Here is a 72,089-nt window from a genome sequence, read left to right on the forward strand (position 1 = left end):
CTAACTTAGATCTAATTTTGTCTGCTGTCATTCCCAGGTCTCTGGCATCACTGCTGTCTGGGTAGCCAGCTTGCACTGAATATCTGTATTTCCAGATTTTTTCCCCAGATGCATCAGAATCTCCTTTTTGTTGTTTTCCATCCATCTTCCCAACTTCTTTAGAACCCTTTATGTCTGTGTCTTCATCAGTGCTTGCATACCTTCCCAGTGCAATATCAGCTGTACATCTCACTTGGATGTTGTTCTTCCTTTTCTGTATCATTGATGAATGTTTAAATAACACAAGACCTAAGAGCAACCCACTAGTGGGCTCCCCGTTGTTTTCTGTATTCCCATTTATCATTACTAGTAGTTTGGGTTAAATCTGGCAATGTTTAGGAAATATCATGAGATGATGATGGCAAATTCAGTTGGCACAGGAGCTGTTCTGCACCCCAGATAATCTTTTATTTGTCCTTTTAAAAATATATCTCTAGAGAGAGGGGAGAGTGGTACTTTTGCTGTCAGAACAGTACAACATTAGTAGTTGCTGAAGCAGAGCTCTCCAGTATAAACCCCTGCTCACAGCAAATGTTGTGGGGAGGGAGAAATTAAAGCTCTCAGTGAGAATTCATTGGTCTGATCCTTTGTTAACCACAGTGTTGCTGCGGAGCTCCTGTTCTCTATTAGCCTCCCTGCAGTCTCGGGTTTAACTTGGCAGCAGTTGAAGTGCTCAGTGAAATTGGTTCAGCCCTTTAACCATCATGTCTACCAGCCCACATGCAAAATCCCCAAATATCAAAAGTCCCGGATACTTTAAAAAACACATGAAAACCCTCGACTCACATGTCAGCTGTGACAAAAACGCAGCCTTTATCATTGCCCTTTTGTTTGCTGGTCTTCAGCCAGTTTCCAGTCTGTGACAGTACTCGTACCCAAGTCAATTATAAAATAATGTGGTGCGAGAGGTTTTATAACACTGTATCAAATGCTTTACTAGACTTCAGATCCACTGTGTTCCCTTAATCCACTGCTTTCTTTAAATATGAAATAAAAAATTAGTCAAGTTTGTCTGGCAATACTTGGTCTTTATTTATTTATTTATTTATTTGTATGTAAAAATGGTCTCTGGGTCCATTCACAAGACTTAATAAAAATTACAGACTGCCAATAACTGTCAGCAAATCGAGACTCCCCTGATTAATTGCAGCTACCATACATTAAAGAAACTTGCAAATGCCATCTCCAATCTGGTAAAGGTCAGAGTGAACAGATGGGCCATGCTCTGCATCCTAAAGATCCTAAAACATGGGTTTAGGTGGGCTCACCTAGTGAGGAGTTTTCAGTCAAATACACCTCTACCCCGATATAACGTGACCCGATATAACACGAATTCGGATATAACGCGGTAAAGCAGTGCGGGCGGGCGGGGCTGTGCACTCTGGCGGATCAAAGCAAGTTCAATATAACGCGGTTTTACCTATAACGCAGTAAGATTTTTTGGCTTCTGAGGACAGCATTATCAAGGTAGAGGTGTACCCTCTACCACACATCCCTGAGTGTTCCAATCTCTGAAGTGTTAACCAAAGCACCTCAACTGAGTTCAACTACCAGCGTGTGAGTTGGTCTGATATAGGAGCAGGTCTTCACTACAGGGTGGGGTCGATTTAAGATACGCAAATTCAGCTACGCGAATAGCGTAGCTGAATTCGACGTATCGCAGCCGACTTACCCCGCTGTGAGGACGGCGGCAAAATCGACCTCCGTGGCTCCCCGTTGACGGCGCTTACTCCCACCTCCGCTGGTGGAGTAAGAACGTCGATTCGGGGATCGATTGTCGCGTCCCGACGAGACGTGATAATTCGATCCCCGAGAGATCGATTTCTACCCGCTGATTCAGGCAGGTAGTGTAGACCTAGCCTTTAATACATAGATAGGAATTGACCTATGGGGTTTTCATTTAAAGCTAATGTCTGCAGTTTCCCCCCAGAAGAAAGCAAGTAGCTAGTGCAGTGTATGGAGCACAAATGTACTGTTCTCAATATGGCTACCATCACCAAACAAACAAGCTGCTGCATTCTACACTTAATGAAACCCCAGAGTGGTCTCCAAAGATACCCCCAAGAATTAATTAGAATAGTGCAAGCTAGAAAAGGCAAAGGGGTGGACAACTCTAGTGAGGTCTATCTCCAAGACAAAAAGGCCACCATATTCATGCCAATAGCATATGGAAAAAATATTCCCAAGCACCACTTGAGAACTCAGGAGCAAGTGCGAGAATAAAAGAACCCCTTGCGGACTTCTTTACAAAGGATGGGCATGCTCTAGCTCAACAGAAGGTTAAGACACTGCTCCCACCAGTTCCTTTAGAGGCTATGAACTAGTGGTTAGAACACTAGACTGGAAATCTGGATTCTAATCCCAGCTCTGCCATTGACCTGCAGGATTATCTTGAGCAAGTCACTTCACCTCTGTGCCTCTGTTTCCCCAGCTGTAAAATGGGGATAACAATACTGACCTCATAGGTAAAGCACTTTGAGATCTACTGATCAAAATTGCTGTATAAGAACTAGATGATATTATAATTATTGTGTCCATCTTGTCCAGCACTCTTAGGCCATCAATAGGAAAGCACAGAGACAACACCAACCATACCTGATATACAAAAAAAAAAAAAAAAAAAAGAGAGAGAGAGAGAGAGATGTCATCAGCATACCAATGACATTGCAGTTCAGTATGTATTGCAAGCATCCCCAGCTGCCTCACATGTATATTGACCAAGATACATGATGAAATGGAACCCTGTGGAATCTCATATGGCAGGGTGAGCAATTGTTCAATATAATTCTCTCTGGAACCTCTTGGAGAGGGAAGAATGAGTCCACCTTGAGAGCAGTCTCATAATAATAATTAATAAATTAATTAATAATCCGCCTCTGCCAGGGTCCACAGGTGAGTCAACAACACCTCATGGATAGTGGCATAAAAGGCAAATGATGGATTTAAAAGTATCCATCTGGACAGTGACCGTTGTCCATGACGTGGAGTAGATTATTGATAAAGGAAAATAATGGAAATCTTGTATTATTCTTAAACTCTGACTGACTGGGTCGATTAAAATCAGAAGATTCTAGATTTCACAAAAGCTGTTTCACTTCAAGAGAAGATTTTGAAATCAGGTGATATTTAGCTAGAACCCATTTATTAAACTGAGGTTTTTTATTTCTCATGCTTCCGTTGTTTTCCTCCAAATGCTTAGACTGTTTTCTCTGAGTATTTGTACCATTGTTTTATTCAGGATTGAAGTTAGATTTACTGGGTGTGAATTGCTAGGATTGTGTTGCTTTTCTTGTTTTTTTATTTTTCTTTTCTTTCCTTCTTTTGGAAGATCATTCTAAATTTGCCTTTTTCCCAGTCATCTGGCACCATCCTAGCTATTTAAAAATATAATTGTTAATGATTCAGCCTGTTCATTAGCTAACTCACTTTACTCCCTTCTGATAGAACAGTTGGTCTATGTCTATGTTTTCCCCCCAAATCCCTATATTTGGTCTTTCAGTAGCTTGGTTTGCATTCTTATTAAAGAGAGATTTAAACTATATTAGTGATTTTTAGAATAATTAATTTCACCTTCTACCTGATTTATTACTTAGTCTCCTTAACTCCTTTGGCTGTAGAATCCACTCACTTCCTTTCCCCCCCCCCCCCGACCTTATTTTTTGTCTGCAGACAAAAGACTGACTATTCTGGTTTGCGTATGAAGTGGGGGAGGCATGCATACTTTTCCATTTCCAGTACAATGTATTTTACCATCGGGTCTTCGAGAAATCCCTCTTGAAGCCATATTGGCTGCTCTGTGTTCCTGCGTTCTTCTTTTTCAGAGGAATTGTAACCTGTTGGATCTTAATTATAGTGACTCCAAGATTCTCCAGCTGTCTTGGATTTTAATATTTCCTCTCCCTATATTTCTTCCACTACTCCACCTCTTCTTCCCTTCCAATCCTTCTGCTCTTCTTCTGATGGACTAAATTAAAACTTTCACTTGCAGAAATTATGGTGTGCAGCTGTGGACCATTTGCTGATTCCAGAGTCTTCCCCTCTGTATTTTCCACACAGATTGTTGCTGCCACTGGAAAAACAAATTAAATTAAACTGGCACTCGGCATACTGGTGAGACTTGCAGTAAACAAGCTGGGGAATGTTAGAGCTGCTTGATAGCAGAGAGAGAATGAAATGAAATAAAAAGTCCAGCTGCAATGAGCTGTTTAACACAAATGCCTAGAAAGTAACCTGAAGGTGAGACCTCCCACAGGGGGGTGGCTGTTCAGTGATTTTATTAAGCCTCATCAGCTTTGCCATCTTCCTTCAGGTTACAGAACTATCAGGTTATGGGATGACTGAGGCCCTGGGAAGGATAACTTGCTTTTTAGTAAAAAGTCAGGATTTCTGGTAAGGGAGTTGATCTCCTTGCTCCCTCCCCCCACCACGTAATTTTGGTTGGTTTTAGTTAATTAGTTTGGAGAATAAGGAGAGACGTTCCCTAGTCAGTTTAAGATGCATGTGTCGGTCTGCTGGGATATGGAAAATCTGCAGCCTAACTGGCAATAGATAAACAGCTTTCCAAAGTGTGGAGCCAGCTGCATGTGAATTTGCATCCCTGAAATGCTAGCAGTTGGCAACCCCCGAGATCTGCAAATATTAAAGTATTCATTCTTGGATCTACCTATATGTTTATAACTTACCTCCCTCAACTGTGCACCAGTGTCCAAAACCAAAGAATCCCTAAATATCCTTCCCTTCTCTCACTCCCCGCCCCCACATATATGTGTGTGCATGCACGCTTACCGGTATATATTATATAAAACCATACAAACATACAGAAAACAAGGGAGAAAGGAAAACTGCTCTTTAAGGAACCTTATTTGCAAGACATAGTGTTATAGCTTCATATTAATTTCATTTAATAGAAGATATTTGATTTTTGCTTTCTTTTATAAAATAGCCTGCAATGACTATGAAGTTAATGGAGATCTGTGTGAGGCAGATTGTGGGGAGGTCTGTGTATGTCAGACGATGGGGGAAAGTTTGCAGGGCCAAGTTGGGGGGCCTCCAAGGGGCAGAAAAGCTTTGTATAACTTCTTGGATTCTTATTCAAAATGAATCTCCAAACCACCTTCCCCCATGGGTCCAGCCAAGCGATTTCTTGCTGTGCAGACCCATGTCATAGAGGCAGCAGGCATTGCTGGAGAGAGAGACATGGAATTCAATAGCTGTTTTTTGGGAAAAGCAGAACATAGACCCCCCCCAACCATTCTAAGTTTGAAAGGTATGATGCTTCCTTAGCCACCCACCCCCATTAATACAGTGAATATGATTTTTAAACTGTGAAACTTTAAGGGTAGTAAGTCAACAGCACTGCGACCAATTTTTGATTAATCTTTGAGTAAAGAATTCCATTTGCTGTGTACAGCACTGGGGCATAAAAAACTCCCTGACAGCTAAGGCAGAGATGAAGCATGTGCAGCCTTCATTTGAGTTTAGCTTTCCCTCCCTGTGTTGTAAAAGGCAGTATTTTTAAAGCAAGATGATATTATATATGTAATGCATAATATAATTTTGTGGTGTGGTGTTTTTTTTTAATTTAAAAAAAAAAAGCTCTATTCAGTGTGAAATAGAATCAGACAGTTCTGAGCAGGCCAGGACACTTCACAGTTAGATTGAAGACTGTAAACACACAAGTATATACAGTAGATAAAAGTATGAGATTCTTTGGAGGGAAACCTGGTTGGGATTCAAGCTTTTGATGTGGACAGAGCTTCGTCCCAAGCCTTGGTTCTGCAGCCAGTTCTTTTAAATTCCAGTAAAGTCTGAATGGAGATGTAGTCTCTTCTCTCTGCCTTTTCCACGCCACCTCAAACGGGTGACTACTGCATAGGAGGTCTTGCTTTAATCTGACTCGTTCTCCTTTACTGTCACAGTGACCTCCAGTGGCTCACTTCAAGTCATACTCAGTCCTTTGAAAGAAATTGGGTTGTACTTTTTTAATAATCAAGAAACAAAAGTGGTTGAAGGGAAGAAATGAGAACATATTCAGGTTTTTTTTTCTTCTTCCCTGTGTGGGCACTGGACCTTTCCTAACTGAATGTGCAGAGAAGGCATGCATCTGTGAACTGGTGAAATAATTAACTGGTGAAATGGAACCATTATTTGTGACTCCGAAATGAATGAGTAAAACTGTTCTGAGATCTGCCAAAATATTCCTTAGAAAAATCAGTATACTCAAGGGAAGCAGGGTGAGACTCTTGGAAAAACTGATTTGCTGAAGTTTGGAGCAGGTCGGGGAGGGGTTGGGGAGGGAATAACTTCATCTCTGAGGTGGTCCCATTTTCAAGAAATTTGTGAGTTCTCTTTCTGGAAGGGGTTCTCTTTATACATTCATACCTGGCTGGCAGGGGTCTCCTGTTCTGCCTTCCACCATTTAAAGAAACAGCTGCATGTCAGTGTTTTTGTTGCAATTGCTTTGTACCCTGTGCCAGAATCTCTGAAGCTGTAAGGCTGCTCACCTTATGTATGTATACAGTATATAAATCTGTATTTCAAGGAAAGCTGAGGGGAAGAGACCTGGAGGAAGGCAACAAAGAGAAAGGGAACAAACAGATAAAACTGGGACCCTTTTATATTCTACAGAAAGATCACTGTAGGTGCAAGTGAAATTGCATTAGGAGTATAAGTCACAAACACTATGAAACTCTTAGGCTGCTATCGAGCACACCTTATTCAGACAAAGTTACCACTGAAGTCAATGGAATTTTGCCTGGTTAAGGAGGGCTAAATAGGGCTCTTAAAAGAAAACCAAAAGGCCTAAAACTGTTTGGAGAAAAGATTTACTACACCCAATACACTTTGCTGTGTATGTGCACCGAATCAGGATGGCTTTAATTTATCTCGTCCCTTAGTATGCTTATTTTTATTGAATCCTATAAAAATAAGCCTGATTTTTGAAGAAAATGATTGTGAAAGAATTTCCTAGCATGTCATCAAACAATGCATCAAGGATAACTTGTACACTTCTTATACTTCTTGAAAATACCAGCAGTCCTAATGAATGTATTATGTATCTAATTCATTCAGGAGTCTTGCTGAATGCTATTTTGGGGTAGAAAAGAGAACAGAATGGTGAAATGGAGAGAGAGACTCCATCATCTGCTCTGAGAATTAGCTAATGGATTATTTCCAGTTGAATTTAGAAACTAAAGGAGTATTCAATTTTCTGAGGCCAGTGTACTAGTATGTACAATAGGTGAGTGCTTTACACCAGTGGTTCTCAATCTTTTTTCATTTGCGAACTCCTAACAAAATTTGACTTGAGGTGCGGATCTCTTTGGAAATCTTAGACACAGACTGCAGACCCTCAGGGGTCCATGGGCCACAGGTTGAGAACTACTGCTTTACACTCATCCCAGTGTCTTCACCACAAGGTCTGGTGTGTATACATTGGTCTTGATGTTTGATGGTAATTGCTGTTAACATTAGTGAGGGTTCTGCTAATTATTTACAGTGCACCAAGAGAAGTGTTCCTTTTAGAATGACCTGAGCACTTCCCAACAGACCTAGTAAAGAGCACAAAACAAACTTCCAATGCTATCTTATATAGCATGCTGACAAACCCAACAACAGACCATTGGAGTGCTTATTTACAGCCTCGTGCAGCCCACCGACTATTTTTCAAGTAAAAGCACATAGGATGATTCACACATCTTCCTGAGGTATTGTTCAGAGAACACTCATTAGATCTTCCTAGAGCTGTTTCTCATTATGGGTGAATATGGACTTACAATAATAGTGCTTAAGTAATATGTGGACAATTCCTGGCTATCAGTATATGTTCCAAGGTCATTAGTGAATTTGGATTGCAAAATTGACTCCTGCATTGTCTGTCTGCCTGTCTCTGTGAGTTTCTCTCTTTTTCCGGCTGCTTATCCTTTTCAGAAGAAAATGTAGCTATTGAGGACTCCAACGAGTTGATCTTGTCTGCTAACTACATCTAATTAAGGGATTAAATATGAATGCACGTTCACCTACTATTAGGTGAATTAGATATTTCTTTATCTGTTGTCACCCTAGCACTGTTGGAATAGTCCAAATAAAACAGCAATGGTTCTACCATATTTATTTATTTATTTTTCATTTACTTTCTCAATCAAGTGCATATAGTGAGAGCCCTGAAACTGGGCAGGGCTGGGCTCTCAATCTGCTGAGGCCCAAATGTGGAACAGAAGTCCAAACTACGAGTAATCACAATGGAAGAGGTTTTAATCAATGAAGGTTACAGTCCATTAACACAAATAACCAGTTTTCTGATTCAGAGTTTGATGTAAATAATCTACAATCGGTGGTAGGGAGCTCCATCCAGCCATTGTGTACTAGTTGAGTTAATTGAGAATAGACTTTTTTTATAGGGCATTCTTGCTCCATCAGTCCAAACTTCGGACAAACTTACTATTCAGATTCTCGCATTGGTGCCCATCATCATAGTAAGTGACTGCTTGCCTGTGCTGCTTCTGAGTAGAGGCTCTGTCATCCAACTAGCAGTTAGTAGTGCTGCCTACTGTTTCCTCAACCCAGACCTGCTTGTAGACAGCCCTCAGGTTTGGCTGGCATTGACTCTGCACCTGTTACAAATGCTGTAGAAAACTGTTGTTGCACAGAACCCGCAGAATTCCATTGCCAAAGCATTAACTATCACATAAGGCCTGACTGACCTTACTCACGATAGTGAACACTTATTTACATGAGTAGTCCAACTGATGTCAAAGAGACTGACTGCAATCTTTGTTCACTGGCATTTTCATGAACAGTCTGGTCCTTATACCTGTGTCACTCACAGTGGTGGGTTAAAACTCAAAGTGGGTTTCTTTGCCCTAAAAGGAGCGTGCCTAACAAAAACACACTTGAGCTGCTATAGCTCTTCTCAGTGTACTCAGTCAAAGGGGGGCTGATTGTCCAAGCTCTTATATCAGGGGGTAGCCGTGTTAGTCTGTATCCACAAAAACAACGAGGAGTCTGGTGGCACCTTAAAGACTAACAGATTTATTTGGGCATAAGCTTTCATGGGTAAAAAACCCCACTTCTTCAGATGCATCTATAAGATGCAAGCTCTTATAGTTTGTTATGAGTGAATTGATCTTCATCACTTCTCAATGAGAAGACTCATCATTTTCTGTGAGACCATTCTAAGCCCCCCATTTTGTTTTTTGAAAAAATATATTCAGAAGGCTGTGTTCTTTACTGGACAGTCTTTTTTCAGTTACTATTGAAACTCTTTAATAAGTAGACAGGAAATGAAAGAAAGCTGGTACTTCAGGAGGCGAGAACAGTCCATTTATGCTCCAGGAACTCATTCACCTGTCAGTATGAATAGCTAAAGATCCCTTTATTTGACTAGTTCCTGGTCACCACTAAGTCTTCTTTGCTCCACTTCAGCATTGTCAAGCAGACTTATAGCTAACTTGATCAGCTGAGGAGTGGCCTAGTGCTTTAAGACTCTTCAAGTAGTGCAGAGCCATTGTGGATGACCCCACCCCCTATGGACTCAGCATAGAAAGTGTGTCACGTGTGAAGGGCCATTGAAGCTGGTCATAGGTAAAAGGAGCCCTGAGGTAGCTCTAATTTACACTGGAAGCTGACCTGGCCCATGCCTGGCCAGGATTGGGCAAGCACAGAGGTGATATGGAGCCATGTATGCTCCCACTCAGTTGGGTCTTCCACTGAGCAGTTTTTGGCCCATAGGGTTTAGTGTAAGTCCAGGCCCTCTCAGCTACAAGAGAAAGGGTGAGGAAGGAGTTAACCAGCAAGGACAGAAGAATGCCTGCCTGGGAGCACATGGCTATCAAAACTGGCAATGATGATACTGGCCTGGAATATATCAAAGTATTTCCTCTTCATTCTGGTGCAGTGACATAAAGGAGATTCTGATGAATTCTTGAAAACTCAGGTTATTGGGTTGTTTTCATCCTCATATATCTCTGTGTTCTTAGACTTTCTGAGGCACCTTTAATACTGGGGTCTGATCCTCTTGATACATTATAGCACCACAAGTATGCAGAAAACATACTGGGAGCTTACAGTTTAAATGATAGACTGAGGTCAGACTAGATCATCATAATGGTCCTTTCTGGCCTTAAAATCTATAAAACTTTTTCATTAAACTTTATTCTCTGTTTTAGATGTGGAATTTACAAAATGTCTGATTCTCAGTAGCTGCAATCCACATAAATCCATCCCTCCACCCTCTTGTACATGTTGTGGGTAAAATAGCCACTACAGCTTTATGTGGCTCACCAAGGATTTCCATTAATATGTACACCAGGCATATCCCGTATTCCTCACTGGGCAAAATTCCCTTTAATTTCTAAGGAGTTTTAAATCAGGCCCATCATCCACAATTAGGGCTTAAGCCTACGTTTCTCTGAAACACAAACATGTATCTTAGCAGAGCAGTTCATTTAATAAGATACATAGGGATGCTCACCTACCTGTCAGAGAACAAGATCAAGCCCTTGGAAACTGACAATCTATGGCACAAGTATTGGAAACCACTATAGTGGAGCACTAACTTTTCTTGGAAGGAGGAGCATGGAGAGGGTTAGCTCATAGATACTTCCCACAGTAAATTAGTTAACATTAACAGTAGGAAAAAATTAGTTTAGTTGTGAGAAGAGTCCAGGAAACTGATCAAAAGGAGGACTCTAGGGGGTGTATTTTCAAAGCATTGTGTGGGATGTTAACTGCATAACTTCCACTAAAGTCAGTGTTTAGAATGGTGTGGTGATGGTTTAGAGGGGAGTGGTGATGAGGTAGTCATTTTATCTCTGTCACCTTTGCCTGGATGGGTAGAAACCAAAAGCCATTATTATCTGATGGCTGTAGCTGTGGCCTAAGTGAAACAACTTGGATAATCCACAGGGCAAAAAAAAAAAAAAAGTTGTTATAATAATACTTTGCACTTACATAGCATTTTTTCCTTGGTACAGCTCAAAGCACTTTACACACATGGTGGATAAGTCATACTCCAGTTACAGATGTGGTATCTGTAGTGTAAACAAATTAGTAACCTGCCCAAAATATCACAGGGCATTGGTGTTAAAGTTGAGAGTTGAATAATGGTCCCTATCTAGAGCTGGTCAAGCAGTATACACTGGACAATTCTGATTTGCCAAAATGGACACATACCAGTTTTAACAAAACTTTTGGAGGAAAATGTTTTTCAGGTCGAGGATGTAATTTCTGATCAAAACCAGTAAGTGGGAGGAGGGGATGGGAGAGAGAGAGACTCACCCCAGAGCAACCAATAGTTAAAGTACTCACCTAGGATGTGGGAGATCTGGGTCTGAATCAGGTAGAGCAGGGACTCCAACCTGGGTCTCCTGCATCCTAGATAAGTGCCCTAAATACTGGTCTATGGGTTAATCTGGGGTGGTGTTACTCTCTATGGTTTTTTCATTGAAATGCTCTCAGTTTTGTCCCAGTGCGGAATGGGAAAAAATTGAAATCTGAAATTTTCATAAAACAGGGAAAACTATTTACTGACCATCTCAGCACCCAACCCCAGCCCCATGCCTGATTCACTAGGTGCTGAGTCCACTGACAATCTCAGCAAATAGGACAAGCATTGTATCTGTTATGGAGGATGAACTACTTGAATCGTAGAGCTCTGGTGGTCCCCAGTTTACCACTGAGGCACATTGGCATGGGACCGTAAGAGAAGTTTGCACTGTTTCTGCCTGTGTTGTATCTATCCTGTAGTTAAATAAAGACCTTCAGATTCCAGAGGTGCTATTCCAGCACCTTTCACCAGCACCAAATTATGTTTAAATAACAAAATGGTTTAAACATTCAAATACTGTAACTACATACAGTCAATATTCCCCTACTTATTGGATTACTGCAAGACAGCCAAATTCCCTGTGGTAGTTCTGGAGCATAAGGCCACTTACTTATAAATGAATGTTCAGGATTGCTACACTGTAGGTACATTGTGTCAGAGAGTAGCATTATCCACATTTTGGGATGTCAGATACTTAAAACTAAACTGAACAGGTCTGGCCCTTGAAATGCCAACAAGACTGATCTCTGAGCTGATAGGGTCCAGCTTCAATCATTATAAATTTTACTTGTAAACTATCCTGGGTTTGTATGTGATTTGGAGGAAAAAATAATTTCTTTATTTACAAAGAACCATTAAACAGAAACTCTGAAAGTGCAGTGTATAGTGCTAAGAGGTTGACAGAGTTGATTATAGAGGGTTTAACTGTTGATGGTATGAAGATTTTTCTCCATTTGATATTTCTCAGCAATTTAGTATGAAAAATCGCAGGGCCGCCCGGGGGGGGGGGGGGGGGGGGCAAGTGGGGCAATTTGCCCCAGGCCCTGGGCCCCGCAGGGGTCCCGAGAGTATAGTATTCTATAATATTGCAACTTTTTTTTATGGAAGGGGCCCCCAAAATTGCTTTGCCCCAGGCCCCCTGAATCCTCTAGGTGGACCTGAAAAATCGTTGTTTTGTGCTTAAAAAATTATATGGTCGATAATTAGGACAGTAGTGTTGCGGAATTTTTAGGCCTTTTATGTTCCCTTCCCTGTCTTGAAATGGACTTTAACAATGTATTAGATTATATAGATGGGGCTGGTACCTCTGCCTACTATTAAAGTTGTCCAACAGTGCCCATTATAAGACCTTGTTTTCAGTTGCTTATAATTTTGCCAAACTTTAACCATTTGGGCTGAAATTTTCGATGCCAGGTATGTATCTCAGGATGACTTTTTTCTTTCTTTTCTTTTTTTGGGGGAATGGGGGTACAAAGGGGGTAAAACTTCAGCCAAAACGATTGGTTGTTTCCAAGATCGGTGCTAGGGGGAAACACATTGTTTTGTCCATGTTAAAAATTTTAATGGCTTTAAAAGAAAAAGTTCTAGCATCCCCTTGCTCTGGCACGGAACTTGAACTATGGCAGGGGTGGTGGCCTTTGTATCAGGGATGTGCCTTTTGTCATCCCCATGAAAATCTGCTCAAATTTGTCAAGTTAAAAACCTTTGAAAAATCGTAGTGTGCACATGCTCAGTTGAGACTTCTTTGATTTTTAGCAGCTCTGGGTATGTCTACACAGCAAAACAGAGACCTGAGGCAGTGCGTCTCAGAGCCCAGGTCAACTGACTTGGGCCCTCAGGGCTTGCATCCTAGGGCTAAAAATAGTAATGTAGAAATTCAGGTTTTGACTGGAGCCTGGGCTCTGAAACACAGCAAGGAGGTAAGGGTCTCAGAGCCCAGGCACCAGCCCAAGCACAAATGTCTACACTACTATTTTTATCTCCATAAACCCAGGTCAGTTGACCCAGGCTCTGAGACTCACTGCTGCAGGGTTGGGTTTTGTTGTTGTTTTTGGATGATTTATTTGCTGCGTAGAGCGGAGGTACCCTGAGGCCTCTGAAGATTCCATTGTCTCTGAACATGCTGAAGTTTCTCACAGTTCCTAGTGCTGACCAGAGTGCATGCCATCCCCACAGAGTGACCGAGCATGCTCCCTCCAGCCCAGAGTTACAAGTGTGAAGCTGGACTTTCCCTGCAGTAGTTTCTGCTGGCTGTCGTGGGTCAGGGTGAGGCTGGACACTAGAGTTGAGAGCCGGGAGCGTGTCTCTCCTGTGCTCTCAGTGAGCCCCCCACTGGCACCCAGGCAGTGTAATAGAAGCTGTCTTATTCAAATGCAAAAGGGACAAAGGCTGGACCAGGTGGAAGGGAGAAGATTAGACTGGGACAAATTGCCTGATGAGGCTGGGAGGAGCCAGGGTGGGAGAGGGAGTCTGGGATTGGGATCCATTAGGGAGATGGAGACTGAGACTATAAACCAGTGGGAGTATGTCAGTGGGTGGGGGAGATACATATCTGACAAGGAGCTGGGGTGCAGGGGAGAGGACCGGCACTGGCTGGGCAAAGAGACTGGGACAAGGAGGGAAGTCTGAAGGCTTTTGCTGTGCATAGAAGTGTCCATGAAACAATTCACCTTATGCAAGTTGCCCCAGCAGCAGCTCTAGTAACTGTCAGTTCAGTCATGGTCAGGGAGAATATGTCATGATGTCACAAAGTGAGTGAGGCTTCATTAAGACTTTGCTTAAAACAGGAACATTTTAACAGATGTCCGGATGATGCATGGTGACTTGTATATTGTTTGTAACTTTATTCAACCAATGGGCATCCAGTTGTGAAGATCTGCCATTATTTTCTGTTATCTGTGCGTATGTGGAAAAATAATACAAGATTTTTTTTTCAGAATAGGAGAAATGTGAGGTGTCTTTTGAGGGGCTGGGTGGTTTCCTTGGTTTGCAGTTTCACAGAACTAGAAAAATAGTTTATTCTCTGTTCTATTCAGTATAATTTTTATACCGCACTCGTCACTATAGTACCTTCCAATAGAGCATCAAGCCATGTTGCATATCTGTCACATGTTATTTGTTCTCTCATCCTCCCCCCAGCTGGAGAAGCCTGTGCAGTGGAGTGTCCTGTTTTGGTAGGGTGTGTCTTTTTAAAAAATATATAAACATACCTGTTGCTGTGTGTGTGTTATGTTTATGCTCAAGCAGCCATTTTGGATGGAGATCAAACACAGAGACATTCAGCCCCCCAATTTTGAATGTTTTTGACACTTATGAGCAAGTGGACATGGTGGTTTGATTGGAATTGTTTGCCAACCTTGGCTATAGCAGTCACATAGGAGTTATAATACAGGAAAACAGCATTAAGCACCTGCAGCAGGTAGACCTCCACCCTCTCCTTAAGTAAACAATTTGAAGTAAAATTCTATTTGACCTTGTAAGTCCCATCCCTATTAGACTACTAACATTTCTTGGTCCTTTAGGTGGTTACTTTACCACGAATGGAAACACAGGCAGTATCCTAGAGGATGCAAATTCCTGTTTTTCACTTTGAAAAGCATTTTCTTTTTTCAGTTGTAGGGCATTCCAGATTTCACTGCAGAACATCTTGAGACTATCCCCAAAGAGCAATTATAGCAAAGTAACTGCTACACACTGTCAGGGAATGGCAAGCTCTCGGAGGTTAGTGAAACAACAATTTATAACTCTAATAATATTTAATCATGGATCTCATTTTTTCCTATACAAGGAGCAGCCCACTGTTCTAATTTATCCCTTCCCAGCCTCCCTGGTTCCACTCCACAGAGATCATCATGGTAGCTCAAAGACTATTGGGCTAACGAGTCTGACACAAACTAGTGCAAAGAACTTGCAATAATAGCCATGAGCTTGTTGTTGCTCTGACTCTTTGGTTCTTTATCCTTAATCCCCTCATCCACTACAGGAATCTCTCTCTTTGTATTGTAGATGGATCAGTCATTAGGCAACTAATCTGGATTGGCCCAACCCTACAAGGTTCTGGATATCTCCTGCTATATGCTGAGTAATCTGATCTGCTAGTAAAGTCAATGGGAGCTGAGGTTGGCGCGTCACTTCTTAAACGCCACTGGCTTTATTCTGTGCCCTCAGGTTGTTCAGCCACTTAGCTGATTTGAAACAGAGCACTGGAACAAAATATGTTCTAAGTGATTTTTAACTAAAAGCTAATGTGAAAATGTTGGAGCTTGAACCAATGTAAACATATTAAATGTAAGACCATTTTCAAATGTAGTAAAGAAAAAAATCACACAGTGTTCCATCTCCTGAAATTCCTAAAGGATACATTTCTCCTTCTGAGTCATGGTTTCATAAGATTATATTTTATTAAACATTCTTTACAAATTTTAAAATATTGCTATTTTACATGCACAGAGGAAAATCAGTTGAACAATTGTTCATAGGCATCCATTTAAAATCAACCACAAAAGAGGAACACTTTCTTATTATGTCAGTTATTAATGTACTTGATATGTATATCTAAAGTGCATTATGTTACAAAATATATATATGTATAGAAAAGTCAGCAGCACCAAGATACTTTAACAAAATAAATACACCATTCAACAAAATAAATTATGGTAAATGTGACAATAATAATTGACTTAGCCTTAGCCAAAAAAAAAAAAAAAAAAAATTCACAATAGCCAAATGTGCAGTTTCAGAGAGCAATGGGGGAGGCGGCTTTATTTCAATGCATTTACAATATTTACAGATAATAAATATTTCTAATACTTTCCATGTGTTCACTATTACAGAATACTGCAATATGTTTTCCAAAGATCTCAACTGAAAATTCAACGCCTCCTGCAAAGAAAGAGGGGGGAGGGGGGACACAAAGGGGGGAAAAAATTAAATTTCCCTGAAAATAAATGGACACAAGATTAATGGTAACAGTTCCACAAGTAATATAGGGTGTGCCTTGCTATTAAATAGCCCCTCTAGGAAAAGCTGATTAATAACATTGAGCTATTAGATTTCTTCTTTTAAGTGTCTACAGTTCTTTCAATGCAATTAAACTAGCGATGCAAGGAACTGCACACTGCTTTCACGCAGCTAAGTCTGTATCATCTGCAGCTGTCTACTCACAGAAGTAGGAAGAAGCTTCTGCTTCATTTAGGCCCTGATTCAGAAAGGTACTTAAGCACATGCATAAATACCACTCAAGTCAATCAGGCTACTTCGGAGCTGAAAGTTAGGCATAGTTTTAAGTAGTTTGCTGAACTGGGGCCATAAAGATCAGTTCAGATAACAGATTTTAAAAGCCCATATAAAACCAGCTGGAGGAATGAGAAAAATGGGCATTAAGGGCAAGGCTGAAAAGAAGCCCATCTTTAGCTAACATGCCCATTCTATTGCTTGAGCTTTGTTTCCTATGCTGCCTTTGTGATACCATGTTTACTATTGTCAGATACGTTCTACTGTTGTCATGTGGTCTGTCTTTACCACTGCTGGTGGACTATGAGCAACCATTGAACAAGGAATTATTTAATTGTGAGGTATGTATTTCTATGACATGAATTTTACTTTAGTACAATGTGTTCAGGACCTGATTCTGAAGAGACACTAGCTCCATTCACTGCACAAATCAATTGAATGGTTATTGAATTAAAGCTTTGGGAAAAATGAAGCTGCACCTTTGTGAGTCCAGGAGGAATCTAAAGGCCTGACCCTGAAAATGTTGAGCATTTTCTGTGAGGCTCTGAGCACCTTCAGCTTGTACCAAATTCAATGGGACTTGAAGGCATTCAGCACCTTGCAGGATCAAGCCTTAAGGTCAGGAATTGCTCTTCTGTACTTAATAGGTGCCACTGACAGACTGGTTTTTAATTCTATAATCCTCCCCCTTCACAGTGAATTCAAGAGGCTATAAGCAGTATCGCCTGCCACCCATTCTGTATCTTATTTATATTTTGTTTTGTTTTTTCCAATATTGATATTTTTCTAACAGTGGAAATGCTGCAGGGTTTTTCCTCTCTCACTGTGTGCAGTCCATTTCTGTAATTGTATGTTGGTTCCCTAGGAAACAACTATAGGATGGAATTTGATTGGCTGTGTTGACGGACTGATTGCCAAAGTTGTGGGTAGAGTTTCACATGGCAGACTTGTGTGGGTGTGAGACACAAAAAAAAGAGGAAATTCTTGACAATTTAAGGGGGTTTTATGTGCATAATGAAAGCAAGACTACATCTAATGTTAGGAGGTTAGACTTTTGAAAGGTTTCTTAGAAAATTAGGTACTAATAATTTAATTTAAGTGGAATGGGAATATAGTTGGGAGTGTTGTAAGAACAATTTTTTTTTTAAGTAACTGGAGTGGAAGTGTTAGCATGCATACATTTGTACTATATGTAAACTAATAATATTGATGTACATTGTATATTAATCACACAATTAATTGATTATATATGTGTGTCTTTACTATATATGTGTACTTTTAAAAATGGATTATGCTTTAGTTCTGGATTTAGCTTTTAGCCTTGAATTTAGAGTTCAAGTTGAACCACGAGTTAGGTATGGGTTTCATGGTACCAAAATCTTACAACTGCTCTCTGTGGTTTCTGACCTCAAATGTCAGAAATATTGCAAAATCAACTAATTTTGCAAGACTTTTCTCATATCGGGCTGCACTCCTACCAGAACTAGAAAGCAAGTCTCTTCCAGTTTTTGTTCTGATAGAACAAGGAGTAATGGTCTCAAGTTGCAGTGGGGGAGGTTTAGGTTGGATATTAGAAAAAACTTTTTCACTAGGAGGGTGATGAAGCACTGGAATGGGTTACCTAGGGAGGTGGTGGAATCTCCTTCCTTAGAGGTTTTTAAGGTCAGGGTTGACAAAGCCCTGGCTGGAATGATTTTAGTTGGGAATTGGTCCTGCTTTGAGCAGGGGGTTGGACTAGATAACCTCCTGAGGTCCCTTCCAACCCTGATATTCTATGATTCAGATCTGCGAGTTCAGCCAAACTGCAGTCATGCCTTCTTTCCCCACCAGCAGGGAGAGTTTGTGGCATATGAGCCCTCAGATCAGCTCTGTGCAACCGGAGGATTACCCTTATACAGAGGTGATTGTCCCTGAGCCAGCTAAACTGAGTTTACAGATGTGTTATGCCAATACTGCCACGCAAAGTGACTCTGGTGCCCTGGAGGCTTTGGCCCTCCTACCTAAAATGTGTAGGGAGAGGCAGGGGTTTGGATTTGAGATGCCAATTCAAACACAGGGCTTGCATATGTTTGTAAAGAATGACTTATGTTATTGAGTAAAAATGATGATGAATTATGTCATTTCCTGAATTAAAAATGATTAAACAAAAGGTTTCAGATTTCAAGTTGACAGCTGTTTTGATTTAAGGTGTAGAAATGATAACATCTGCCAGCTCACTTGGATAATTACAGATAAAGAGCATGTACTCGATTCTCAGAAACCAGAACTGCTGTGTGTTCTGTAAGGGAGGAATTGCAAACTGCTGTTTTATAACTTTCTTTTTATTTAATAAAATAAAATTAAAAAGCTAGCTTTTATAATTAAGTATTGCAAGTATACAATCCCTTCAAGACTCTATTCCTCTGCTAACATTGCAATAAGGGTAATCATGCCAAGAGACTAGGCCAAATCCACAATGTACTGTAAAGTTGAGCTTCCTTTAGGCATATAAGGACATTAGCAATTTAAAACTTAAACCAATAAAATCGATAGTGTAGTCTTTGTTGGATTTTATTTTAATACTACTCTTATCTCTGATGGGATCTGTAAATGAAATACAATCAAATGCTTTGGGAGTTTTAGCCCCATTACTTTAGTTTCTGTATAAGTGCGCATTTGAAGATAGGAGCTGTTTTTCAGCTATCCTAGCTCTGTAACATTTATTGCAACTTCTTAGATGTATCAAACATCTGATTGCATATGCCCTGGAACAGGCCTTTAAAGGGTATTTCTGAACTGCAGCGGGAAGGGGTGATTCCCCAGTATGGGTAGGCAGACTCAGGCTAGCTCAGCTTGAGCTAGTATGCTAAAAATAGTACTGTGGACATGGCAGCACTGGCAGAGACTCAGACTAGCTACCCAAGCTTGGACAGGGGATTGGGCAGGCTTGGACTCCAGCAGCTAGCCTTAGCCGCTGCTACTGTCGCTGCAGCCATGCTGCTATTTTTAGCAGGCCAGCTCAAACAGAGCTAGCGCAAGTCTGGCTGCCCTCACTGGGAATCACACCTCTTTGCTGCAGCGTAGCCATACTCTCAGTAACAATCAAAAGCAGCGCCAGTTACACCGCTTCTTCTTCGTAAAGTTCTGTTAACTACTGACTTGTCATTAAGTCTAAGGCCCAATCCCAAATTTCTTACTCTGGCCTAGATAAGGCCTGGTGCTGAATGCCAGGAACTCCCCTGACCTCAATTGGGAGTTGAGGACATGAGGCACCTAGCAGGACGGGTCCCAAAAAGATTAAATTAAGGTGCAGCTTTTTAATAAAACCCATGGTTAATGGCATCTCTCTTCAAATAATTTACTGTGAAGCAAATTGCTCTTTCGTGTCCATTGAGCCAAAAGTGAAGGGGAAGAGGTGAAGGGAGAAGAGTGTTATGTGTTTTCTTTTTAAATTCTTTTTGGAATTGAATGTTTCTGTTTGCCTTCTGTACACAAAGCTGTTCAAGCTCAAATCCAGACATGAGATGAGTGCAAGCGGGGCTGGCGGCTTAGGACACTTAGTAGAGAGACTCCAACTCACCATCGCCCTTAAAAACCTTCATTGTCATACATGGGGAAAACATGTCTCTCTCCAAGGGTAATGCTCAACATTTTTCAGCAGCAATGTAATTGTTTCTCAAGCTGGCAGAAAGATGGAGCTGAATTAAAAAGTCCTAATGGCAGGGAAAATTTTATGGCAAAAGGCTGGTCTGCACTGTTTGCAGATATTACTAAAAGAGAAACTTTCCGTGTTCTCCCCTAAGGTTAAACAGTAAAATGAAAAACTGTAAAGTAAGGGTAGGAAAGTTGCCAAGGAGCAAGGGGAAAAAAGCAAAGCTCTCCATTTTATGATGCAGAGCTTTAAGTAGAGCTCAAAGCTTTCAGTCTGCTGAGGCCTAAATATGAGACACAGATCTGAAACAGGGATACCAAAGTAAAAGCAGAGTAGGAAATTTTAATAGATGTGAGGTTCATTCCTTTGGCATAAATAACACTTTCTGTAACCTCAGTTTCACAAATCTCTGTGATAAGTAATTTACCATAATTACTACTGACAGAGTTGTCCAGAGTCTAGAGCAGGGTATTGGGAGTCATGAGACCTGAGTTCTAGTCTTTGCCCTGCTGGTGAATCACTGTGTGAGTCATGGGCAAGTTGCTTAACTTCTGTACCTCAGTTTCCCCCGCTGTAAAATGGGAATAACACTTACCTTTGTAAAGTGCTTTGTGGTTGCACAACATTTTGAAATGTCCTAAAAATTGTTATTAATTTATATATTATAAAATTCCAGATTTGTGTGAGGCAGAGGTAAAATGTAACAATTCCAATAAATAAACAAAATATATGGCGTGTCTCCCTGGTAAGGATAAAGCATGATTACCTTAAATTGTGATCATGTGTAGTACCAGAGATGTCCAAGAGGGGGACCCCTTCATTTCCATTACCAGACCCTCTAGAATTTGGCCATGCTGAGCGGGTTCGCCTCTTTTTCTTTTCTTGTTCCTTGCGTTTTCCAGGCTTTGGTTTCTTCTTCTTTCCCGATGTCTTCAGGGGCTGCTCTTTGTATGTCTGAGCTTTGTTTGTCTCCTGAGTTAGGTATTTACCCTCATCTTCACTGCCACATCGGACAGGGTAGTTCTTTGTGTTAGTCGGAGGCTTAGGGTTTGGAGAAACTTCTGAAGTAGCCCGGATCTCTGCTGTGTTAACACCTTCAATGAGATTTTGAAGGAAGATCCTCCTTCGTAGATCTTGGATAGACTTCCCTTTGTCATGCAGTAGCTGATGCTCTGATACAGCTCTTTTGCTAAAAGAAAAAGAGCAGGGAGAAAAAGATATTTTATAATTTCATTATCAGCCAAAACTTGGCAAAACTCATCTCTCCTCTGGCAGCTGTAGCCACAGTGAGCAGTGAACCAACTTTCCAGCTCTTAGTGTACCTTGCTAATTCAATGCTGGAGCAATTTCTTGTCAGAGTAGCTGTTCCCTGCAGAGAGGGAAAGGACCTAAGCCAGTAATAATTCTCTGTGGACCCATCACACACCACTGGACCTGTGGGTGGATTAGTCAATGCTCTGTTCTAGGAAAGCATTTCTTAATGGTACAAGGCATTCTATCTAGGCACTAAAACAAGGAAGGCAGTTGCCAAAGTTAGGAAAAGAAGGGAACCAGATAATGGAGCGCTGCAATCACATAAAAAAGGGAATAATAAACATCCGCAGTGAAACCTGAACCTCTTTTTATGCAGCATTGTTTTAATAACTTTCTTCTGCTCCATCATATACTTTAAAAAAATACACTTATTGAAACTTAAAAGTAAGGTGTGTAACTGCTGGTATTTTCTTTATGGCAAAATTTTCAAACTTGAGTGCCTAAAATTTAGGCAACCTATAACCATATTTAGACACCTAAACAAGTGGCTTGACGTTCAGAAATTGTGAGCACCTAGCAGCTCCCATTTACTTCAGCCAATACTAGATATGGATTTAAGTGGATTTAGGAAGCCAAGTTTGAAAATTTTGACCTGAATTTCTGGTGTTCTATATTTTCTCTTGTGCATTGTGCCAGTCCATTTCTGTGGTTCCCCTCACCCTTTTCTTTGCATGTCTGTTCCTTATGATTCTTCCCTGACATTCTTCTAAAGCTCCTATATTTGTCCCTTTTTATTGTTCATTGTGGCTGACATTTTGGTTCATTGGAACTCTTAACCTATATCTGTTTTTGAGGAGTTGGGAGATGATTTAACTGGAAGCCCTGCCAATGTTTCATACTTGGCTAACAAGGTATGGTCATCAGAAACCTTTGAGAATGGATGGTCCAAGAGCTGTCTAGCCAATGAATAACCATGAAAAAATACATATTTTTTCCTTAATGCAGGGTGGATGCCCCCCTGCACTGTGAACCACAAAAGCATATGAGGTGGGCTTATAGTTATGTTCCCATGACTGCTAAAACCCATAGTCCTTCCAGCTTGCTTTACCTCAGTGTGCTGAGACGGGCTATGCATCCTCTTTTATTGTATCAGGGTGCTACCTGTGATTGGACCCACTCTAACCAAAGAAAATGAATTAATTGCCTTGCCTTGCCTGTTGTACAGTAATTTCGTCTGTAGCTGATGCAGTTTCTGAATATGGATGAGCAGGGAGAAGACCGATAACTGTCTCAGAGAATATTCACCCCAACTATCCTACTATACTGTGGAGTTTCAAAATGTGGTGCGGTATAACTATACACCAAATGATTGAGCGAGGTCTGTAATTTGTTATCTTCAGTCCCTTGTGAGCTGGCTGTCATATGTTGTGGCCTTCCAATGTAGTCAATACTAGAGCTGTTTGGAAGTTAGCAGCTTCACGTAGTAGAAGTTTGAGAGCATCTCCTTTGCTTTTTATCCATGTAGATCATCACACCCTGAGTTTTGGGTTCAAATGATCCCAAATCTCAAAGTGAAATTCAGTTCAAAATGCCAACTTTTCCTGGCTCCACAATAACATTATGAATTGATCATTATTTTGCTGCAAAGCTATATATTGGGTATATTTGCTCAACACGGGTCCTAGATTTGCTCAAAAGAGTCAAGTAAGTCTTTTGTTAAACATTCTGAGTTTCAAGAAACCTGTAGCCAGGTGAGTTTCAGGGGACTTGTGATTTTTGTGCAAGTAGATCATACTTTTCCATTGAACACTTCTAAGCAAAAATAACATGGCCTGATACTGAGTTGGTGTAAAGGGACACCGCTTCATTCACTTCTGTGGAGCTGCAATCATTTACACTGGCTCAGGATCTGGCCTATCAGAAAAAATATGTAATCAGTAATCATCCATTCTGCAAAACTCTTCCTGTGATGCTACTCCAATCCTTCTAATGGCCTATATCAGGTACATACCCACAGTCACTCTGATGCTCTGTCTTGTACACCTTACTTCATAGCCATAACCAGCAAAGGTTGGCTACTAATTACCTCCTTGCTTAGATCAATCTGACTTGCAAATGTCAAATGTTAAAACCAGCATCGTGTGCTGATCTGACTGTGGCAAACTTCTGTCATGTTTCTCAATCTGTCCACTGTGACTCACATTACTTTACTTTACTAACTAAAGAACTGTATTTTCCCAGGATGCTTTCATGGGAAATGTAGTTATCATTCCACCCTCCTCATTTATAAAAAGCATACAAAATCTTAGTGCTTTACTGAGTTTAAAATAGTATGCCTCATATGAAAAGCTTTCCTACTGCCTCTTATAAAATACCAGGGATAATTGCTTTTATCACAGAACACAAAGCTGCCTTAATCCTCTACTGTATATTTAGTCAATTTACTTACTGTTACAAAATCTTGAATCTTAAAATCTTGTTATTAAGAACTCTTGATTGAAAAGTAATTCCATTTTACATAGATAATCTAAACCTAGAGTACACACAATACAACCAAGCATTACAAGACCCACTTCTTATTTGAGTATAGATTTCCATTATAATCCATGAATTGACATGCGGATGGATGCAGTGCCAGGAAGGGGTGGGTTTCAATTTAAATGTCTGTCTGATATTTAGCATGCAAATCTGGCCCCAAACAACATTCTGCTGTTCCACGCGACTGTATAATATTACTCAGAGTTATATTTCACATGACTTTTATTACCCAGCCAGACTTGAAGATTACATTTTGTCTCCCAGTTTCCTTTGGGAAATTTCTGTTTCACAATATACAAAGTGAAAAATATGTAGCAAATATAAATCTCCTCCCCCCCCCATTACCAACCCCAACCTACTGCTCAAGTAACTCCTTTGTTTGTAAACCCAAGGAAAACAACTTGCTGAAGAAGGTTCATGTACGAAAGTCCTTTAGAGAAGTGTCCCATAACACAGGTACAGGTATCAACAATGTGATGAAAAGTTCCCATCTTTCCCCTCCCCCCTCCTCATCATTCACAGTAAGGAAAGTGGTGGAGTCTTAAATGTGTGTATTCAGTTACTGGTATTAGTTGTATATGACAAATAACTTATTTACAAGAAAAAATTTGTAGTACTAGCAAGCAACACAGTTAGGAAATATTAGGATGTTAGGGATAGGATGACCCACTAGAGGTCCCTTCCATCCTTCTATGAAATATGCTTCTCACTGAAAGGAAAACAGTCTGACCCCAAACCAAATGCAGTAAATGTTAAGCTAACATGTGGGTAAGCACTTTTGAGAGAAAGATGTAGATCATGGTTTCTGTTTGCCCAAAGTGCCCAGACGAATTATTGTATACAAGAACGTTCTATATACCTATGTAGCTAACTAATCTTATGTCTCATTATGGAAAAAAGTACTTAGGCTTAAATACTACGAATCCAGGACTTGTGAACATTCTGATTTCCAAAATGTTACTTTTGGGTCACTATTCTCCCCCCCCCCCCATTCATTCTTCTTAGGAAGTTGTTTTTTTTTTTTTAATCTTGTGTTAGTAGCAAAGAGTCAACTTTCTGTCTCAAGTTTTTTAAATTAAATCATTCATTATTGAATCATTATCGTACTGCAATGTTCATTTGGGGCCTGATTCCAAGCTCATCTAAATCAGTGGAAAGATTTCAATTGGCTCTGGATCTAGCCCTTAAGGAGGTATCCTGCCACGGGCTGAGTGCCCTCAGCTCTCGTTGACTCCACTGGGAGTTGAGGTGCTCAGCCCATCTCAGAAGTGAGCGCACCGTTTATGCTAAGGGAAAAATATTTGAAACTAGGGTGACCAGATGTCCCGATTTTATAGGGACAATCCTGATATCTGGGGCTTTTTCTTATATAGGCTCCTATTACCCCTGCATGCCCTGGCCCGATTTTTCACACTTGCTGTCTGGTCACCCTATTTGAAACAGACTTGGAGATGTGGTGATGCAATGTCTAGGCATGCTGATAAAAATATCTAATTTCTCTTTGAGTCATTGCTTGTTTTCCAGAAACTTCTTTAACAGCTAAAACATTTGTATAACATTTAATGGGCCCTGCAATCTGTACTCAGGCAAACTTCCCATTGGTTTCAATGGGAGGTTTGCCTGCATAAGAACTGCAGAATGGGGCCTATGCTTTAGTTCTTTTTGGCTATAATAATGTGTCTAATTTCATCTACTACTGATTTAAGCCCTCACTGGAAACCTATGTCTATACTTGAAGCGAGTTATTAACCATTAGCTCTAGGAATGGTTTGTGGTGATATTAAAACAGGGTGTATGTTTGCATGTGGTGTTGGTGTTTGTGCTGTACCCACAAACAAAACTACATGAATGCCACTGACTGACAGCTAAATAGTTTCTTGAGTACGTTTTATGTGCTATACAAAAAGGGAATCAAGAAAAGCTTTTTGACAACTTAGCACCTATTTTTTCATCCCATGATTTGGAGGGTGGAGGAAAACAGGAAGGGATGTATTTAATCTTGGCATATATAAGTACTGTACTCAAAAAGATAACAGGTATTTCTTATCAAATCTTAATTTAAGCAAAAGTTGGCTCAGTTCCAATTCAAAGATTCTTAGCCAAGGGAATCGAGTATTTAACTGTGCTTTATTTTTTATTTACATGAATCCACACATGGATTCTCTGCACAGCTGATGAGAATAAAATGGTTTCAAAACAAAACACAAAATAGTTCAAGGGTAGTTTGCAGCAGTGCAAACTATACACTGTAGCTTTATCATCAGTACAATGAACACAATTTGCCCTAGGAGGTTTATAATAGACTTCCATTTGGTGCCAAAGTTCAGACATGTCTCAAGTCATTTCACTTAGGGGATTTATTTGATAATAGAGGAAATGATATACGGAACACTTGTCCTGAAATACATACATGAGCACTTATAAGGAAACCCTTTTGAAGTTGATTACATGTACAGTATGTGACATTTTCCTCTAAACATTCTTGACAGGGTTTTCTAATTCATTCTCTCTCTCCGGTCTGACTCTTGCTTCTGAACGGGATAGAAACGTCAAGTCTTGTCAGCTGCCTTTTAACCCTTTGACACCTCCCCCCCCCCCCCCACTGTACAGCTTGAAGTGTTCCTGCCATAAAATATCTGATACAGATCAGTTAACTAAATGTCTACAGAGAGTAAGTAACATAGCTACATGTGTAGGCTATTGATCTAGATCACTTTTGTGGTTTCTTTTCTAGACTTAGCATCGTTATATCTATGTTGATGATTACTGAAGGGATAAGGGGGTCATTTCCTGAGCAAAATATCTCCAATCAGATAGATGGCAATCTACAAAATGCTTCTGTCTCTAGGTCAGTTATTTGGCTCCAACTGATGAAATTATTACAAAGTGGCACAAGTCCAAAGAAAATATTTCTATATTTAATTTTTATTATATTCCCGTCTACCATATCTCTTTCTTGAGCTCTATCAATACCTGTACTGGATCTACACTAATACAGACATATTGACATTCCAGTATATAATCTACACTTGTTAGGTTAAAATAACCTCTCTCGTTTAAAAAAAACCTCTCTCATTTGTCTGTCGTGGTGTGAGTAGATCTACATCCAATCATCCGTATGTCTGGCTGTTTATATACACTTCGGCTCCTCAGGTTAAAGCACACTTTTTTCCTAAGTGTCTTATAAAGTCAGGGAGAATTGAAAAGTGCTGTAAATCCCTTGTAATTAATTAAAGTGGGTGAGCCTATAAACTGTTCTTTATCTATTGCTTAACCAAAACTGATTGTGAAATACCTGGTCCAGGTAATTCTGAAGCCACTCCGGTAAAGAACTCCAGCAGATAACAGAAAAATGCAATTGCTAGAGCGCTTGGAACATACAGGGAGCCCCGTTGCAAGCTGTAACATTACGATAGCTGTATACACAGACAGATTTCTCACCCCTCCCCCCCCCCCCTCCCCAGTAATCAGAGTCAGAAAGAAACTTACAGTCTGCGGCTGGTCCCCTCTAGTGATCTCCCATAACAGGGGACAGAATAACTCAGCAGGAAGACTGCGAAACTCCAATGCTGGAACAGTTTAGTGACCATTGTATCCTCTCGGTCTTGGAACCTGCAACGAAAGGAAAATGAGTCCAGTGATACATACTCCGGCTTCTTTCTAAAATAGCAGCTGCTGAGGACTACACCATCTCCTCCGAAGTCGCAAAAGAAAAACAAACTTTCTTGACTCTCGGCAGCTCTCACTTCTTAGAGATCAGCTGCTCCAAACTTTGTGAGCGCGCTCTCTCTCCCTCTCTCCAAAAATAATCAGAGGCAATTCCTCTCTTAAATACTAATAAAAATGAACTGGTTTGTATATGAATCGGGCTAAGGAGTGTGTTTACATGTCTCCCATAGCAATGTTTAATTAATCTGGCAAGCTGCTATCTCGGGGGTTTGTGTTACAGGGCAAACCCTCTTTTCAGAGAGGGGGGAAAATTCCTCAACTCATCTATTTTTTTTCCCAAACCAAGAGTATTTTCTTCTCTGTACAGATGGGGAGAGCGAGAGAGAGACCGACTTGTATATACATCCAGCTATTATACCTCTTCTAAAGCCAGGTTCAGGTCTTGCTGCTTCCGGAAAGTTTGGGTCCACACTGAGAAAAGGAACCTGAACTCAGGCAAAGTGTGTGTTGTCTATCTGGAAAGCCAGAGAGGTCTAATAGGAGCAGAAGCAGCAGGGAAGGCTTAGAGGCTGGAAAGCATGCTTGGCTGTGCAGGTTGGAGCAGAGCTGGAGCTGAGCTGGGCTTGGAATGTTCACACGCTCTGGAGGCAGCCGCTGGGAAACCTGCTGGAGGAGTCAGTGACTGCAAAGAGATGGCGCCCTAGGAACATGTGCAGAGGGCGCCCAGTACGGGATACTAACAGCCAAAAAAAAAAAAAGAGAGAGAGAGAGAGGGAGATTTCAACCCTCCCCGAGATCGGGATCAAGAGAAGAAAACACCAGACCACACAACGCACACGCCAACCCAGTCCACTCACATTCCCTGAAGCAGAGTTGGTTTCTCTCCCTTTTTCACCACTGGACCAGCAGCGTGTCTCCCCTACTGCAGCACGCTGCAAAGGAGGTGTCTCCCTCAGTGGGTCACTTCCAGATCAAAACCAGCCGCCTCGCTTGAGATTAACTGTGCCTTTCCTCTCACAACCTACCGTCGTTTACTGCCGTCCACCTATTCCCTGGAGGGCTGGTTCCTAACAACTGTAAGTGTAGGCTAGCAAAGGGGACACACACTCTCTCTCTCTCTCTCTCTGTGGCCGCGGAAGCTGCTGGCCAGGGGGGAAAAAAATCGTGGAGCGTTTCTCCTCTCCTTTCTCAGCGAATAGCCCCACTTGGGCGTTGAAGGGATCTGAGTCACTGTGCCTTGAAGTGAGAGGCTCAAAGCCCCGCGGTGCGACCTTCATTTGTGAGACACAGCTTTGGTTTGGAGCAGTAGTTGTGGCTCCTTTCCTTGCTCCTCAGCACAGCTGTGAACAGCTGGCGCCCGTCCAGAACCCCTCGTACATACTTTCTAACCCGTTGCCAGCTGACGGGTTTATACCCTTGGTGGCCTAGCTGCTCTTTCTTCCAGCCAGGGAGTTCCAAAAACTGGTTAGAAAAAAGTCACCTGGGAGAACTGTCTCACACGCTGTCACTTCAATCAGACATCACCCCAGCTGAGTGAACAACAGAATTTTCCATCACAAGGAAACACTTATGTAAAACCAAAGGTAACACAATCCATCCCTTTATACAGCCGAGTTGCGCAAGAAACTACCCCGGGCTATTCTAAAGTAATCGATACTACAGTGACTATATATAGAAAAATCTGTTTTTCTTAATGTTGTAAATAAAATAATTTGTATCTGACACAGTTATCTTCTGAGGAACTTTATAGCATGCCAGGATTATCTCTCGCTGTCTTACTCCGCCTTTTAACATAACGGGGGCGTTATGCTGGCGAAATAAACAGTTGGGGTATATGATCCGAATTTAAGTAGCACCCTGATAGCGTAATGTTCTCAGATCCCCAAACCACTGCAGCGTGCAACTTTGTATACAGCATCCAGCAAACCCCCCCGCCCCCGCATCTCTCTCTAGGATGGCTTCGAATTTTCATCACTTCTCAGGGTTTGTTTTTCAATGCTTCTTTAAACTTCTTCCTTGTTTAGTTTACCTTTTTCCTAAAGCCCTCGAGTTTGGAGTTTAAGGATTTCCACAAACGCATAGAACGGGCAAGTTAAACCTGCTTGCATGGTACAAGAGATACTACCGTCCCCACCACTAGGAGTCGATCCACAGAAGTGTCATTAGTTCAATTCACTGATTTATTATTATAAATTCTTTCCAAACTGCTTCACAAGCTTTAACGTAATATTAAGATATTTTTAAAATATAAAAATACCTTTTCTATAGCAAATTAAATTACAAATAGACCATTTTATACCTGCAGGTTGTTTTACATTTAAAACGATATTTGCTTCCATAATAAAACAGCTCAACTACTTAGCCAAGTTTCATACCACACGAGCAAATAAAACCGAAAATGAAAAGGGCTGAAATTGAAATCATGCTGGAAACATTAAATGGCTTATGCTGTAAATAAAGTCACTATACACTTGGTAGGCTATAAATTAAAATGTATAATTAATAGGCTACTTTGATTTACATTGCCCTTTCCACTAATTAAACAATAATTGTGACCCACCTCAAATCCCCACTCCCAAACACACATAAGTCTACTGCTGGTGTTAATGGCAAAACATCTATCAAATATTTTTAGAATTTCCTCTCCCCCACAAATTAAAAAAAAAAATCCTCGTACAGACTCAGGAAAAATAAATAGCCTTTATAAACTTGGAATACTGAAGTTTCCTCACAATTTATTACTTCACCTTTTCCTTGAGTTACAGTCTTCTGTGCCTTTCAGAGATCACCCTGGCCAAAAAGAGGTTGATCTTCTTAGCAATCGCTTCCACAACTAGTTTCTATCTTTTTTTTTTAAAGTGAAATAAATCAAAAATGCAACTGACTTAAAAAAAATCCCGCCCTAGGAGCTTTTATTCTGCACCTAACATACTAAAGTAAAACGAAGGATTTTAAAAGCAGGTGCTTCCTTCCCTTGTTGCTCTTGTTATTATCAAGGAACAGGAGCTTCTCCTCTTAATATATATAGAGAGAGACCCTTTTCCCGTACTGAAAAGAATAACTTGTGACATCATAGCCTACCTTCCCATTTACTGAGTAATCATCCCTGCTTCAATAGGGCTGGAAATACATGACTTAAATCCTAGGGCTCCTAAAGTTTTGTTAATGCTCAAAGAATGGAGAAGTGCCAAGAAGGCTTGGTCTTTAGCAAGGCATAGGCAGGCACGCACTCAGCACCTTTTAGCCCATAGCAGGACTGGGAGTCGATGACTCGATGGTATCTGTTCTACAGCACCTGGTATGGTACTGGCTGAGTTATGTGCCACCTACACGAATGCCTAGCCCGTGAGCAAATTCTAACCTCCCCCAGTATCGTCCCATCCCAAGTCTCAGCCCTGTCTTGCAACAACGCTGAGAGGAAATTTTGTGAGTGTATACGTCTGGCTTCTGCCTCCTTCCTCCCTTAAACTTATGCTGAGCGTCTGTTCCTGCCTTCTGTGAGAAGCCATCTATTAAAGTGTCTATGGTACTGAATGATTTTCGATCTCAGGAATGTTCTTTATCTCACTGGCATTTCGTGTTGAAATCCATCCCTTCCGAGAATGTGGCTTCGCAATATATAGTAGATGCACTTTTATGGCTTTCCTAGTTGCCTTAGGACAGCAGCGGACCCAGGTTTATTCAGAACAATAACCACCAAGATCTAATGATATAGCATAGACGTAGACAGGAATAAAAGAGGCTGTTATAAACACCCCACCAAAGACCCAGTGAAAATGACCAAAGGAGAACATCTGAGTAACCCTTGCCTGTGCTCCACGAGGAAATACCAGAGCACACGTTTACCTTTCATTTGTTTAACTCTTACTAGGGAAAAGGTGTGCTGCAGGGCTAAGCAGCAATCCGGTTTTTTCAGGCAACGAGGACAGATAAAACGATAATTTTAGGCAGAGCATTCAAGCCATCCTGAAAAAGTGTCTTTAGCTAACCAGCTAAAGCCCCGGAGACAGTTAAAGCCTTTTTTTGGTGCACAAATCTTATCACATTAAAAAAAATATTTCCCCTTCCCATGTCAAAGACAAACGTTTGGAAAGATGCTCTTGAATAATTCTGCTTGCCTATGTCCCGATTTTCCATACACATGGACATAAATCAACTTTCCCAAAAAGAAGTTGGCCTGTGAATATTGCTAAAAAAACTGGTATCCTGGAAGAAAATAACTGTTCCAGTTTAGTCACTTAATTACTGGTGTGAAAAAGGTCCATAGCCTGGAAAAGGGTGGGTGATGGAACCCACTTACTAGGGGACTGTCTCTGCTCTTCTTTTTCTTCTTTTTTTTTCCCAATGCATTGGGGGGAAGGGGAGGGATATAGAACCATCTCCGCAGCCTGAAGGAGGACAGTCGCTTCGAGTAAGTTTTTCCCCTAATATAGTTCAGGAATGAACTTCAATTAGACTCAAAGAACCTAAGAAAACAGGAGGGACAGGTTCAGTTAATATGATTTGCGTTATAATTATACCCTTGGAGAAAGAAAGGAAAGAAAAAGAGTTGATACTCGCCTTTAAAAGCATGGTAAATTAGGAGCATTACAAGCTTAACAGCCTTCACCTTTTGGGTTTGAAGTTCAGCACATATCCTCTCATTTTATTCGCAGCTCTGTCAATTTTCCGTGCCAGGACTCTATAACCTCAGTTGCACTCATACAGGGCTTCAGCTTGGATGAGGAGTTAAACCTTCCTATTCTTTCCCGGGTGGAAAAATTTATGAAGATCAGCAAAATCTATTCATGATGACAGTTTGACAGGCTTTTTTGGGCGGGGGGAATCGAGCGTTAGACCAAGGATTTGCTGGGTCCATTCCGCAAGAGAGAGAAATTCTCCAAGATTTACAAAAATATATATGTAATGTGCCGCAAAGTTTGTGGCTAAAGTTCTGTGGAATCAAAGTGTAAGGTCCTGGAGTGTTTTTAAAAATCGTGTTGTGACAGAATGGTATTTAGTGCAGCTCTGACACCCACCCGCTAGCATACACGATTGATTGTAGATTGTAAGTAGCATTTCTTTATACATACTCGTTTTTACATGGAATACATGTCTGTGTTGTTTACGAGGCAGAAAGTCTAGTACTGTGCTTAAAAAACCCTGGCAATTCCTCACAGGAATTGGCTCCTCCCACTCCCAATGCTAATAGGGTCTCAGATTAGAGACACACTTTAGCCAGTGTCTAATTTCATGTATTCCTCTAATGAGGTAAAGAGATCACTTGGGGGTGCGGGGAACAAAAAAACAAACCCCTCCTCCCTATCAGCAGGACTCGGACGTTTCCTTGCATACTATTTGTGCACAACAACCGTATTATTAAACAATGAACAAACAGGACTGCCTCTCTGACTTTAAAATGCCGTGGAAGCTCCCACAGTTTAGCTATTGAAATAATGCACGGTTTATTTAGACAATGTGTATTTCATTTAGTACATTCAAGCAAAAAAAAAAAAAGTTGTGTGGAAATGAATTATGCTTTGCCAAATCTGCTGTCTGGTTCTTAGAACGTAGCAGACACTGAAACGACTACTTTTTAAGTTTGAGGGCAAGGAGTCAGTTAGTATTAATTCATAAAGCCTGTTCTTACTATATATAGTTCCATGGTGAATGTAGTTGGCATTCTGTGTTGGTGTAGCCTGTGGAATATGGCAAAACTCCAGAGGATAAAAAGCAAATCAGATTGTGGCTCCGGTGAAGTTTGAGAATGCGTTGGATTGGCTGGTTAAAACCAGTGAGCTGTCCATGGTGGTTAAGGACTTCTTGATGTAAGTTTTCCTCTTGTCATAGCAAGTCACAGACCACCTCTCCAGAGGTGCCTTTTCTGCTAATATCATCATCATGGTGCCTCCCCACTAGTTTTGGATACAAAAGGCATTGAAAAGTGTACCCACAGGCCCTTTTAAAGGTATGTCCATATCCTGTATTAATAACTCTGTAATCCCATATTTTGTAGCGGTGTTGGACTCGGAGGTCTAATATGTCCTGTGCCCCTACTTTCTGGTTAATTGCCTACAATGTATGATGTAACAAAGAAATTCAGTTTAGGTCCCTGTTCTAATCTGATTTACAAACATATATACACACACACAATTGTCATGATAATTGAAGTGCTAGCAGCAGTTATATTTAGGTTATCTAAGCATTCCCTTAATGACACCCTGCTATCTCATATTAATAACTTTTCATACTTTTACCTTTAGCTGTAATTATTTAGGCCTAGTCATTACCTGACCTTTTAAATATTCTCTTAACATAGGCATTTATTGTTGTTTCTGGTTTTGTTTGGGTTTCAATTGAACATAATTTAGACCTGGGAAATGAATGTGGCTCTTCCATTTAACTTATACAAAACTGATAGTGAGCAGGGCTGGCTGGAAAACAAGAATTCTGTTTTTCAAAAATTTGTGAGGTTTCACTTTTTTTTCATTCCACTTTGGAAGCAAAACCAGCCTTTTTGACATTTTCGAGCAAGCAAGCATGACCTACCCATGAATAGTCCAGTGGTAGGGCAATCATCAGGCATGTGGGAGACCAAGGATCATGTCCTTGTTCTGCATGATTCAGAGTAGTGAGTTGATACTGAGTCCCCCTAGTCCCAGGAAACTGTAGTGGCTTCCAGGGTCAGTCTGAGAAACTTCCAGCAGAAATTTTTGTCAAAATGGGTACATTTCCAAACACAAAGAGGAAAAAAAAAAAGATAAATTTGTCAAAAAATTCCCAACCACTCCTAATACTGAGCAGCTTGACATTTTGGATACACATGTAGAAATCTACAGCTCTGGTGTGTGGTAATGGAGTGGAAGCCCAAAATGAGGAAAGAAAGCATTCTTGTTAGGGAAGAAGAAGAACCCAGTCTTAATAAAAACGTTTCACCACTGTAAAAATAAGAAATATTTCCAAAATGCTGAACCACAAATTTAAGTTGCCTATGAACAAGAATGCCCTGGCATTGCAACAAAGTGTTCAAAGCTGAAGAAGTCTCATGATGGGTCTTGAGCTCCTTGTGCTGTCATGGGTTTAATTACACTCGTGGTAGGTGTAGAATGGTGGTTGAATGTGCGTTGGGCAGATTGAAATCTTCCTGGTGCTGTTTACAGAACCATTTGGAGACCAGTGTCAGCAATGCTGTCCACATTACTGTGGCTTGCTGTGCTCTTCACAATCTTTGTGAATCCAAAGGTGAGCCATTTGCCCCGAGAGGACCTATGACAGCAATGGATTGCTGAATCGGCACACTGAGCCAGAAAGCGCACCTGTCATAGCTGGAGCAGGATGTACACAGGCACAAGAAATCAGGGCTGCTGTGTGCACCACATTATGGACTTGCATGGGCCAAGGAAAGCGGGAGAATAGTGTGTTTATGGATGTATTTGTATAGCACTTTTTACAGTAAATGAAGTACACTGTGAATGGGGGGGAGTGATTGTCATGAATTGTTAATTGTGGATGAGGTGACTGCTTACACATGGGGTGAGGAGGAGACAGTGGCTTGTGTGACACGAATTGTAGATTCCCATTATTGATCATTGATCTGAATCCTGTATTGAGAAACTATGTTTTGGAGACAATTTCCCAGTTGTGCCTTATGTCTTTTTCTTTATTCTTTGAGATACATATTATTGGATGTGATGTAGAGATGGTAATAAACTTTTAAAATAAAATACAAGCCTTTATTTGTAAACATGGCTGTATTATAACAAAAACAGTACTGAAGCACTGTCAGGCAGGCCAACTGCCATGGCAACACCAAAACACCAGTAATAAATCAACATCAAAACCAGTAATAAACTAAAGTTCATAACACAAACATTGAACAGTGCAAAACAATGAAACCAGTGCAAACAAATTCCCTACTTTTGCAGGTCCCTTGACCCCCATTCCCCTTTCCCTTTCTAGCACTCAACCGTCAAAACTGCAGGGACATGGAGGATTGCTTGTGGGCATGCTTGCCCTGTCCAACTAGCATTCAGTCCCAGTTGCATGTGCCACCCAACCATGGATTGTTGATTTCATTTCTGGTCTGCAGGACATGGTACTGCAGAGGGGACTCGAGACATGGTATGGGTGGAACAGGAGCCTGAAGTCTTGTGGCTATTAGTGCAAGCAGAGTCTCAAACAAGTCTTTCTGCTGTGCTCTATCTTCATCCCTCAAGTGACATTCCTGCTCCAGAAACCACTGCAAGTCTCGCCTTATGCACTGCAATTCTTTTCTCATTCCATGCTGCCTGTCTGTGCCTTTCCACTTGCCATGAATCCTTTCCCCTTTGGTATTGTACCTTGTAAAGGGTTCACTCACCACAGGAGCACTTCCTTGTGGCCAAGCATGGCATAGCAGAAGTCTCCACATATGGCAACCCCTGCCTACAGGCACTCCATTGTTGCTGTGGTCTCTCTTCCCACACCTTGGCCTTCTGGCCAGGTTACACATTAGTCCACCCCCTCTGGGGTAACAGAGAGTCCAAGCCAGCCATAGTGAACATCCTTACAGCAGGTCTTCCATCTGTCTCTGACTGCCATAGTCCTTACACCCCTTACACTCAAGAGGTTTCACCCCACCTTCCTTGGTGGTTGGAAGGGGAGCTGAAGTCTACCCTCTACTCTGGGTTCCAGCTCAGAGACCCTATAGGTAGTAGCCAACGTCTACTCCCTCAGACTCCTTGCTGTCTCTCTGGACCACTTCCTAGATCTTCTGTGCCCTGGACAGTTACTACAGACTTTCTCCCTGAAGCCCCCTTTTGCTTTCAACCTCTTGGCTTTATAGTGGTGGTCCAGCCTTCCCCAGCTGGGTTTTACTCTAAATTAATCCTGGCCTTCTTAGGCCCTTGTTAACCCTTTCATGGCTGGTGTGAGGTGTACACCCCATCACATACCTGCTTGTCCACCATCATTTCATCACAGAAATGCTTCCTCTTTGACTGGTCTGTGACAGTTCGGAATCCCAGGCTCCTGCTGCAGTGTGGCTAGGCAGCTGGTGGAAGGGTCTGAACTCAGACAACAAACTGCACATTATTGTCTCAGTACTTAAAAAAAGGTTCAGTGCATCCTCAGAGAAGAGGGGCTATGGAATCTCAAGGCCAAAAAATGATACCTTCTAAAACTCAGCTTTAGTATAGTCTTAGAGGAATGTTTTGGTGCCCAGAAGGTGCATGAACACAACTAAGTTAAGCAGAGTGAAAAGAATGCCTGCACAATGGAAAGTTGAAATTTACAAACACTGTACAGTAACTCCTTGCTTAACGTTGTAGTTATCTTCCTGAAAAATATGACTTTAAGCGAAATGATAAGTGAATCCAATTCCCCCATAAGAATTAATGTAAAGGGGACGGGGGGGTTTAGGTTCCATGGAAATTTTTTTCACCAACAAAAGATTCTCTATATATAGACTCTATATATATTATACACACACACACACACATATATATATATAGATAGATAGTGTGTGTGTATAATATATACACACACTATAAGTTTTAAACAAACAATTTAATACTGTACACAGTGATGATGATTGTGAAGCTTGGTTGAGGTGGTGAAGTTAGAGGGTGGAAGAGGGAGGGATATTTCCCAGGGAATGCCTTGCTGCTAAATGATGAACTAGCACTCGGCTGAGCCCTCAAGGGTTAACACATTGTTAATGTAGCCTCACACTCTACAAGGCAGCAGGAATGGAGGGAGGGGAGACAGCATGGCAGACAGAGACAGAGAGACACACCCTGTGTGAGAGCGAGATAGATGCGCATTGCCCCTTTAAGTACGCTGACCCCACTCTAAGTAAACTGCCTTGTTAAGTAGATCAGCAAGTTGAGACAGCAGCTGCTGTCAGCAAGCTCCCTCCGTCCTGAGTCTTATCCTGTTTGGCTTGTAACACTGTGGCGTGGCTGATTTCTCCAGTGCGGCATGCTAAAAAAAGAAGGCAATATGCGGTTCTTACTGTTAACACTCCAGCATATCTTTGTAAAAACGTGCAGGTATCTAGTAAAAGTGTAATGTTAAATGATTGTTTAACTGTTGTTTGTGCTTCCTGTCTCCATTTTGAATTCCACATGGTGGGGTGGCATTGGTGTGAATTCTGCCTATAGTGGATGCACACTCTTACCCCATGGCCTGTAATAAAAATTGCATTGGGTTATAAACCAGAAATCCCTCCTGTTCATATATTAACAACAACAAATACTGAACCAAACAATTACCAGGCTATGGGGCTACTCTTGCCTCTTCCGTTTCTGATGCCAGTTCTGTAGCGGGCTGCTTCTTTATCAAACAGCTCCTCCAAATATGAATCCAGAATGTGTTGCAGCTTCTCTGGTGGCAAAGCCTCCTTGGGAACCGGTGTGAGCACCAGACTCACGTCACTAGCCTGATCTGCTGCCTGCTGGCTCCCCTCCTAGACTAGATTCAGAGGTCAGAAGGTCACCATCCCAGATTACCAGGCTCGAGTGAACCCCTAGGGGCTCAGTGCTCAGCGCAGTACCCAGCACCCAGTCACAATCCTTGTAAAAGATCCCGGAGGATGGGGAGTTCCCAGAGGTGCAGTTCTCATCCATGGCTTTCCAATAGTCACTCTGGAGCCGATTAATCGGCTCCCTTCATCATTCACCAGTACATTGAATCCCCTATGCTGCCAGCTTATCTGCTATTTCTGGTACTCTTACTGTAAGTCAAATACCTTGCTTGCCTTGCACCACAGATTTACCAGAATCTGAGTGCGGTGTGGTGACCAGATTGCAGCACGCTTGGCAAAGGACGTCTTGTCAGTGACCATAGTTAATGCAGTAGAAGGTTCACTGTTTGCAGCTCAACACTCAGAATAAAACGGAAGGGTTAAATGCTGCGCAGCTACACTTGAACCAGGTGGTTGCTTCCATTTCCTCGGAGTTTTGTATAGAAAGGATAGGAACACTGTGGGATAACACTGGTGGACTCTCAGGACACGAGTCTGGGGGACCTGGGCCCAAGCTGCATCCACACTGCAAAATGATGCACTGTGGACCCGAGATCCACTTGGACTCGGACTTGGACCCACTCCTCTTGCTGGGTCTCGTGGGGCATTGGTCCAGAGGGATTGCTGGCCCAAGGCAGATAGATTTGTGTGTAGACAGAAGAGAGGATTGGGCTCAAGATCAAGCCTGACTCTGAGCTGGGCTTACACTGCAGTGGAGACATATCACCTGAGGCCTAAGCAGTACCACGTAAAATGGAGCAATTGCTTTATTTGTTTTACACAGGTCACCTGTAATGTAATGTAATGCATAGAGTTCCCACGGTTCACTGCATAGTCTACTTGAGCAACAGAAGTAGTGCACAGGCGAACTGGTATAGCAGATACGCCTGAGGGAGCCATGATTAACCTTTGAAGGATAGGACTCTGTTTGCTAGCAGACCAAAGGCAGAAATTAAATTCAATTGGGAAATAAATGAAAAGGTCTCATCCTGTTATCTACTCATTTTCACCTGTTTTTTTCTCTAGGTGATTAAAAATGTTTACTTAAATTGTTCCAACACTTTACCAGACACTGAAGATAAGTATATTGCTCTGTCTGTCTCTGGGTTTCCCTTTTTAATAAGAATAGGTATCCTAATATTTGTCCATCTCTGTCCCTCTGAGACCCAACTATCCTTCATGTTTTCTCATAATTAACTGGAATTATCACTACCCTTCTAGTTCAAGATTTAAATCCTGTAGGAACCTGAAACTTGCTTGTCACACACTAAAGCAGTTGTTTCAATGGCTAGTGTCAGTGGGGGTTTATGCTCAGCATTTGGAACAATTTACCAAGGGCCATTATGATGGATGCTCCATCACTGACAATTGTTAAATCAAGATGGGCTGTTTTTCCTAAAAAATCTGCTCTAGGAATTATTTTGGGGAAGTTCTATGGCCCGTGTTATAGAAGAAGTCAGACTAGATGATCACAGTGGTCCCTTCTGGCCTTGGGATCTAGGATTGGGCCTTTAATGAGCAAGAAACTGGAACGGTTTCCTCAGATTAATCTTAAAGTGGCTTCTGACTGTTTCTCCTGTATTAAAGTGTTGTGATGTGTGGGTTTTTTTTTAAAGAGAATATCTCATCTCTTAGTCCAAATAACAAAGTAGTTAGTTCAGAGTCAACTGGCTTGGCTCAGAGTCAGCTGGTCTCAGTGTACAACTGTTAAATAGCCTGTGATTCTCTGTATGGAACTTGTTAAAAGAGTAAGGCAGTCTCTAAAGCTATATTTGGTTTTACTCAAGTCATGGTAGCATTGTCTTAAAATATGAAACTGGGGAGAATTGGGATAGTGGTCAGCACAGGGCACTGCTAGTCAGATGACCTGGGTTCTCCCAACTGTAGGCAAATCACTTCAGGTGAAATTCGCTGTGGTATGGAAGGCTAGTGCAAGCCCTCCAGACCTCTTCTGGGAACTTGGGGGGAGAGGGAGTTAATGAGAGCAGTCTGTGCACTCCTTGCATGCCACAGAAATGGTCTCTGCATTAGCCCCAAATATGATGGTACTGAAGGCCACACTTAGGGCAGGATGGGGCGGACTCCAAAGAGAGGCTAGAGATCTGTGCCAATTGGCACCAAAGCCCCACACAACTGACAGGGGAGGCCATAGCTGCCATTCCATCTCTGAGGCTTAAATACAGCCACAGGCTGGGCCCTGTGTTGTGGGGTAGCTTTCACTTCATTTGCTCTGCACTCCACCTGCACACAGCCAAAATACTCTGGTGGAGTGGATTTCACCCTAGGTCTTGATCCTGCAAGTCGTTGAGCCAGATGTGCAACTAGCCACACCCTGCTCAGCAAGACTTGCTGTTGATTATTTCTGCAGGGTTGCTCTGAATCTAAAGTGGGCATTCTTCTGGGTGGAGCTGGGGAGGGGCTAGGAGCTGGGCACAAATTGTGACAAAGCTCCCACTTGTAATGGGCTCAAGATCAGTCTCAAAGTTATGGCATGTCCCAACCTGCAGAAACTCCTCAGACGTGTGTTTCATAGGGGGATTTAGCCATTCTGGGGAGCACAGGCAGTCAAACCCACACAAGCGAAGTACTAAAGAGGGCTCATTCCAGACCCTAGCCATTGCAGTAATTTCCAGAATGACACCACCCCCTGCACTGTAGACTGGAAATATTGAAGTCCAAACTCCAGGAATCCCATGTGCCATAGAAAGCGGGATCCTGCAGAAAACACATACGTCCAAATATCAGACTAGATTACAACTGTGTGCTTTCTGATTAGCTATTCCTGGAGGCCCACACTCACACAATTTTTTCCATATTTATGCCTAATAGACAAAGTGGCAGTACATGGAACTGTCCATTCATTCACCAGACACCACTATGCATACTACATAAAGCCATGAGATTAGCAGGAATAACAAAAACCTGTCCTATTACAAAACCAGCATTTGTTAGGTTAGTCCTGACAATTTGAACATCCTGCAGATCATTTTAAGTGCACATCATCCCACATGTGTCACTTAGAGAAAAGCCATAAATTCTGCTTAAGAAACCAGCTACTATATAAAACCAGCACAAGGGGGAGGAGGGAAGCAAATTTCACTTCCACATCTACAGATGTGAGGAATTGCAGCAAACTGTGCTATAAAAGACAGCTGTGTACCATGTAATCTGTTGTATAAAATTCAGAACAGGATTTGTAATCAAGGGTTCCACTTGCTTGTTTATGAAATACTTTGTTTGGATGTACCCACAAGCATTCTGAAAACAATTGTGATAATTGTACAATCCTCAGGAAACCTGGACTCATTAAGAAGTAGTGATGATATAGTTGTCTGCACCTGTGGGGAGCCAGTTTGCACAAATCTGTTTAAGCCCCATTCACACAATGTCAATCTTACCCTAGTTGCAGATGCTCAACTTCAGGTCCAGGCTTGTCTTTATGGCTGTTTACTTGTTATGTTGCAAGACAAATTTACTAAAAAAATAGAAAATAAAACAAAAGCTACCCTGTGTATTAGGCTCTACTGAACAGTGTCATTGTGAAATTAATGTGCCTGTTTTGGTAGACATACAAATGTTGCATAAGGCATTCTCTAGAAGATCTCTAAATGTTAAAATGTGACATATGTTTCATCAAAAAATCCTAGCTCCATCTGCACCTCAGAGCATTTGTGTACATTTTAAATATTATTTCATACTATAGTAGTATCTAGACGCTGCCAGGAAGTATCATGGCCTCATTGTAGTGGGTGCTATACCACCATTTAATAAAAGAGACAGTTCTTGCCCCCAAAAAACTTACAACTGAGGTTAATCACAAGATGCAGTAGATGCATGTCATGGCACATGCTCCTCTCCCACTGACAATAAGCCTAACGAGCATCCCTGCACTCAGGCAGTGCCTTTATCGGGTTCACCTGCAGAATAAGCTCTACCTGGAGAAGGAGAGCTTAAAAAGGTGAAGCTGGCCACAGGATGGGGTGGAAGTATTTTGCCTAAGAGGAGAAGCTGTTAAAAACTTTGAGGGAGCTCAGTAGCCAACAGAGCTCAGCCCAAGGCAGCAACTAGCCTTCCTTTTCCCGCTCCCTTGTTTAGGGTATACAGACACTGCAGCCCTGAGATGGCTCTGGACATCTGCTCTCCATCAGTGCCTGTAGTTGGACTTGAGGAGTAGCGGCAATGACTGGACCCAGAAAGTGAGCTCAATTCCTGTAGGGAAGAGTGAGCTTGCCCAGAAGTGGGGGCTCCCATGAGGGAATCAGTGGCAAGAGCCCAGATGAGAATATGGCCAATTCCAGGCTGAGGGTTGGCTGAAGACAATGGATGAAACAAACAGGTGGGGAGAGAGGATGAGGTAACAGTAATACCAACATGTTTTTACATAAACTAGCTTTGGGTCACTTTGGCTTGCCATCTTCCCTAACCATTATTACCAGGCACTGTTTTGTAGGCATCAAGGCAGAAGCAAATCTCAAGGAGGGATTTAAAGAAGTATAAAGTAGTGGCTCTATGGCCTTTTTTGTGGTGTTTCATACATAAAAAACAGAATGGGAGAAAGCACAGACGTGCTTGATGGAAAAGTGGATGAACGGACAATAAAAGCTGGCACCATTGGTGAAGGGAAGGTATTGGTCAAAAATGCAGTAAAATAGTATGTCTGCCAGGTATGATGGGCAAAATCATGAAAGGCCTTAAATGTAAGGGTGAGAAGCTGTTACTTTATTCACTGGAGATGGCGAAGATAGTGGGACTTGGAGGATGTGTGTGACATGAAAAAAGCAACCAACAAGGAAGATGGTTTTGGCAGGAGCTGTTTGAATGGACTTGGTGGAGGCAAAGTTGCTATGGCTGAGGCCAGGGAAGAAGAGATAAGAGCCTGAATAAAAACTTTCATATTCAAAACAGGGAGAATTAGCTGAATCTTGGAGCTGTTATGATGGGAAAAGCAGCAAGATTTGACTACAGCCCAAGCAGGGAGGGGAGTGGTGGTGGATGGGGGGAATCCAAAGAGAGGACAGAGTAAAAATGATGCCCAGATTATGGACCTGAATGACTGATTGTAGTGTTATCAACAGCGACCAAAAATGGGGGAGAAGGAAGGTTATTGGAGAGGTGATGAGATCTTAGTTGTGTTTAGCTTAAGATACTAGCAAAATATCCTTGAGGAGAAGTCAAAGAGACAAACTGAGTTGCAGGATGGGATGGAAGGAGACTTGTGAGCCTTCAGTGTAAGGTTGTGAGAATGAATAAGGCAAGGGTTAAGAACAGAGCCCGGCGAGAGACCCACTGAAGGGTGGAGAAGGGAAGAAGAGGAAGATGCACCCAATCAGATAATGGAAATGTGGTCAAGTATGGAGTTATTTTTAAGATGGGGGAAACTATCTCTTTGTCTCAGTTCATCTTTTGTTTTGTTTTTTATACTCCTATTCCAGTTGTGTTTTATTTCACCATGCGTCTGTAACTTTAACAAAATGTATTGTTTTGTTTGAATAATAAGATTCTTATAAGAGCTAATTTATGCATTAAACTGCAACTAACTTCAGTGGGAGTTAAGATCATGTAACTGAGGGCAGAACTGTACTTATTTTATTCTGCTTATTACCAATACTTTTCACATTAGTTTGAACACATTTTCTGTGTCTTTTTGTCCATTAAAATTTTCATATATCCCTTGTGGTATTTCCTAGCTGCACAAGGACTTTGCTTCCTACATCCATTTTGGTGCTAGAGACCCACATACTTTGTTGTGACTTTCCCTGGCACATTTTATCTTTTTTTTTTTTTTTGCCTCATTTTACTTGACCTCCCAATCTCGTTTTATACCTAGTTTAGAGCTCTCCTAGTTTATTACACTAGTTCCTTTGCAATTCAAATGGAAGCTATCCAATCCGAAAGGTGCACAGAGGGAAAGCACCTTTTTCTATGAACCTGAACCCATGCACTCAGGTGTCTGTTTACCTCCATAGTCCTGCAGCTGCTTGCTTCATCTGTGCCTGGGACTGGCAGATTCTCAAAGAACATCACAGAACTTCAGCAGCTACCTCCTCAAGCACTGGTATTTGAGTGCTTGTCTTCACTACGGGGATAAGTCAACCTCAGTTACGCTACTCCAGCTATGCGAATAACATAGCTGGAGTCGACATAGCCTAGGTCAACTTATCCCAGTGTCTTCACGGCATCACATCAATGGGAGATGCTCACTGGTCAACTTCCCTTACTCTTCTCAGGGAAGTAGAGTACCAGGGTTGATTGGAGAGTGCTCTGCCATCAATTTAGCGGGTCTTCACTAGACCCACTAAATTGATCCCTACTGCGATCCCTTCACTACGATCTCCCCATAGTAAAGACCAGCCATAAGCTTCTCTATCTGCCTATTATCACCATTGCTATCCTCAAAACTTTATAAATAAGGAGCTATCACCTTTATAGTGGGTGCTGTGATTGCCCAGAAATCACTTCTGGGTCCCATGACACCCACAGTGACAACAAATGGCTGACTTCTTTGTCAGTCTGTTTTACAGCATTATCATCATGTGGCAACATGGCATGTCGATGCAATGTGCTGACATAAATGTAATGATCAAGTTGGCATCAAAATGCCCTCACTTTGATCTGTTCAATAACTTCTGATTTATTTTGCTCTGTCCCATCATACTGCCATTCACTTTGTCTTCATTTCATGCCATCAAGGAACAAGGTGGCTATGCTTTTCAATGCCGTGAAAAAGGGAAGAGGTGAATGACTGTTTAGTGAAATAGAACAGGCTATTCGCACCTCTTGGAATAAAACTCTGCTTCAGATCACATCTTTTATATTCAGGATGAACAAAAGCTGCCTTAATACACTGCTACCTCTCAATTGCAACTTCTCCACCTTTAACTGTGGGCTCTAACTTAGAACACGGAGTGTATTCTCTCCCTGGCCAGTTGGAAACATCCCCCCTCTCCCCCCGCCCCGAGATTGCTTTTTTGCTTTTAAATTCTGATAACTACATAAAAGTTCATTTCTTAGGTAAGACTGTTCTTGGAAGGTGAAAACGTGGATATGTATATCAAGAAAAATGGTACTAATAATTACCTTAAATAGGGTAAGGAGCTCAAGTATAGTAAATCTGTAACTAAAAAGAAAGCAGCCTATTGAGAGAGCTTTCTTATGAATGAAAAGTGTGGTATATTTTTCTTGTCCAAAAGTGTGGTATATTTCTTGGTTGCAGCAATGCTGCTCTGTATAGACAGATTAATTCAGCCTGCTTTTTCTACTTAAACACCAGTAGAGTTCTCTGCCATGACGAGACTGAGGAAAAGGGTGGGAGGAAGTGGCAATCCCTGAAACTGGAAAGCTATTTATGGTTAGGAGAGGTCCGTTTAAGAAGACCTTTTCTAAGACTTCTAAGTGACTGAGAAGCCTGCTGGTTTGCTAAGTAGTGCAAAGTGTTCAGAGATCTATCGCTTCAGCTGCTGACATAATTAATGATTTCATTAAGATCATGAAAGGAGGCACTTGTATTCCTTCTGGCATTGGTAAGCCAAGTTCATGTCCTAACTCTAATAACCAAAGTTGCTTTTGCCGATCGAGACTGTTGGTCCTCTTGTTGCAAAACAAAAATTTGAAAGCCAAATATTATACTGGGCTATGATACTTCCCAACATGTCAGGAGTGTGACATGTTTTAATATAAGCAGCTACTATGGATTACAGACTGGCAGGTAATTTACCAAAGCTTTCAAACAACAATGCAAATGGGAAGAATGTAAACAGAAAAATGTTGTCTGAAAATTCAAAGGAAAACACTGTAAAAAATGACTTGATATTTATCGCTTATGGTTTACACATAAGATTTGTCTAGTGTGCCTGTATTCGAAGGGTAATGTTGATCTTTGAAAATTTATAGCAATTCAAAGAACACAGAACTAAGATTTATGTTAAAAATAAATTGTGAAGTTGAGACAGTGCCCTTGGATTTAAGCCCTAACTTACTTTTCAATTTTGGAGACCTGGGCTAAAAATCTGGAGAAGTTGACATGAGTTCGGTTGTTTCACCCTGATACCTAGTGAATAAACACACAACCACTGTAGAGTGCATGCCTTGAAGTAGGCCAGCAGAATGGAACAGAAAGGGTGCAGCACCAAATATTCACCCGGTTTTCTTTAAATTTAGACTGTTTTTTCCTCTTCAGTGTGGACTGTTAAGGCCAAATCTTGCTTGCCTTACTCACATGAGCTGTCCTATTTAAATCAGTGTCATGACTCATGTCAGGAGGAGAAGCAGGATTTAGGCCTACTTTTCAGTAATGATGTTTTTAGTTAGGTAAGTGCCAAATTTTAGTTGGAACATATAGGAAGTGTGTGTGTTTGATGTGAGGGTGAGATTCCATGTTTAAGTAACTCAGAGAACTAAGCTAATTTGTTCAAACTTTAACCAGAAAAAAAACAACAACAACAAAAACACCTTTGGGCAGAAACCAAGCAAGGAAAGTTTCATCCCCAAAAGCATTTGGTTTAGAATGTTATAAGCAACTGAAAAATGAAGGTTGGAAAACCACATATGAATCTTAGCATTCACCACCACAAATGCTAAACTGCACATCTGTTTCTAGACAGCTTACATCCTGAGGTTTTTCAAATTTGTCCCAGTCTCCACACCCCTAGCATTGTATATCAGGGAACTAGAAGATAACTAGCATGACTAAAATGTCTAATTAAACAATAGATCTTTTTTTAAAATAAATGACAAATAATGGGTTTGTAGACTCACCCAGGAATAAATTATTTTTGCCATCATCGTCAAGTTCTAACTACATACCTGTATCCATTTATTTTGGATTCAAACTTGTACGGTAATTAGAAACGACTCCATTTTCACTTGACACAGCCCAAGAAGAGCATTTGGTTTTACCACACCCTAAATATGTATTCGCATTAATGGGAAAGTAGTGGCTGTCGCCCTTCAGGTGTTAAAACCATCGCTGAAGCATTAATCATCAAGATGTATGTACAGCTGAACAAAGTGTTTTTTCTAAAATTAAGATTAAAATATTTTTATTGAGCATTAAGAATTCAATGGCTCCATGTCATACCTGACTCAGTTTTCCTCTAATCCTCTGGTTGCCAAAATGGAAAGGATGAATTTTCAATAATAAAGGGCTTTGTTTTGGCCTGCTATGGAAACATGATTAAGTGGTTATTCTTTGACGTGGATCCATCAGTGTAATTTCCCTCACCCCATGTTATAATGTTTTTGGTTTACCTCTTCTAGCATCCTTCTTTCAGGAGGTTTCCCCAAACGCCTTGCAGACTTGAAAAAATGAATTACAAATTTCCCTATGGACCTGATCCAAAGTTCCTGGAAAGACTCAGTGACTTTGATAGGCTTTGCCTTGAGTACTATGACCATTTCACCCATCACTGAAATGCCGTCGCTTCTAGGGTAGAGTGCAACAGTGGTTTAATACTGCTCAGAAGCACTGTACACGTCTCAGGACAATATCTGAAGAAGAATATTGATTCCATTAGAAAATGCAATGTAATTGGAATGTAATTATCCACACTGACATTTGGGTGGAACACTGGTGTTAACCTCCCTCCCTCCCCAGGTTTATGCAAAATGTTAAGTGGCCACAAGTAGTCAAGACTTTCCCTCTAGATTTCATCTGAAAGACTTAATGCACCTAACTGCAGGGGAGAAATGTAAAGAACTTGTGCAATCTTTGGATCAGTATACAATAACATAAACAGTAGTTCAGCAAGGATATATTATCACAAGCCCTCAGGAAAAAAAGTCACTTGAAATCTTGAGATAATTTTTATATAAACATTGCTTGGAAACAAGCAAACACATACTTCATTAGTCCCTGCTGGAGATGAACCTGAATTTGCTAGAAACTGTGGGAACTGCTTTTCTCACAACATTCTTCTCACCTATTAGATAGGTTATACATAGGAAAGAACTAAAGTCTTGCTTGAATCTGTTCTCAAAAACCACAGTAAACCAACCAGGGGCTGGGATTTAAAAAAAAAAACAGGAGACTAAAGTTAGGCTTCTAAATCCATAATTAAACAGCGGGAATTGCTAGCAGCTCAGAAAATCAGGCCACTGGTCTTTTTCAAGTTTTTGGATAGCTTTGTATAAGTCCTCTGGTCCTTTACCTTTGCTGCTACCTGCAAAGTCTTACTGCAAGGTCTCAGCAAGTCTGGAAATCTAACCTAGGTCAGAAATCTCATAACATCTGGGGTAACTGTGGTCAGAGGCACACAATGAGTTCTTCTTCCTAGGAAGAGCCTGGAGTGTCCAAGATTTGAAGACAACAGCTGGCAAGCAAAGTGTACCAGACTGCCAGGACTTGGTGGGATCTAAACTGATAAAAGGTATCTTATTGGGGAAATGCAGGTTAGAAATCTGGAGAAAATGTGGGCGGGGGGATGGGCATCATTGGGTCCAAGTTAGGAGGATCAGATAAAAGGGAGCAGAATTAGCAGTAAGATTTGAGGAGTTGGGGGGGGGGGGGAAGGATAGGATAAGTACTAGTGAGATGGGAGGGAGAATATTCAGAGAGGTTCATATAGCAAAACATCTGCATTTTGGTGGGGCTTAGTTGAACTGAGGCTCAACCTTTAGAAATTCATCTGTAACTATTGGGTGGGTTTTCTAGAGGAGCAACACCAACTGCATCAATCTTCACACCAGTCATTATTTCCCTAATGAACCCTGCCTTTCAGAGACACGTCTGCCAGCCACTGGGGTCTGTCTTCATGTGAGATCAACACACAGGGTTACTAACTAAGTTCAACAAGGAGCTCAAAGTTCAGCTGCCTCACTTGCCCCTAAAAGGCTCTACACAGCAACATCTAGGCAACATCTCAACCCTTGTTTCCACCTCCTCCCACACATGCACAGTGCTCTGCCAACTCCTGCTTGTCATTTTCCTTGTGACTCCACGCTACCCCCCCACACCCTCCTTTTCGACACAAAACCTCCTTAAAACTCACTACTCTTGGGTAGCCTTCCACTGCTATCTTCCTTTCCACCGCTATATATACCTGCTCTTGGGTCTTCCTCAAACCCTTAAAACTTAACTTAAAACCAGTCAAATGAAGAGAATGAAAAAGGTGCATGTAACCTGTCACATTACATCCCTCCCCTTCCTCCTTTGTCTGCTTTCCTCATTTGTTGTATTCTGTCTCATCTAAAACTCCTCAGGGGCGCTGTAGTATGTAAAGAACATGCAGAAACCTGGTAAAAGAAGGAGGTAGGATTCCTGTGGGAGGAAAATAGTATGTGATCACTTATACATACACACAAGGGGGCAGAACTGATATTGAACAGGCAGCTGAAAAGCTGGCATTTCCTTACTTTTGAATGCTTGAGTTGGCAACTTGAATGATCATTTTTATTGTAACTTTGTGTTGTTTCCAAGGGGCTATATTTAAGGACAAAGGCAGAACCAAACTCTCTACTTTATGCAACTCTATCTTGCATCAGCTGCAGCATTTGAACCCTCAGCACTGCAACACAGACCGCTACCACTTGAACAACAGGCCTAACTGCAGCAGCTGGCAGACCTGGCTATCAGCTACAAGAAAAAACCTGTTGTCTGCAAACCAGCCATTGGAGGGCATGTAACAAACCTTCCTCATCACCCTATCGCTGCCTGTGCAGCATTCTGTGTCCGTATGTTTTACACACACACACACACTCTCTCATGTCTCTGTGTCCCACTCCCATGCTCTGTATCCCACAGAAGTCTCTCAACCCAGTGCTGCAACCACGCTTTCCATGAAGTATGTCCTCTGATATAACCCTCCCCATCCACTATGCTCTGTGCCCCTGCTGTGTTCCGTGTGCCCCTATCTCTCATGTTTGGTCTCCTGGATCTGCTGGTGAATCTTTTTTGTCTTTGTCCTATCCAAAGTATAAACTCTCTGTGGAGCTGCTGTAGTGCGGTACTGGGGCAGGGTGCCTATGCAGGTCTTTAGCATCTATAGGGTGTTTGGCATGCTGCCAAAAAGACAAAACAGAAAAACACAGCTGTGTTCTGTGAGAACACAATCAAGAAATCGGTGATTTTCAACACATTTATAACGTGGCCAAATCTGAACAGATTTACATATGGAGCCAGAAAAAGGCATGTCCCTGCCCCCAAGGCAACCCCCTCTGCCAAATTTCAGAGTCCTGATGCAAACAATGGAGGGGTGTGTTTGAAAATAAGTTGCCTAACACTTTCCATTGTAAGATTATTGCAACCTAAGTGTAAGGGTTGCTGCCAGCTCCCACTGCAATATCATTGTCATGCCATGCCCAGTCACACAGGATCAAATTCAGGTTGGAGTGTCAGCTTTATGTCTTTTTTTTTAATTCTCTTTTAGCTTTTGTCACAACCTTAATGTTATTAACCAGCTGGCCTGATTTTCAGAGGAGCACATCATTTGCAGGTCAGCACCTCTGCAGATCGGGCCATTAGTGTGGCATATGGAATAAGATGCATCTTCATTCGAAGTATCCGAAGTATCCTTATTGGCCTCTGTGGCAAGACACCTCCTCCACTTCACCAGGATTAGTGCTTCCTCCTCTGGAAGTGGGGGCCTGGAGTAAACCAGCGCCACTCTGGACGGTGTTTATTTTTCCACTTGGGGTTTATTGCTCAATATTTTCCACGTAGACCTTGAGGCAGGCCCGAAGAGTACTCCTCCACCAAACAAATTCAAAACAAAAGGGAATACCTTTCCCTATCCCCTGTCTAGGGCTGGGAGGAAGGGTGGCATTGTTTTTGGCCCAAGGATGCCAGTCCTTCCCCTGTAGGGAGAAGAACTGCCTCCCACTTTGAGGAAACCTTTCTCCCTGCTTCCACTTGCCCTCTGCAGCAGCTTGTCTTTTCTCCTTCTTCTTTCACCGATGAGTGGGAAGGGGTGAGGGGTTAAAGGTCTCAGGCAGTCCTTAATTGGACTCGGTTGTCCCTAGCTGACCTGAGGTAACCCATTTTCAGCTTATAAGGAAAAGGGGCTTTATCATGCTATGGCTAATATATCTGCCTTCCACCATCTTCTTGCAGCTGTCCAGCCTAATTTTTGTCACACCTCTCTGACCTCCACAATATAGGATTAATACTGTTTCATGAAAATGCCTTTAACTTTCTCTTGCATTCACCATGAGACTGGATGCAGATTCATTCCTCTTTCCAAGTTTGGCTGCTGTCTGGGAGTGCTTCCTACCAGTTGTAAAACCAGGGCAGGAGTCGGAGAGGCATGGGGTTAAGAAAGAGAGGTTGGAAGAGAGAATTCTGAGTAGCTCCACAATGCCCTGGCATGAATGTTGATGTACCAGATTCTCTTCTCAATTACACTCATGGAGGAGTTCCACTTGAGAGCGTGATTTGGCTGGCTATCTGTTCTCCAGCTTTGTAATTTTACTTCCAGACTATCAATTGTCATCTTACTTCACGCTGGGAAAGGAATAAGTAAAGTTTAGTAGTGACAGGTTGTTTGTTTGGGTTGAGTGGTTTACATCTGAAAAGGGAAAATATCCCAATTCAATACTTTCCAAAGGATTTGTTTCAGCAAATGCTGACATACATCCAAAAAGATATAAAAGTAAGTAAACTCAAATGGCCTTTTCAACAGCTCTTAGGGGAAATTCTGAAGAGGCAATAGTGCAAGGGTTTAGCTCACCCCACATCCTGCAGTGAGCGCTACAAGGTGGACCCTCATGCCCCTGTATAGCCCCATCAAAGTCGTTCAGGCTCTTCGCAGGGGTCCACCCTCTTTACAAGATGAATAGCCTAGTTTGCCATATTTACTGCTTTTAATAACTTATAGTTAAAACATGAACACTTGCTGGTAACTTCTACCACAGCGATTTTAGGTTTGTTTCCATACTCATTCAGCCGTTGTATGTAATTTCCGAGTTACAATGGTGTGAAAGGAAGAACAGACGGGGCACAGATGAAGTGAGACAATTTTAGCTTAAATGCAAAGGTATTGCCTGGAGGTATTTTCAGCCATAACATGGGGTTTTGGAATGGAAGTTTAACTGATGTGATGTCATAAAATAAATAGAATACATTTATGAATTGATGGCTTCTCAGTCTGGTTCTCAGTGGGTGGCAGATTGCTATGCTACAAAGATCATCACAACTGGAACATTCCTTTGCAGTTTTAGCAGGGAGTCCGAGTACTAACTGGGCATGGAGATCACACTGTCTTTAGAAGTGATATCTCCAGGTCAGTGCTGAAGCACATTGACTTAGTGATATGTATGGGGGGGGGGGGGGTGGAGTGGGAGGCAACTTTCCCTGCCAGTTCCCAGTCAGTACTAGTTCTTTGTTCAGGGCTGTCAAACTGACATATTTCACCACCACTACATTTGCTATTAAAGTCTAATAGAAGGTAGAGGTGTGTGTGGGCGGGGGGAACGGACAGAGAAGAAATGCAACCAAGAAAAGGAGTAGGCTCTAGAAGGAGAAATGAGCTGGCCAACCCAGGAGAGCTAGAGAGCTGGTTGGAGGATTGACAAGGTTATCCAATAGAGAAGGGGCATAGACTTATATGGGTATTGCACAGACATAGGCTGGACTGGAAATGGATTTAGTCTAATGATAGCCGGTAAAAATGGAAGAAATTCAAGTCTGAGTACGCACATTATTCAGATAATTGTTTTCAGCACCCCCTCTCCTTGGTAAGACATAGGTGTCTGTGTTTGGGGTCAAATATTGTGAAGGTTGAAACAATGGGGCTTTCCCCCATAATAAGCAAAACAATCTTTTAGTATTTCCCTATGTAGGTATATGTTATTCTAAATCCAGCCATCATTAATGTACTAGCAAGTTACTAGTGTTGTGTAATTCAATGATGTACCACCCAAGACTCCCAATCCACATGTACAGGGTGAGGTCCTGTGCTGCTGCTTCTAGAGTTTTGTTTTTTGTTTTTAATTTTTTGGGAAGTAGGGAATTCCCCTACTTTTATTAGGGGTGGGGAGAACGGGAATTTTCCAACAGTATTCTTTAGGTGAATAGAAATATTGCCATAATAGATGGCAAGGAAGGGGGGGAAACCACTTGAAACCTAGCACTTTTGGTATCTTGATGATGGAATGCTTGAAAATATTTATATGATAGGCGTGCCATCTCCTCTTCACGTTATATAAGAGCATGTGCTGAAAAAACAGACCCGACACAGAGTATGTAATAAAAATATGTTATGCAAATGATGTTGCATGCAGGTATTTTTTCCCAGGTGAGTGTGATTGTAGGTGAAAGTTTTGACTCCCTGTACTCATTCATGGACATCTGTGACTATAGCCATCATTCTTGCTAAATATAACGTGTATCCTAACAAAATCTTGATTTATAGGCATAATATAGCCAGAGGAGTTCTCACCCCTGACAGGTATTTAAAAAAAAACAAAAACAGTTGAAGTCCTCAGAATAAGTACTTGACCAACAGAACATCTCTGTGTGAGCCATGACAGAGTGGCTTTGCTACATCACAGGGTTGCAATAAAGGGTTAATTCCAATGACCAAGTTGCTGAGGCAGCAACAACATTCTCCCACTACAGGCTAGCTTCAGCTTTGGTTTGGAGACCTCGCCCCACAACACACGGCTGGAGGATTACCCTATGTAGTTTGAACAAAAGAAACATTTTGTGGGAGCAGGGAGTTGGGAATCTTTACATCTAATTGCACAGTTCTTCCCTTCATTCTTTTGCCCTCTTTATCTATAGATGGTTAACATATTATTCACTTACAAGACATTTTCCAGAAATTTCACCAAATATTTATTCCAACATTAGCACATTTTAACCAAGTCTATCAGGCTTTGGTAAATGGAAAAAAGATATGCAATATACTTAGTTTAAAACCACATTATTGCAAAAGTCTTCATGTCTGGGTCAGTGTATACATGCCTGTGCTTGATTTATGCCAAGGCATTAATTTGCTTTCAGGAGAGATTATTTCCCTTTCACAGGAGACAGAAATGGGGTGCCTCTGGCCATGGTCCACCCACATGACAGTCTAGGAGAATAATTTTTCCAAATTTATTTTTCCCACACCTTTTTAATTCTGCCTTTGTCCTCTCATGTCTTAATCTTTGTAGCAATTAATTGTTTTTGAAACTTGGCTTTGTTGCCTCCGACTAAAGGAAATCTGCATTGATTAATTCTGATGGTGGGTATTTAGTAACTAAGCTTGTGTCTACGTTGGCCTGCATACTTGAGCACTGGATCATGTACATGCTCCCCGTATCTATGCTGAGTGTCCATGCTACGCTGTGCTGGACACAGATATAATGATGTGTACACATGTATACCCACATCCGGACTATCAGGAACTCAGCAGCCTCTGGACTTGGTTGCCTAGCAACTCAATGAGCTTATCCGGACCCCAAAAAGCCAACAGATCACCATTTAAACCCTGTAGAAACAGCAGCACAGGGGCTAGTGAATGCATTCCACACCAGTAGCTGTGCCAGACCCGCTTCCTGTACAGCCCTTGGTCCAACCTGTGCCTGGTCCCACTCCAGCCCGAGTCCCTGTCTACATCTGAATTCCTGACTCCTGGCTCTGACCATTGGCTTGTCTCCTGACCACACCTCCAATTCTATCCTCTGATTCAGCTCAGACCAGTAGGCCAGACTCCTGCTCTATCCACTAGGTTGCACCAACTACACCTCAGTATGTGACAGTTTGAGCAGCTGGTAGGAGATAAGTAGGGGTTTTACCACACAATGTCATCTCCAATTATTTTGCCACCACAGTCATAACTGTGTGGGATTAGTACTTAGCCTGCTCAGCAGAGAGGCCCTGAAGTGGGTGTCCCTGCTCCTGGAAGAGTCCAGTCCTCTTCTTGAACCCTTGAAGAGCTTAGTTCAGGCAATGGTTGGCATCTTCGATGACCCTAAGCAAGAACATACTGCAGAAGCTGCTCTCCACATCCTCCAGAAGGGTCTGTTGCCAAATATGCAGCAGAATTCCCATGTCGGGCTGCAGACACCCACTGGAATTAGGCCATGCAGAGACACCACTTTAGGCAGTGGCTCAACAACTCTATCAATGGCAAACTAGCACAGGTGGAACCTCTGTCTAACCTGAAAACTTTAATCAATCTGTGCATCTGAATTAATGATTGGCTAATGGAGCAAGTCCAAGTAAAATGGCACAGTACCCAACCCCTGCTGGCTAGAACTCTTCAACTTCCATGGTCCCAGTTGCCTTACCAGACCCTGAACTGATGCAAATCGACTGAGTCCAGTCCCACCTCTCTGCTGACAAAGAGAACCATCATCAGGCATTAGGGTTGTGAGCATATTGTGGGAGGCCCAGGCATGTTGCAGCAGGGTGCCCAGCCAAGGTCCAGTTAACCCCTTGGTCGGGAAATACCAAAGCCAATCCCTAGTAGGGAGGCTAGTGTTGGGTTGGTGCTCCACTCCTCCCCCACAGTGAATGACACTACTGCCTATCTGCTGGAATCTTGGCAATCTCTAACTAATACACTACCCCGCTCCATCTTCCACTTTGACTCTGGCATTCTGCCATGCCACCTCTGGCAACTTCATCAACCAAAAATTTAAGGTGCATCAAATTCCCATCCTCTTCATGGAGTTCCCTGAGCTTGTCGAGGCTATCGATGGATCACTCCTCTCTTCAGGTCCCATCATGCATCAGACAGCCCCTTAGAAGTCATTACCATTGGTGGTCACTGAGAGATCCTGCAGATTGGGGTCAATTTTGCTCCACATTCACCAGTCATCCTTGGTGTCCCTTGGCTTGTCACTCATGATCTCTGACTCAGCAGGTGCTCACGATCTATTCTATTCTGTTTACTGCGGTGCCGACGAGAATGCTTTCCCATTTCCAGTAAATGGCCAGTTGCATTTTGTGATGTGCTCCAAAGTCACAAACCAAAGATTCATTATAAGTGCCTGGAAATCCTGCCAAGTACCTAGAATACACTGAGGTATTTCACAAAGCAGAACCCAGACACTCTGCCACCTTGCTGCAGTTATGATTGCCCAATCAATCTTCACTCAGGAATGGAGGTTCCTTTTGAATATAGCTATGCCTTATCTGAACATGAGCTGCAGGACCTCTGGGAGTACCTTGAGGAAAATCTGTGGAAAAGGGTCGTCCAGCCCTCCACTTGCCCAGCAAGAGGACCAAACTTATTGTGGCTAAGAAGGATGGCTTCTTCCAACCTTGTGTTGATTGATGAGCTTTCAACAAGATTACCATCTGCAATTGATATCCCCTTCCTCTCATAAATGAACTCCTGGAAAGCCTGTTAGGAGCTTCATGAAGACCTCAGCCAATGTGAAGCATAAAACCTGATCAGAATACAGCAGAGGGATGAATGGAAGATGACATTTTGAACCAGATATGGCCATTTGAATACTTGGTCAGTATTGGGCCTCTGTAACAGCCCCACTACATTTTACCTTGAGAGGCATCCTCAACCAATTTGTGATCATCTACTTAGATATTCTCATTTTTTCAGAGAAGTGAAGTGGAGCAGGAAGTTCTCACCACTGTCCTTAAACCTTCCCACTTTGTCTGTGGGACCATCACTGGTCACCTGACAATCATTATCTATTCCTTATTTCCAAGTGACCCATTTATGGCACCAATCTCTCAAACAAAAAGTACCACTGGTGTTTCCCCAGATTCAAGTTTTCATCTACAAGACCACCTCCTTTATTGCTGGGATCATCTCTACATTCCTGAGGGCAACTCCCAGCTTCAGATGCTAAGGTTGTGCCATGACTTGCCCATGGTGGGACATTTTGGCCTATTTAAAACCTGGAACCTGATCACTAGGGACTTTTTGTGGCCAACCCTATGAACTGATGTTTAAAAACGGTTAAGTCATGCAACCTCTGTATGAAGAAACTGTGAGCCTGTATGGTGTGTCTGTGCCAATTGTTGTCTTGGGGGGCCTTGCATACCCACTACTAACTTGGCTCATGAAACTGTACCCTAACATCAATGACCCTGGAAAAAGGGAATGCAGTTATAAGCTCAGTGGCTGCAGAATGGTCATGGGATGCACATTTGATAGACTGAAATCTTGTTGGTGCTGCCTATGCACCCTGCTAGATGCCAACGTGGCAAACACCATTTGTATACCGTTTGTATCACTGCCGACTGTGCACTCCACAACTTTTGGGACAGTAAAAAGGAGCGCCTCCATCTGAAGTGGGCTCAGGACAAGTCTGGTTTACAGGTGCACACTGGTCGTGGTTCCTAGCAGACAAGGGATATCCAGCATGCCATATGTGCACACATCTTGGTACAGCAGGGAGGCAGAGGGCGACATCTGCCTGTGCTGATGGACATCTTCACACGCTGTACAGCTGCTGGAAATGCACAAGAGGGAACATTGGTTCATACGTGTGGGGCTACATGGCCTTGTGAGGGTTTTGTTCTCTTGGAGTCAAAAGTCATTAGACATTCGCTCCTGTGACATTGTGCATATTAAAGACAATTATAACAGGGCATCTTCACTGGGTTATTACCTTAAGGTTGGGCTCGTGCAGTGAAGGGTGGTGGCTGAGTTGTAATACAGTCATTGGACAATGTTTGGTCTTTGCTATTCCTGCTTGCTTACAAACCTCTGTTAATGGAAGCACTCAATCTTTTAAGGACTTTATGAAGATTTTATGTGGGGTGGGGTGTGTAGACATTCATATTCTTTAACCGTTCATTCATTATCAGCAGTACTAATTGCACTTAGCAGCTGTTACAGAGCACTAATCCCTAGGAGGGTTGAAACTGTTAAATTGCTGGGGGGAGGGAAGAAGGAAGGGAGGACAAGCCATTATGCACAGGTTAGCAGCAAATGCTGCCATCGCCTGTATTTAATTGTGTTTAGATTTGAACTAAGCCATAAAGATGTTCACCTATGCCTTTTCTGTGTTTTAGACTAAGTTCTGCCTCGTTGAAAAGTAGTAGTGCTGTCTGTAAGCATGTACACTAACTGCTCTTTCCCCATCCCTCCCCTGGATCCTTGGGGTCTTTCTGAACCCGTGAGAGGATGGTGGAGTACAGACAGAAAAGTGTTGGCAGTATCATGGCACCAAACCGTTATACACCATTCAGTTTCATGTATTGTGAATCGTTGGGCCCAAACCAGAACCTGAAAACAGCTTCAGTTTGTCATACTTAGGAAAGAGAGGCCTCACCCAAGTCAAAGAAAGCATAACCATTATGAAAACTACCAGATGGAAAGAGTGACTGAAATATTTTAAAAAAGAAAGGTCCACAACAAATACTAAAATTAAGGAAATGCTACTGTGAACACTGGCTGAATGTTACTGTCTCTGCTCCTGTCTCCTTGCTCAGCTCTTGACAAGGAGGGAAATGATAAGGGAAAATCACTCTGTGGGGAAAGGGGACTGGGTACATCTCCTGCTAGGAATTTCAGGGACAGGCACTTGGTGTGGTCCAGGACTCCTGCAGGCTCATTGTTTCCTTTACTGGGGTCGCCCGGTGCGGGGGTTTTGGGTGCCAGTGGAGGGTGAGATCCCGGGGTCCTGTAGGCTCCAGGTTCTTCTCCTGGTCCTGTGGGGTGAAGGGCAGTCCTTCAAACAGGATCCTCTCGCTAAACAGCACCTTGGGCAGCATCTGGAGGAGGAGGTGGTGGTTGCAGATTGACTGGTTCTGTGGATAATTGCTGGCACTTAGGCAGCCAGCACAGTAGCATCGGTTGGGCCAGGGTTGAAGGCAGGAGTTGGGACTAGTTACCAAGCTGAGACAGGTTCCAAGGACAAGTGAGGAGCAAGATGGGATGAAAGACAAGATCTGCAGCAGTAGCAAGCCAGAGTCTGCGTTGTTACTCACACAGCGCCTTGGGGCAACTTTCTGGTTTAAATTATTGGTGTGGACCAATCAGGTAGCTGCATGGTTTGGTCGCTCTGGCTTCTTCAGGCAGTACTTCCTGAGGTGCCTTGCCTTCCAGTAATTGTTGGATGCTACCAGATCAGAATCTTCTCCCACCCCATTTCACCTTGCTTGTGCAGCATGACTCTGTTCAAGGAGAGGCCGGTCACCAGGGACAGGGATGGTTAAACAAAAACATCTAATCCTGCAAGGCAGAAAGGACTTCTGTCACTAACTCTTCCTGAGACACCGAAAGTATTCTACAACTGTGTTCTGTTCTCTTCCCCTGCCCCACTCCAACCACCACCACCCCTTTGTTCTGCACAGCTCCCCTTTGTAAGAGGATGATAAGATCAGAGATGTGGGAAAAGCATTGAAACCGAGTCATTTTTTTTCAAGGGACAAAAGATAGCTGTTGTTAACTTATAGTTGGTTGTCTAAAGTTTTCTTCAACTGTCCCATCCCCAGCCAGGACCTTTCTAACCCACCCCCATCCTTCCTTCAGTCTGCACGGCCCCAGGACCCTCGCTTCCTGACTGCTGGCTGAGAAGTGCACTGACACAGGGGCACAGTCATTTTTCATTAATAATCTGGTTTTAAGAATAGCTTTAGCCCAGTGCATAATAGTGGTTCATCGGAAATCAATACAATCCTCGATTTATAGCCATATATGCTTGGGGACCATTTTGGGCTAGAGCAGAGCGTGGTCTGGATGGAGGAGGGAAAGTCTGAGTTCAGTAAGGGGAATTGGATGGCGTGATAATGCGGGGGCTTCAGCACTGCAAGTTCAAACTCTGAGACATAGCAATGCAAGTGTAGTGAGGCGGTTTGGCTCCCCGCCGCCTCAGAGCGGGACGAGCCCATCCAGAGACCGGAGTGGCCGGAGCTAGGGAGCTCGGAGCCTGCCCCTCAGAGTATACCTGGAAGTATAAAGGCTCACCCTCAAAGCTCACTAGGGAGCCAGCCGCCAGGCAGGCCAGACATCTCCAGCCTAGCCCACAACTGGGAAACCCCCACAGCCCAAGGTGCACGCCAAGACTAGCCTGACTTGCCCTGCGCCCGCTACCTGGAGGAGTTGCCGGACCTGCCCTGCGCCCGCTACCTGGAGGAGGTGCTGGACCTGCCCTGCTCCCGCTACCCAGAGGAGTTGCCGGGCCTGCCGCTCGCCCATTACCCCGGGGAACCCATGGTGCTGGACCCCCTGGAGGACAACACCCTGACCCAGGTACTACCCAAGGGGGAGTCTGGAAGTAGCCCGGGGGCAGCCGACCCTGGTCTGGCTGCAGCACTGCCAGAGCCCATGTCAGTGTGTTGCAGCCAGAATCCCCACTGACACAGCAGCGGGTCTTCTGCCACTGCCAGGGCCCCAGGCTGGGACACAGTGGAGTGGGAGGGCCTGCGTCCCCCCTGCCACCCAACCCGTGGGTGACAGTTTCCCCCTCTCCCAGGCCTTGGAGGCTTGGGCCTACTGTTATTGCCCCGCCCTGACCTAGGGCCTGGGTTTGATACTATTTGTACTGTTACTGCTCAGCCCTGCCTGAAGGCCTGAGCACCTGACTCACTGTTGCCCCGCCCTGACCCAGGGCCTGCGCTTACAGTGCTTATTCCAGTTACTGCAAGGGCCACCAGGAAAGACTCTCACGGCCGGACTAATTCTCCAAACCTCAACAGTGTGCAGTGAGACGATGTGGCTCCCCTCCGCCCTGGAGAGGGTCGAGCCCCAGCCAGCACCTCTACAGCAAGGCATATTATCCAGGGAGGAAAAGTCAGCACAGACTACTTCAAATGCCCTTGCCCTTAGAATCAGGAACTTAGTACCAGAGCAGGAAGCGATATTGGTGGTGGCGGGGAGGTGGGGCCCATTGTAACGTACTAGCCTCTGGTTTTGATTCCTGCCATAGCTCGGGGTCCTCCTCAGATTTGTCGGGTGGGGCAGGAGAGGCTTCCTCAACCAGTTCCAGTACAGCACCAGTAGTGGTGCTGTTCCTCGTTCTCTGGGTGTTCTGGGGCATCCTCCACAGTCTCACTATTGCCTCCTCACTCTGGGCCTTAGCAGCAGCCCATTAGACAATGAAGCTGGCAGGGTTGAGGAAGGGATTGTGAGCCAGTTCAGGGTCTGTACCGGCAGCCCTTGACAGCACCTGGTAAGCTCCTCATAGAAGGGGCATGTACAACAATCCCTCCTGGAGCAACTATTTGAATCTTTTGCTCTGCTGTACAGGAGCTTCCAGTGATGGATGTGTTCCCTGCACTGGGCTGGAGTCTGCTCAGAGAAGTATGAGAGTTAGACCCAGAATGAAGCAGTGAGGGGTGTGAAGTTAAACCTGACAGTGCTGCGATCTTCCCCTGGTCAAGGAACAGCATAGGTGGCAACCTTGCTCCAAGGCAGGAGACTCTTATTGGGCTGGAACAGAGGAGTCAAGGAAGAAAGAGGCTACAGCAAGATTAGCCTTGCAAAAGGGGATGGAGTGATAAAAGAGGGATGTGTGAGGGAGGAGTTAGGATCACATTAGGATATACAGTGCTTCCCAAACCCAGTCCTCCTAGCTTCAAAGTCACTAGCAGGATGCAGAAGGGGCACTGATAAACTTGAAGTTGAATATCTTTGAAGGAAGGGTCTGTTTTTGTTTTCTTTACACCCCATAGCTGCAAATATAACATCCGCTCATCATTGCACTTAGTTGTACCAGGGTAATTAGAACCCTTTCTATATTTCATTGCAGATTTTCCTATTACATGGAGAGACTTCACATTCAAGACAACCCTTTCCCTGTTTGCAGACAAACAACCTAAACAAAGTCCATTGTCTTGCACCACTGAAGGTGAGACAGATGGCATAGGAGTTTGGACAGCCTAATTGTCCTGGGTATTCCGATCGACTGGTGGGAGACAAGGGATGCTTTTATTAAGTTTTACTAATAATTTTGTTCCAGGCCCAAGCACTGCTACAAAAACTCTCCTACCTATACAGTGGAAAGAAACCCATTTGCTCACTCACAGGTAACCGTCTCCGTTCTCTATCTGTGCTGTGTATGGATCTAAATAAATGACGGGGTGGGGTGTGAAGGAAAAGAGAATCTGCTGTTCTTATAGCTGCTGATTGCATCATTGATCAGGAAAATGCTAAGCAGAGCTGGGGGTGTTAAAAGATGCGCGGCCTGAAGCTATGCCAATTTACACCAGCTGAGGATTTGACCCATCATCACATTTTTGTTACTGAACTCTGTTGCTTTCCCCCGACTTTCTTTCCTTTTCTCCCCTTCCTTAACAAAATTGATGAAGGTGTGCTTGCATGCCCTCTGTGTCCTTATAACGAAAATCCTCTGATAAGTGTCTTCCACAGCCAGACTGCTTCTTCCTCTTACTGGCCATGGTTGCCCTGAGACAGCTTAAGATCTTGTGACTGCAGGGGCCTTTAGCTAGCCAGAATACTTTGTAAAGTGTGTATATTTGTGATAGATACAAGGGCTTCTTTTTCAGGTTGCAAAGAGCCTTATATGACCTCAGTCCAGCCTTTAGCTCTGAAGTCTGATGCAAATTGGCTGGGCCTGATTCCCCACTCTGCTACCAAATCTTTGTCACTAGAATGGTGCACAGTGGATCTGGCCAGCCAGGAATTTCCCCAGCCTCGGGGGAATCCTGGTGCTGTACAGCTGACATAGCAGCTCTACCCAACCCCACAAAGCACCATCCCTACCTTAGTTGCCCTTTGTGGATATGGAATGGCATCACTCCTACTTGGGTCGGAGATTAAATGCCATAATTTGGCCTTTTGTTGGCAGGATTTTAGGATGCAGTGAAGGCATGATGCACAGCTTTCACAGTGGTAGGAAATGTCTAGCATCGCTCAACTGCAACCCCTTTGGCTGATTAAGAGTGGTATTAGGGGAGCGTGGAAGAGAACTACATTCATGCTTCCTTCTTGAGAAAGATGGTATCTATCTTCAGTACAGAAAGTGAAGCAAGGGAGTGGCACTGTTAGAGAAAAGTGTGTGCAGAGGGTATGTTTGTGTATGTACAATATGGTAACCTCACTTAAAAAATCAACAGTAAAGTTACCACACTGCGGTATCCATGGAAAAAGAGGTAACTTTAGTGGTGTGGTGGTTCGTGGTCACTGTTGACTTTTAGTAGAAAGAGAGGGGTGTGTGTGTGTGTGTGTGTGTGTGAGAGAGAGAGAGAGAGAGAGAGAGAGAGAGAGAGAGAAAAGACTTGCAATTTTATTTGAAAGTGTTTGAATGTCTTACTGTTCTATAGTTAACCACACTAAAACTTTCTGGGAAAGGCTGAAGACTACTTAGACCTGGCTTTCATTTTGTGACTTTTTTTTTAAAGACTTTAGAAACTTCAATATGTTTGCTACTGTTAATGGTAATTAACTCCTAATGGATAGTTTTTCCATTGTTAAAATGTTTTATTAGGTACCAAGTGCAGTTTTTCTGGTTTTAGTTCATTGAGCCTTTAAATTATTATTTTTTGTTCATGTATCTCTTCTTTAGATGCCTGAGACACATGTTGGAGCAATTTGAATTCCTCTGAGCAAAAAGCAGGGAGAGTGGCCCATTCTTATTACCTCTTACCTCAGCATAACAAATGAGACAAGGATAATTACCATAACACTTACATCCTTCCCATTCTATGAAAGCAGTCTGCCGGGGTGGGAATTGACTCCTGTGTTAGTTCCGTTTTATCTGGCTTCATGAAATGCAGCATGGAATATTAGTCACTGAAGCCAGAGACTATAGGAAAGAGCACCAGGGCATACCTGGCTACACAATCCAGTGCTAATGATCTCCCACTCCTCCCAATCACAATGAAAAACAAATTTCAAACAAGGCAAGAAGTAGAAAATGCTCCAGGGAAAAGGTATCTGATTATAAAAGTCAACCTTAGCCTCTCTCTCTGTCATTCTTGATCATTTTTAGATAACTGAAAGGGTTAAATTCACTTCTCCGCAGATGGCAAATATAAGGCCTACGCACCTTTTAAGTTCTGTTTTAGCCCTGTTTTTTGAGGGCTTAAGTAGGACTTACATGATACATAGACCTTGTGCAGAAGAATGCATTTCACCCAGATTGTATTGGGAATGTTTTGTTTATTTTGTTATTATCTGCTGAAATGGAAATTTATTTAACCTAAAAATTCTCCAGGTTACTTGACTACTGGCTACTTTGGTGTTCTGTGATCACTCAGATCTAGATCCTTAAGAGGATTTAAGTGCCTAATTCCCACTAAAATCAGTCAGAGTTACACACCTAAGTCCCTTTGAGGATCTGAACCTTGGTGCTTAAGGTGCTTGCAGGAGCTGTGCTTTATTCGGTGTCCTGTTCCAAAAGACTGAGCAGAACAACAACAGCTTCATAGCACCCCATGCAGACTCTGTCTAGGAAGCTCAGCCCTTAAAGGTACAGTTCCCACTACCATAGCTACAATGTTGTTGGAGTTTTTTTAGAGAAATATAAAAATTATATTGAATTATGGACACTAGACCAACATTTGTCTCTCAGTCACATAGGTGTAAGTCCAGATTAACTTTAAAAAGTAGCTCCATTTGGAGTTACCCAGTGTAGCAGAGAGCAGAGTTTGGCTTGCCAAGCATTAAAACTGTACATAAATCTCCATTCACTGCAGATATTAACATGGTCATCCTAAATTCCAACACCTGGGCCCAAGAGAGACTCATTTAATAGGTGAACGACTGGAATCTCTCTCACGTTGCAAAGAGGGAATTGCCAGTGTTTGTTCCACGTGAAGGGCTCAAATTGTGTTTCCCCTTTAGTTTCCTCACCTGAGATGTACCATTTATTTCTAATATGCACTTTTCCACTGATTAATTTTTATTTACATTTGTGGTTGCTTTGAAAGCACTATCAAGACTTTTTTATTAACATTTAATCTCTTTAGTGAAACATAATGTGCATTCTCCCATTTTATTCACTCCTTCACCGTAGGCGATTTGAATTATATTGCTAGGTGCTTAGAAAAGATTAGGTTCACCTCGGATTGTGCTTGCTTTGCGAAATGTATTCTTTCATATCTTTTCAACTCACATTGTTTGGTATGGAATGAATAAAACAGATCATCCTGAAGGCTAGCAAAGGTGTAATTACCAGCTATCATATTTCAAGGTAGCTCTATCAAATAAGTTATTTCCTTACGCATTAAACACGCTATTTAATCTTTTAAGCTCTCAAAATGCAAAATGTTTTAATTATACATCAGGGCAGAGATTAAATGATATATAAATACTGTTTGGGTTTGATTCTCCCACCATCTAACTTTTCTCCTATGAGAACATGTTCATGAAATAACAGTAAACATTTAGCCTTCATTGCTCTCAATAGATTGGAAAAAACCAAAAGGTTCAATGGAAAAATGGTGCCAGTGAGTTGAGTTTTGTAACAGTCGTGATTTATAACAGGTACACTTTGATTTCGTGCTAGTTCATATCTACCGCATAATAATAATGTGACAGCATTCTAAGCCTGTTTTTGTTAAGTTTCTATTTCATTTGACTGCAGTTGGATGAGACTGTCATCCATGTTCTTGAAGTGTGTGTATGTGGGGAGGGGGGTAACCCTGATCCTGGCACTGGCACGGGTTGAATCTGTGATGCAGCAGCATAGAATACTGTCCTGGGGCGCGGGGCAGCCCATGAGCGAGCAGCTCGGAATCTGCCTGAAGGGGGCAGTTGGACAAAGCCACTAGAGAAGAAGGAGGAAAGGAGAAGCAGCTAGGCACTGAGCTAGCGGATGAACCGGAGCTAGGGTAGGAGATGAGGTGATAGAATAAAAGAACAGGAGAATAGGAGTAGGGTACTGGGAAGTGAGAGGACGGAAAATAGGGAATGTTTCAGGTCAGGAGAAGCAGAAATGTGAGGAGACACTGTTAGAGAAGGGAAGTAGAGGGAAATAATATCTACAGATGTACCACAGAGAGAGTATCAAGGGAAAAAATTGAAAGGAAATATAATTGGTGGAAAAGGGAATTGATCAAAAAGCTGTGTTAGAGGAAAACGGATCCTGAAAACAGTAAGTGAGAAGCCCACCCACAAAGGTCCTAAAGTGTATGAACAGAGTCTGAGTGTTTGAACATCTGTTGAAGGAGTACAGTTCAAAGGTGGCTAATGGACAAGTGCGGGCCCACTAGGTGAAGAAACCATCCTTGTGGATAAACTCGGTGAGAAGAGGTACAATCGTAGGAACATCGAATCTAAGAACCACTTCAAACTGAAGAGAAGCAAAGAACAGGACAGCATGAGTGGAGCTGGACTTAGAGCCAAGAAGAGGACTCTGAAGTGACACAGGATATTGTTGAGTAATCTCTGTAGTTCTTGTTATTAACTGCACAGCCTAAGGAAGAGTAGTGTGTACAAGCTCACAAAGGTTAATGTACTAGAAACGTATAGTTTATTATTATAAGTAGTAAGTACTTGATAATATTTGGTATCATTTATCCTCCTGGTACAATTTTTGGATTTTCCCTTATAAAGTTCTAAAAATTTAAATGTATCCCTTTTGCCTTGATTTGCCTCTGCCTCTCCTCACAGTTAGCATAGCCTAGCCTCACTGGATCACTGCATATAGAGGTAAAGTGATTCATGTTTACTCTATCCAGTGTCAAGTGAGCAACTAATTATATAAGATGAGCCTCTGGGTAGTTTCTTTTTACTAGTAAATGGCTAAGCAAACTAAATATGTAGAATAGTGATAACTAAGTAATTATGTTTCAAGCTCTTGGCATTTCTTGGGGTTCACCTGATTTATAACAGGTACACTTTGATTTTGGGGGGGGGAGGGATATCTCAGTGGTTTGAGCATTGGCCTGCTAAACCCAGGGTTATGAGTTCAATCCTTGAGGGGGCCACTTGGGGATCTGGGGCAAAATCAGTACTTGGTCCTGCTAGTCAAAGCAGGGGGCTGGACTCAATGACCTTTCAAGTTCCCTTCCAGTTCTAGAAGATGGGATATCTCCATTAATTATTATTATTATTATTGATAATTGTGTGTATGCAGCTAATGCCCTGACATGAGGACCAAGATTTTCAAAAATAATTAAAAAAAATTTTTTTGGTGCTTCAACTTTTGTGGTGCCTAGTGAGAGGCACTTTAAGAGGACTTATTTATCAGGAGATGGATGTTCAGTTTTTTCTAAAAATCAGACAGTCCTCTTTAAGGTTTCTCCAATTGGGCACCCCAAAAGTTGAGGAGCCAAAAATCACTAGTCATTCTAGAAAAGCTTAGCCTTATTCCCTAAAAAATGCTTTGTGGTAAAGTCATCATTACTCTTTGATAAACAGAAAATGAAGAGAAAGAATAGAACAAAATATTGGGCACAGGGGATTTTGATAGCTGATGCAATTTCAGTCTGTTTTAAGTATGTAACAGAGTATCCTCAAGTGGCCAACTGGCATGATGGGCAAATCCTGCCTCAGTTTCCCTTTTGCTGTCCCTAGGGATAACCAAGTTCTCTACCCTTCTCCCTGTTGACCTGACCAGCAGCCATCTCACATGCCCAGGAAAGAAATGCTGTCCTTCAAGTCCAATTAATGGCCCACCTGCGGACATAAATTTATTAATACAGATCTGAAGTGAGACAAGTCATAAACCCCAAAACAAAACCAGTTAAAAGTCAGCAGTTCTCCAGTTCTGTTGCACTCAGGGCCTGTTCTCCAGGCCATCTTCCTGAGAGTGAACAAATGATGTTCTGTGCTTCCTATGCCCCTATTCCAGGGCCTCCGCATCACTGGCCATTCCCCACACTTTTATGGCTGGCCTGCCATAACCCTCACTTCAGGGGTCCTGCGAGCAGGCTCTTCTCAGACTTCCACTCCCCAGTTCCTCTCCCTGTGAGCCCTATCCCTGCTGAGCTCCTCCAAGGTAACTGTCTTGCTTTTGGGTTTGGCCTGTTCCTGCCTGAGCCAGTTCTTCCCCTTTATCTACAGGCCTCCACACAAGCCTTCTAGGTGGCAGGGCTCCCTTATTTGGGCCAGTTCTGTCACACCTTCTCTGTATGAGCTCTTCTCCTCACACAGCAGCTTCCAACTTCCGCTCTCATGCGGTTCCTGAAGCCTTTCCCTAGGGAACTCCCAGCAGTACCCTGCTGCTCCTTCTTGCTGCCCTCCTCTTCTTAACTACTTCTGGGCCTCATTGGGAGGCAGCTAACGAGTCATAGGTGAACTGGACCTGCTCCCCTTAAAGAGATTAGTCAACCTGTGACAGTGTAATAAAGGGAATTTTAGAGAATTTATTTCAGCCATTAGGCAATCCAGGCCTGGCCCTAGATCAGGGGTCGGCAATGTTTGGCACGCGGCTCGCCAGGGTAAGCACCCTGGCAGGCTGGGCCAGTTTTACTTACCTGCTGATGCAGCAGGTTCGGCCGATCGCGGCCCCCACTGGCCGCGGTTCGCTGTCCCGGGCCAATGGGGGAGGCAAGAAGTGGCGCAGGCAAGCAGTGTGCTGGTGCTTACCCTGGCGAGCCGCATGCCGAACGTTGCCGACCCCTGCCCTAGATACATGGGCTTCCTAGGATTTGGTACCCTTCCCATTGTTCTCTATTCCTCTCCTCAAACTCAGTCAGTCTCCTGTCATTTTTTCCTTCAGGGGAATAGTGCTATTTCTCCTCAGTAGTGTGGTGGTCATCTTTTAGCACCCCGGAGTCGTATGCAATGATGCTTCATAGACAATACAAAGATTATGAGCTGCACCTCAGATATATGACTGAGCAGATGCCCTTCTGATGGGGGTGGCCAAAACCTGGAGCCGGCCCTGATGGGGAAGGTCTGATCTCTTTGGACATCACACTCTCGCCTCTCCTTTACTCCTCCATGTCTGAAGTAAATATCCATGTATTATAGCATGAAAACATATTTTTATTATTGTGAAATATGTTAATTTTCATATTCAAATCTGTTGGCAGAATCCGCAGACAAGGTGAACTTACAGTATAAAAGCATTTCCATATAGTCTTTGCCGCTCAAAGGTGGAGTCAGAAGAGTTACACCAGCAGTAAATTTTGGCCATCGCAGCACAATTCTGCAAAGTCCTATGATGCTTGTAAAAAGAACTCTTTACCTATAAGTCAATAACTTACACTAACAACACGCAGCTGGAAATCTGTGATTCAACTATGTTAGTTGCTGAAATGCTTTGAAAAGAAGCAGAAAGAAAAGCTCTTTAAAAGTCTCAGAAGGCAAGCACATATTTGGAGCAAATTGGAAAACAGTTTATGAAACCTTTCTGTGTCTTGCTGATTAAGAATTGCCGTTACAGGTATGTCACGGGGTCCATATAGGATTGAAGTAAGCAGGTTTCAGATGTCAGATATGCAGGACCCATACTTTACCTATACTGCCAAAAATAACATTATACTTACACATTCTGGCAAGAGGCAGATGAATAGTTTAGGTATACTATTCCAAGGAGAATCAGTTACCACACATAGGGTAAAATTTTCAAAAGCACCTGAAAGGGTATTTAGGCACCTAGCTCCTATTGATTTCAAAGTTACAATACATCCATGCACAGTCAGAAGGAGGGGAAACTATCACAACTTTAATGCACAGAAAAGCTATATTTTAGGTTGTTTTGGAAGGGTTTTACATGTATTCATTTTAGTTTTTAAGTCTAATATCTTGGGCCCTTCCATGGCTCAAAGCAACTGTTGTGTGTCTTATTGGGCAGTTGGGAATTTCCCCTTTCCAAAGACATAAAGCTCCCATTTCTAGCCCTGCAGGGATTTGCTATATCAAACTTTAAGATAATGAAATATTTGTTTGTAGAAAAGTTGTCACTGATCCAGGACTGAATCATGCCCAGACTGTACCTCCCTGCAAGTGTGTTGGAAGTTGTTCAGGGTTTTGACTCTTGCAGTAAGTCCCAGGGAGATGGAGTTGTGGACAGAGGGCAAGTGATGTGGTTAAAGAGGAGTAATAAATGTATCTTACATGGGTGTGTGTGTGGGTGTGGGTATGTGTGTGTGTGTGTGTGTGAGAGAGAGAGAGAGAGCCTCCTAATAGTAAATGTGTCAGGATATGATGAGATGAATTGTCTTTTTTTCTGAAAAATGAAATTATATGATTTCAAATGTCCTGTTTTGGGAATTTGAGGAATAATCCCATTTTCTTGCTTCCCTGGTGTTTTTGAACATGTCAAATTTGTTTGAGACTTCAGCCAGATGTTTCTTTAATTTTATCATACTTTACATACAGGCTGATTGTTGCTTCATAATATTTGCCATGCAAAGTACATCAATAAAACACTACAGAAAGGGATTGACTAGATAGGTTAATTACCTCTATATGTGCAGCACAAAAGTAGGAGCTGAAAGGAAGATCCTTAGCTAAGGTCCTATCTTCATTACAACATTTAATTAAGTATACAACCAGTTAGGCTACGACCTACAAAGGCACTTACATGTGTTTAATTTTAAGCATGTGAGTAGACCAATTGAAGTCAACAGGACTACTCATGTGCCTAAAATTAGACATGTGCTAAGTATCTTATTGAATCAGAGCCTAATGCCATGAATGGTTCTAAACATAGCTCCATGCACCACTTGATTAATACTCAGTAATTTCTACAAGTAAGTGTTTCTCTCTTGCCAGTGGCTTAAGCTGGCACATGCTTGCTTGTCTGTAATCAGTTAGTTAGATACACCTAGAGCCCCATGAGGCTTATGCTCCTGGGAATCTCCTGAATTTTGGTGGCCTTGAAATGTAAATGAGCATGTCAACTTTCATTTAAAAAAAAATGAAAGTACACCTCTGCCCCGATACAACACTGTCCTCCGGAGCCAAAAAATCTTACCGCGTTATAGGTGAAACAGCGTTCTATCGAACTTGCTTTGATGCACTGGAGTGCGCAGCTCCACCCCCCCGGAGCGCTGCTTTACCGCATTATATCCGAATTCGTGTTATATCGGGTCGCGTTCTATTGGGGTAGAGGTGTATCTCATGCCATTCCTTGTGGAGCGAGCTTTAAAAATGTGAATAATTGTTAACTGGCTGTTGAGGTTGAAAGGAACAGGCAGCTGAGTTCCACTTCTGCAGCACAAAGCTGAGGGGAAATTTTAAGTGTGCTCTCGCTTTCAAAATTGTTATGTAAAATTAATTAGCTAAGTTTAGCATCTATCCCAGATAATTCTCTCCCTAAACCTCTTCCCCCACCCCCAGGTCTTTAGGCCAGTGCTGTGCACAAGTGAAGGGGTACTGGTGAATGGAAATTGGTTATGTTTGGAAAGGGCCATGACAAAAAGCAGTTTCACAGACCTGCACCAAAATGCTGAGGCTGGTTTTGCACATTCCACCTCCTACCACCTGCTTGCTCATGTTTTTGCAGATTAGACAGGGCCTTCTAAACATGCCCGTTACACAGGTTTGGGCCATCTGCCTTCCTCCCAGCTGTCTGTGCAGTAAAACATCCCAGGGTGCTGGTGTACAGCACATCATGTACTGCTGGTGTTGTTCTGTGTGCCTATGCTCAGGGCCAGCGCAAACCATTAGGCGACCTAGGCGGTTGCCTAGGGCGCTACAATTTGGGGGGCGGCGACCAAGGCGGTATTTCGGCAGCGGGACCTTCCGCCGCCTCTGTGGGGGACGGCATTTCAGGGCGGGACCTTCTGCCGCCTAGGGCGGCAGAAAAGCTGGCGGCGCTCCTGCCTATGCTGTAGGCATGCTGTTAGCTGCTGAGGCCCAGATTTCCACAAAGGCATTGTACAGTCACAAAGAGACAACTTGGAAGGTGTGGACAAGTAAACATGGTTGACTCATATTTGTCTTGTGGAAAAAAAAAAGAAAAAGTTACCGTGTGGATACAATTCAACCATATTTATAACTGGGTCAGATGAGTGTTACAAATTACAATCTGATTTAAAAAACATAACATAAACATACTGAAATGTTGACAGTGCCTAAAACTGCTTGATGGAGTTAATTTAATATAGTCAGTAGGAACAAAAAAATGCATGATTAATGAGGTAATTTATGGTTCAAACAGCCAGATCTTCTTCATTCACATCACATTAGCTAAGTTCTTCAAAGATACAGGACTCT

At 42.5% G+C, this 72,089-nt stretch overlaps 1 protein-coding gene and 1 long non-coding RNA gene across 9 annotated transcripts; one reads left to right on the forward strand and one right to left on the reverse strand.

Annotated features, from left to right (window-relative positions):
- Positions 1-15,740: 15,740 nt before the first annotated feature.
- Positions 15,741-32,155, reverse strand: PTHLH (parathyroid hormone like hormone). Of its 8 annotated transcripts, none has more exons than XM_024109294.3 (4): positions 30,771-32,155; positions 27,510-27,632; positions 20,995-21,417; positions 15,741-16,246 (listed from the first exon to the last, which is right to left on the reverse strand). In XM_024109294.3, the coding sequence occupies exons 1-4, from the start codon at positions 30,776-30,778 to the stop codon at positions 16,237-16,239; spliced, it is 564 nt and encodes a 187-aa protein (XP_023965062.1). In that variant the 5' UTR covers positions 30,779-32,155; the 3' UTR covers positions 15,741-16,236. The 8 variants fall into 8 exon arrangements, with proteins under 8 accessions (XP_023965062.1, XP_005290153.1, XP_023965063.1 ...); XM_005290096.4 differs by having other exon boundaries at positions 30,437-31,170; XM_024109295.3 differs by having other exon boundaries at positions 30,422-30,783.
- A 9,967-nt stretch (positions 32,156-42,122) lies between these two features.
- Positions 42,123-54,092, forward strand: LOC135976071 (uncharacterized). The gene is made up of 3 exons (XR_010593290.1): positions 42,123-42,508; positions 48,444-48,536; positions 49,586-54,092. It is a non-coding gene; the product is annotated as an uncharacterized LOC135976071 (long non-coding RNA).
- Positions 54,093-72,089: the final 17,997 nt, after the last annotated feature.

Source organism: Chrysemys picta, chromosome 1 (genome assembly GCF_011386835.1).
Source record: "Chrysemys picta bellii isolate R12L10 chromosome 1, ASM1138683v2, whole genome shotgun sequence".
Taxonomy (NCBI): Eukaryota; Metazoa; Chordata; order Testudines; family Emydidae; genus Chrysemys; species Chrysemys picta.

Bases quoted from the DNA above. Each gene is read 5' to 3' on its own strand.
- PTHLH (XM_024109294.3), bottom strand. The intron at 21,418-27,509 runs GTAAGTTTCTTT...TTTTTCTTTTAG, and splicing joins GAGGGGACCAGCCGCAGACT to CAAAAGAGCTGTATCAGAGC.